General features: G+C 38.7%; 1 long non-coding RNA gene across 4 annotated transcripts; it reads left to right on the top strand.

Annotated features, from left to right (window-relative positions):
* The first annotated feature begins 15,074 nt into the window (after nt 1-15,074).
* On the top strand, nt 15,075-53,451 carry LOC121499055. 4 transcript variants are annotated; one of them, XR_005989994.1, is made up of 6 exons: nt 15,075-15,231; nt 27,366-27,447; nt 38,305-38,393; nt 42,497-42,637; nt 46,244-46,305; nt 51,412-53,451. It is a non-coding gene; the product is annotated as an uncharacterized LOC121499055 (long non-coding RNA). The 4 variants fall into 4 exon arrangements; XR_005989995.1 differs by lacking the exon at nt 38,305-38,393 and having other exon boundaries at nt 15,077-15,231; XR_005989993.1 differs by lacking the exon at nt 27,366-27,447 and having other exon boundaries at nt 15,078-15,231.
* Nucleotides 53,452-72,089: the final 18,638 nt, after the last annotated feature.

Raw genomic sequence — 72,089 nt, 5'->3', positions numbered from 1 at the left:
AGAAGAGTGGCACGATATATTCAAAGTGCTGGGGGAAAAAATACCAAGAATACTCTACTCAGGAAAGTTATCATTCAAAAACGAAGGAGATATAGAGTTTTCCTGAAAACCAGAAGCTAAGGAGTTCATTAACACTAAACTGGCCTTACCAGAAATGTTAAAGAGACTTTTCTTTAATGGCTGAAAAGAAAGGGCAATCATTAATAACAAGAACATATTTGAAAGAATACATCTCACTGAGAAGGTAGATAAAAATATTGGATTGATGACTCATAAAGCGAGGATGAAGATTAAAAGATAAAAGTAGTAAAAATAACAATGATTACAACAGTTAAGGGATACAAGAGGTAAAAAAAATATATAAAACATGACATCAAAAAAATAAAACACGGTGGGGAGAGAATAATAATATTGAGCTTTACAATGGAAAACTTTACAATGGAAAGATCAAACTTAATTTGTTATCAACATAAAATAGACTGTGATGTATATGTTACTAGATGTTAGCATCATTGTAACCAGAAAGCAAAAATCTATAGCTAAATACACAAAAGAGAAAGAGAAAGGAATAGAAGCACACCATTGAAGAAAATTATCAAACCACAAAGGAAGAGAGCAAGAGAATAAAAGAAACAGAAGAGTTACAAAAACAACCAGAACACAAATAACAAAATACCAATAAGCATATACTTATTAATAATTATTTTAAATGTGAATGGACTGAATTCTCCAATTGAAAGACATAGAGTGGTTATATGGTTAAAAAAGCAGGACCTATCTACATGCTGTCTACAAGAGACTCATTTTTGTTGGAAGGACACACGCATATGGAAAGTAAAGGGGTGGAAAAAGATATTTCAAGCAGATAGAAACAACAACAACAACAACAACAACAACAAGCTGAAGTAACTTTACTTACATTAGACAAAATAGACTTTGAAGTAAAGACTGTAATAAAAGAAAGAATGTTACATAATAATAAAGGAGTCAATTTAAGAAGATATAACATTTGTAAATATGCACCCAACATAGGCACCCCTAAATATATAAAGCAAATATTAACAGACCTAAAGAGAGAAATAGACAGAAATACAATAATAATAGGAAATTTTAATACCCCACATACATCAGTGGATAGATCATGCAAACAAAAAATTGATAAGGAAACATTGGTCTTAAATGACATGTTAAGCCAGATAGACTTAATGGATATTTACAGAACATTTCATCCAAGAGCAACAGAATGCAAATTCTTCTCAAAGGCACCTAGAGCATTTTCCAAGATAGATTTATATGTTAAGCCCTGAACAAGTCTTAATACATTTAAGAGGACTGAATTCATATCAAATAATCCATATTTTCTGACCAGAATGGTATGAAACTAGAAACTAATTACACAAAGAAAACTGGAAAATTCATAGATATGTTGAGGGCTAAATCTTTGAAAATATAAACAAAATTGATAAATCTTTAGCCAGACTTACCAAAAGAAAAAGAAGGAGGACTCAAACAATAAAATAAAAAATGAAGGAGGAGATGTTATAACTTATACCACAGAAATAAAAAGGATTATAAGACACTACTATGAATAAATTCTATGCTAACAAATATGACAACTTAGAATAAATGAATACATTGCTAGAAATCTACAACCTACCAAGACTGAATCATGATGGACTAGAAAATATGAATAGATTGAGTACTAGTAAGGAGGTTGAATCATAATCAAAATCTTCCAACAAACAAAAATCCAGAACCAGAAGTCTTCAAACTAGTGAATTCTACATAACATTCAGAGAAGAATTAATGCCAGTCCTTCTCAAACTCTTCCGAAAAAAAAATGAAAAATAAAAGAGGAGGGGATTCTTCCAAATTCATTTTATGAGGCGAGCATTACCTGGATACAAGAATGCCAAAAGAAACAAGCCAGTATCCCTGAGGAACATAGATACAAAAATCCTCAGCAAAATATTAGCAAATGGAATTTAACAATACATTAAAGGATCATACACCACAATCAAATGGGATTTATTCTAAAGCAAGAATCATTCAACATCTGCAGATTAATCAAGATAAGACACCATATTAACAAAATGAAGGATAAAAAGCATGACACTCTCAGGGCACCTGGGTGGCTCAGTTGGTTAAGCATCTGACTTTGACTCAGGTCATGATCTCAGGATCCTGGGATTGAGCCCAACATTGGGCTCCTTACTCAGTGGGGAGTCTGCTTGAGATTCTCTCTCACTGTCCCTCTGTTCCCCCTCCCCCCTCATTCATACACACACTCTCTCTCAGATAAATAAAATCTTTAAAAATAATCATGATCATCTTATAGATACAGAAAAAACACTTGACAAAATTCAACATCCATTATGATAAAAACTCTCAACTAAGTAGGTATAGAGGGGAATATATGTTAACATAATAAAGGCCACATACGAGAAGGTGGCAGATAATATCAATCGCAATTGTGATAGTTAAAAGCTTTTTCTCTAAGATCAAGAACACTTTAGGATGCCCACTTTCACCACTTTTATTCAAAATAGTATTGGAAGCCCTAGCCAGAGAAATCAGGCAAGAAAAAGAAATATTGTCACCCAAAGTAGAAAGGAAGAAGTAAAATCACCACTATTTCCAGATGACATAATATCGTAATATAGAAAACCCTAAGGTTCCCATCAAAAACTGTTAGAACTAAAAAGTGAGCTCAGTAAAATGAGAAAAAAAATTCCTTTTTTTGCATTTCTGAATATTAATAATGAACTATGAGAAAGAGAAATTAAGAAAACAATCCTACTTTCGATTGCATCAAAAAGAATAAAATACCTAGAAATAAATATAACCTAGGAAATAAAAGCCTTATATATTGAAATACAAGACATTAATGAAAGGAATTGAAGAATACACAAATAAATGGATTCCATTTATAATTCCAAATAAATGGAATCCATTATTATCCACAAATAATGGAATCCACGCTCATGGATTGGAAGAATTAATATTGTTAAAATGTCCATATTACCCAAAGCAATACAGAGATTCAATGCAATCCTTATCAAAATTCCAATGGCATTTTTCAGAGAAACAGAACAAACAATCCTAAAATTTATATGGAACTGTAAGAGACCCTGAATAGTCAAAGTAATCTTGAGAAAGAAGAACAAAGCTGGAGAATCATGCTTTTTAATTTCAAACTATATTACAGAGCTGTATTATTAAAATAATATGGTATTGGCATAAAAGTAGACCAATGGACAGACTAGAGACCGAGGAACAAACTTACAGATATATGATCAATTAGTTTACAACAAAGGAGGCATGAATATACAATGGAAAAAGAACAGTCGTTTCAATTAATGATGCTGAGAAAATTGGACAGCCCACATGTGAAAGAATGAAATTGGACCACCATATTGCACCATCCACAAAAATTAACTCAAAATGGATTAAAGACTTGAATATAAGACTCGAAACCAAAAAACTCCTAGAAGAAAACATAGGTAGTAATCTCTCCTTGACATTGGTCTTGGTGCTCATTCTTTGACATCAAAAGTGAAAACAACAAAAGTAAAAATAAACCAATGGGACTGCACCAAACCAAAAGCTTCTGCACAGCAAATAAAATCATCTTCAAAATGAAAAGGCAAACTACTAAATGAGAGAAAGTATTTGCAACTGCATATCCAATTAGGAAATGGGGAGAAGATCTGAACAGACATTTTTCCAAAGAAGGCATATGGATGGCCAATGGGTACGTGAAACGATTCTCCAAATCATTAATCATCAGAGAAATGTAAATTAAAACCACGGCGAGATATCATTTCCCACCTGTTAGCATGGCTATTCAAAAAGTCAAGAAATAACAAGGATTGGTGACAATGTGAAGAAACTTGGTGTGACTGTTATTTGGTGCAGCCACTATGGAAATGGGGGAGGTTCCTCAAAGGATTGAAAAAAGAAGCACCGTATGATCCAGTAATTCCACTTCTAGGTATTTATTTGAAGAAAATGAAAACACTGAACTCAAGAAGGTATCTGCACCCTCATGTTTATTGCAGCATTATTTACAGTAGCCAAGACGTAACAACCTAAGGGTCCACCAATAAGATTGAAATATATATATATAATTTTATATATATATAAAATTCAGCCATAAAACATAATGAAATCTTTTCATTTCTGACACCATGGGTGGACCTTGTAGGCCTTGTGCTAAGCGAATAAGTCAGAGAAAGACAAATATAGTATGAACTCTGTTGTATACGGAATATACATGTAACCAAGCTCATAGATACAGAGAACAGGGTAGTGATTGCCAAAAGCAGGTGGTGGTGGTGGGGTGGTGGTTCAGAAAAATGGGTAAAATGGTTTTGCTTTTGTTTAAATACATTGAACATTTTTTTTTTTTAAATAGGCAGAAAGAGGGGTGGCTGGGAAGCTCACTTGGTTTAGCATCCAGCACTTGGTTTTGGCTCAGGTCATGATCTCAGGGTCATGAGATGGAGCCCTGCACCGGCTCCTGCTCAATGGGGAGTCAGCTTGGGATTCTCTCTTTCTTCTCCTTCAGTCCCTCTTCACTCCCCTACTCTCTCCATATCTCTAAAATAAATAAATCAATCCTAAAAATAAAAATAGGCAAAAAGAAATAATGCTTTAAATATTTTTTTTCCAAATCTTGTTGTGGATTTACCCATTGGTATTTGGTATTTGGCATTTTGGGTGCTCTTTATTTTACTTATTTAATTAATCAGTTTATTTATTTATTTAAGATTTTATCTATTTATTCATGAGAGACACACAGAGAGAGAGGCAGAGACACAGGCAGAGCGAGAAGCTGGCTCCCTGAGGGGAGACGGATGTGGGACTAGATAGATCCCAGGACCCCGGGATCACGACCTGAGCCACCATATGCAAAATCTGCCTTTCTTTCTCTTGTCACACCACAGAATGTGGCCATAGACTAACTTATGCCATGTGTTCAATGCCTAATAGTAAATATTAAATATAAAACCATTCCGGTGTCTCACCTGCTCCCAAGGTTTGAACTACAGCTTGAGCACTTATATTCTGAAAAATTTCCCAAATGATTCTGATGTAAAAGCCTGGCTTGAAGCACTGATTTATACCATTGAAATGATGTAAAATACAAATCAAGTTTCTGTATAAATGAAGCCCTATATGTATTTTGCTCTTACCTGTCTGAGTAACTGAGGCAAAAACATTCATTGCTCTAATTTCCTTTTTACCCTTTATTTGAGAAGGGGAGATTAAAAAAACCAACCAACCAACCAACCAAACAAACAAACAAACAAAACCCCCCCCCCCAAAAACCCTAATAAAAATATAAATAGTAGTTTTGTTTGTAAGAAGAAATGCAACTTTAAAGGTGAGATCCTTGCTTTTTTTTTTTTTTTTTTTTTTTTTTTTTTTTTTTTTTTTTTAAGGATTGTGGTAGAGCAAGCTATGAAATAAATGTCTGGAGAAAAGGTGGCTCTATGTTTTTTCACTTGGCCGAAATCTTAACAAACAACAAGCTGCAATGAGTAAATCATTTGTAAATGGATGAGACTAGGAATCCAGATGTTTGGAAGCAAGATACTAGCTGGTAATGTGCTGTAGCCCATCATCCAGGCCCTTCCTGAGGGAAATGATAGCAAAGCCAGATTCTCTGCTTTCTAAATATCCTCTAGAAACCAATCTTGTTGTCACCAACATCACAACTTTGTTTCAGCTGGCAATTTACCAACATCTGCTTGGCAAAGACTTTTTTCCCTTCAGCTCTCAAATATATATTTTCCCATTTGGAAGAACTGAACCTAACACACAGCAAGAAAAGAGTATTGAAAATCACCAAGGCTATATTCCAACCCATTCTCAGGAAAACCTCCAATCTTCTTAGTCAAAGTATTATTTCTACCTTCAAAATCTTGGCAGCATAAATTATCAGTGAGTACATCACTGTTTGGAGCAACGCAAAGGAGTCGAGACGTATAGGCATGTGGAGCTAGGCAGGTAGTCCTCAGCTATTTCAAATTTTGTAGAGAGGAGTCAGATGCAGAGGTTTTAAGCGATGGACTATCAAAAACTACATTTCACTGGCATTTCAACCTCAAGGGTTTGTGAATTTTTAAAATGAAGTGATTGGCAGGGGGAAGATTTACTAAATGTAACAAATCATCAATAACATCCATCACATTTTGGCCGGAAGAGGGTCAAGCACACCTTTTTTGGGTTTTGGACCACTTTGATGATTGCCAAAATCGTTCCATCATTTGTGGAGTGCGTGAGCTGTATTAATGAGGAGAGGAGACAGAGCGTTTCTCTGGCAGCCCAGAGGCCAAGTTGGACAGATAGATCACTCCAGAGTTGTACAAGCCAGCTGAGAGATAATTAAGTCATTTGAATGTGAGCTTTCCTGGCTTCTCGTTCTCATTTTTTTCCCCTTGTCTCTTCTTGGAAGCAAAAACCATGGCTCTTGTCCCGTGTCCTTCCCCCAACCCTTTTTAACATTCCTTCCTGCCTGCAGGAATTCTCTTCTTATCGAGGAAAAAGTGTTGAGAGAAATTATTAGCAAAGATTCATAAGAGAAACCTTAGGTTCCTATAAAGCCTTGTAAAAAATGTTTTCCTTAGCCCTAAATTATCGAAACATGACCCAATTCTGTACCACTTCCCCTTTAGACTGTAAATTCCTCCAGGAATTACATCTTTGTACCCCTTACAAAGGCGAGGTCTCACTCATCTTTGTACGCCTGGCCCCCAATCTAGTAAGTGATGAGGAAATGCTCCTTGAACCCAAGGAGACAATCTGACCCCATTATTTTATTTTCTGGAGAAGGAAACAGACCCAGAAGGTAAAGCCATTTGCCCAGGTTTCTAAAACAGTCATTGGTAATGTCCCTTTCCTCTGCAGAAGAGTTTTAAAGAACAGTTTTTATTTTATTTTTTTCTATCATAGACTATTTGCTCACCCAGTGCTGTGCACGCTCAGCCAGAGAGGAACACATTAAACATATGAGACCAATTGGAGACACCATAAGAGATTTTGGGCAGTGGGACCATCATTTGGCTGGTGATCCTTGGCTCTCCGCATTTCGTTCTCCTAGTCCCAGATGGTAGTGTGATTCCACATGCCCAGAGCCTGGCTCCGTGGGTTTGCCCCAACTCAGTATCACGAAGATAAAGTGATGCAATTTGGGTGAGACAAATAATCTGGAACCTTCAACATAAAGAATCCAGGCACCTTTAATTAATGAAATCCATTTGTATCTTGCTTATACAAAGAAAGGCGAAGTGCAAATCCACTCTGTATTTTTATATCTTCAAATTGAAGTGACTTAATAGTAATTGAAGACCTTTTGGTATTTAAAACCCTTTTTATTTATCCAACAAAATCCTATCAGTTCCCCATTTGTACGTAGTAAACACGTACACACATACAGAAATATTAATTGTTTTAATAATGTTAACTGTCTTAAAATCAGTATTGCTATTTAGAAGTTTCTCATACATGGGTTGGAATGTCAGTCACTATTTTGTTACTCTTAGTCTCATAGGTGATACTATCTTCTAAGGCATTATTTGGGAGTATTTCATTACAAGTTTATTCCCCTCGAATATGTAAAATGGTTTTCCTACATAACTAAAGGTTTGGTTTACTTTCTATAAAAATAGGGTGTATTATTTGAAATAAAAGACGTTGGTTGTTTTCCAAAAAAATTGGTATCAACTCTTTAGTTCACATCCAAGCTATAATACAGCATTGTTCCTGTTTTGACTGCTGTTTTGACTTAAACAGAATCATTCCCTATTTAATGGCCAACAAATGTTGAATTTGGAGATAGAATTACATACATTGGATTAAAGGCAGTATACAAATAAATACAGTATGCTGCTGTTTAAGGGCTGCTGGTGCAATCTGCTGCCAATTCTTGCAACATGAAATCTTACTACTTCTCTACTAAATAATAATATAGGCTGGAGGTGTGCTGGAGAATAGGAGGTGATGCAGCTATTGAAATCAAGAAAATCATGCATCCAGTCACCAATTTGGGCTGGAAACTTGCCAAAGTAGATTTTATTTTATTTCTTTAACTACTGTTAAAGCTGCCAGAATTAAAATGTACGCGCACACACGCATGCATCCTACCAATAAGGACAAAAATCAACACCAGTCAGGGGGTTATGAACTTTTGGATTCCGGTTTTTTTCCCTCATATAATCTACCCTAAATTGCTGTTTGGATCATTTCTTTGTCTTCATTATCGAGATACCTATTTGAATGCAATGGAACTACTTTTAAAGATTTTTAGGCAGTATTTCTCTTTCTGGCTAAAGGTCAATATATAGGTCAGGTCTATATTGCAGCTTCCCAGTTGGTAAAGCTCCATATCAAATTTGAATAATTTAAAACCAGGGTAAATCTTTGTAGAAATAAAAAATGTTGGGGCATTGGTGGCTCAGTTAGTTGAACGTCCGACTCTTGATTTCTGCTCAGGTCATGATCTCAGGGTTGTGTGATTGAACCCTGCATTGATCTCTGAACTCAATAGGGAGTCTGCTTGAGATCCTCTCCCTCTCCCTCTGCCTCCTCGCCACCCTGCTTATCCACTTGCATGCTCTCACTCTCTCAAATAAATAGAATAAATCTTTTAAAAAAGGAAGTAAAAAACGTTGCAAAACTATGCCTCCTTTTCCCCCTTAATAAGCAGGATATAATAGATTCAAAATGTATATCACCTTGAGTGCTTTGTGGTATTTGGGTAGGATTTAGCACAAACAGAGATTCTTGGCATTTCTATGAGCTTTTATTTCTATTATCTCCAATACTTTCAGATTTCAAAGACAGTTTTGGTGCTAATTACCAGATTTTGACTTTTATGAAAACCCCACACCACATGTCCTGATTTTATAGTTGCATGTGGAATCTGAAATGTGGTTTTATCAAAATAAACTCACACTTTGGTGTGTGGAATTTCACTTGTAAAGTAGAGATCATAATTTCAAAAACAAACACAATTTGCACTTGGTTTTGCTTGAAAAAATAAAACGCTTGGCTGTGATCAGATGAAAAATGTTTTACTCAAGTATGAGCTTTTCTCTGAAAAGCATCTCCAGTCAGAGCCAAGTGGTCGTGAACAGTATCATCTTCCGTGCAAGCACCTTGGCATCTCCCACTTAATCAGTATTTTAAAACAGAAGGTTCCCCCCACCCCGCTCCTTACCATTATTATTTTCTTTTTTAGACACTTAAACATCCATTATAACACTTTCTACTTGTTTGGGTCAAGAGAAGTGTTTGTAAGAACCCATTACAGGAAGAAAAGAAGATTATTAAATTACTAATTAAGTCAAAGAAAAGAATTGAATACACCATTGTCCAGTGCAGAAATACCCAGTTATTTCTCTGGCAGACAATTGGTATAGGGGAGGACAAATCTGTATTTGAATTCCAGCTCTGCCTCTTCCTAGCTTTTTTACCTTGAGCCAGTTACACAACCCCGCAATACCTAAGCTTCCTTATCTAGGAAGTGGCAATAATTAAAAGAGTAATTTTGAAAATGAAATGAGAAATGAGACCTATAGCGTCTCTCTAGTTAAGTACCTGGAATAACTGACAGAGAAGCTGCTGGTGCTTGTGACAGCATTTTACATTCATGGAAAAAGAACACAAACAAATGTCATCAAAACACTTGAGTTTCTTAGAGTTTCAAGCTTATATATGTGAAATCTGAAAGCAGTTTGTGCCGGTTGTGCCTATTATCAACTCTAAAAAATTCTGATTGCGTATGCACGGACGCTGTTCCTAAGGAATTAGCCCTCGTGATCAAGCAGGCCCATACCCAAGAAGAGAAGAATGCAAGAAAAACCCCTACAAGAAAAGGGACATGCATTTGGGACTTGTTTTGTTGTCTATAACACACACACATCCCTGGAGGCCTCTGAGGGGAGTATAGAGAACAGAGAGGTATAGAGTGTGGTCCTATTGTCAACAGGTTTGGGTTGAGAGCCACTTCTACTACTTATGCCATAAAGCTTTCAGCAGACCAATTAACCTCCCAAAGATGAATAGTAGCATTTATCTCAAAGAGTTATTTTAAGAATCAAATGAGATAACACATGTAAATTCTTAGCAAGGTCCCTGGCAGGTGATAAACACTCAAGAGATGGTTTAACTCTCAACACGATTATTAGTCCTTTTTTCTTTATAGGGCTCTTTCTTGGAGGCATGTACTTGCCTTTCTGGAGGGAACATGAATGGAATAGAATATACTATTATGCTTTTGAAGTTTCTCTTTCTATGCAAGACCTTCTTCATTTTGCAATGATACTGTTCTAGGGTGCCCATGGCCATGTAGACAGTAACCTTCCATTTTGAGAGGACTTATTGGGTCTTAACTCATTGAATTATTTAAACATGATAATCAACCTTCAGTATCCTTATTTCTTCATCTTCGACATCCTATAGCAGTGTGTACTAGGAGCTGTAGGCCTTTGGACTTCATCATGAACAACCTTTTTATGAGTCTGTTGTTAAACTCTTTATCTTTATGAGATTTATCAAAGTGAGTAACACTGCTAGTTCTGTAAGAGTCTCTTACCCCATGAATGATTTATAACAAAGAGGAGCTACTTTATTAAAAGGTTCTTGTGCTCCAGAGGCTCTTGTGAACTCAAAGAGCTAAGAGTTGCCATTACTGCATTAGAAGAAATACATGTTTATTCATGAGAAATAAAGAAGCCATGGGAAGTTTATCAGTTGGTTGGGTAGTCCCAATTTTTTCTTAGCGTTCTCTTCCTTTGTTTCTTTTCCCTAATCGCTTTCATTTATTCATTCAGCAAATATTTCTTGAATGCTATAATGTCCTAGGCCTTGGGGGGACAGGTGGATAAAACTGGCAAAGGCTCTGTCCTAAACATGCTACTAACGGTTCTCAAAGTGGGCCGCACATTAGAATCATGTGGGGACCCACACCTCTGATGACATCAGAGTTATCTGGGTGTAGTGAAGAAGACCTTGATGCAGAAGGAGCTTATTTCTACTTGGGGAGGGTGGGGGTTGAAAAGGAGGTTGGACTACAGTGTTCAAGAGGAAGATCGTAAAAGATGCGTGTAGAGGAAAAGCAGAGGGCTGATTTCAGTCCAATTTTCCCACATTCAGAACTGCTACTTAAAATAAAACTGGGTTTAACAAGGCATTTATTCAGATTATCGAGTGCAATCCTTTTTCAATTTTATAATGAGTGAGATATTAAAAAGAGATTTTTGAAGGACTCGTGCCTCATTTCAAATAAATGCTATAATTTGAAATTTGCATAATGTGGTCTTCGCATTAATTTTTCAACACAGGGAAAAGGGGGTCTCAAATATCCAGAGTGAAATTTTTTTTAATCGCTTGAACTACAGATGCCAATTCTTTTTATCACCCTTCCCTTGCAACATTTTGCTAGTAGAATATTTCTGATATCTAAATGCCATCAATTATTAAGTAAGGGCTATGAGCACACATTTCCCTTTTACTTGGCTCTCTATGCATAGTTTTCTAAGTCCATTTGTTAATTTATCATGTGGCCTCAATGTCATCACTTAGTTACTATGAAGATAAGATGATAAAGTAGAGAAACATGACTGTGCTAAAAGTGGGATTGAGGAGATTCATCAGTATCATTTTGCTATGTACATTTTCCAAGAATGTTACTTAAAATCATATCTGGATGAAATTATGAGTTGTGATGCTTTTAATCTGCAGCCATGACGTGAATCTGACTTTATTTGATTGCATGTTTAGAAGGATGGATGCATGCATGAAAAAAAATCGTCTAATGGTCTATTAGAACATTGATTTGCTTGATTCATTAATACATAATGAAATCTACATTGCAAGGAACTACCGAAACGTATTTCTTTGGCTACAATTCAAGAATGCTTATACGATCGGAAGGATTATTTTTCCAGGAGAATAAAGTTTAATAGTAATCAGATGTTCATTCTGGAAGCACAGGGATAGACATGATATTGTTGGAAGTGATATTTAAATGTTTACCTCAGCCTGTTGATTTTCCTGCTGCAGAACCACACCACTGTCCAGAATATTTAGAAGAGCAAGTCTTGTTTTTCTGTGTCTTTCTAAGTAAACTTCTTCCGGGAGTCTGAGAAGCCTGAGTGGCTGGCGTTCAAAAGAGAAGCCCAAGGAAGTCATGATAATACCTACTCACTGTTCTAGTGTGGGGCTTTGCATCATACAGCTCCGTTGGACTGTGCTTGAATTATGCCCCCATTTGTGCCATCCAACAGTGCTACTTAAGCAAAAGCATTTGATTTCTGTGATATATTCCAATCTGTGAGATTTTCACACTACTGCTAAGAGAGTTTTAATGTATTTTTAAATGTTGTACTGTAGTCAATTGGCTACCAGGTGAATCTATGAGCCATGTTTCCTCCATTTAACTGGAGGAAGTGTGAAAGAGACATACTTGATAATGGAGAGGATGGTAGGTTAGAAAAATAAATGGAAAAGAAAATAAAGGAAAAGGAATGTCTTGTGCTAGAAACTGACAGCAGGAAGAAAGAATGAAGTCTTGTCAATTCTGTCTCCTTAAATGTCTTGATTCTGATGGGATGGCTCCCCAGGCCGTTTTTCACTTGACATCATTCATTCATTCATTCATTCATTCATTCATATGTAGACTCAGTGTAGACACTGGAGTCTACATATTCCTGGGGTGAAAGTAATCCTACCTAGTGTTCTGTCTGTTTCTTCTCATACCTCCTTGATGCCACAGCTTCAGTTCTTCCAAATTTTTATCAATTATATAATTGTTCTTGCAGACTCCAGTGTTAATCTTATTTGCCCCACGCTCTGCTTCCAGAGTGATCTTCCAGGATAAAATCCAACTACATTAGGGGTACACTGAGGTTCCTTTATAATCTGGGTCCGGTTACCTTTATGGCTTCTTTTGCTCCTGGCGGTCTAGGTTTCAGGAGTACTTATTTGGACTTCCACCTAACACTGATGTTCCTCCTTCTTCCTGGTCCTTTGCAGACTCCGTACCCTCAGTTAATATAAGCAGAACATCAGGACTTGATCAGAACATCAGAAATCACTTCCTCCAGGAAGTGCTCCCTGAGAACTCCCATCCCTCCCGTAAGAGCTCTGTACAACCTTATTAGAATATCCTCTTAGGGGCATTTTAGTCATCTATTGACTGGTGTGTCCTGCCTGACTAGATTTAATCTCTTGAAAACTTGGATTGTATTTTTCTTTCATCTTAGACGACCAGAATCTCACATAGAGCTTGACATCTATTAATTGCTTAGAAGTCATTTGTAGAAAAAATGAGCAGATGACTGAATAGACAAATAAAGAGTGAATGAAGGAACCAGACATGAATAGGAAGGTTCTGGAAAGCGAGAGAGAAAGAAAGAGAGAAAGAGAGAGGGAGGGAATGAGCATGTGCATGTGTGTGTGAGGGAACAGATTTATTTTTAAGATTTAATTTTTCCCTTCAATTTCTTAGTTTTGAATTTCATAATATTTTTTATTGTGCTGTACAAATTACAGTATCTTTCTCTTGGTCTGAAGTTGGTAGGAAACATGTAGGCTACATACAGCCTAGATATAGCCTATGTGTCCTTCACCAGTTTGACCAAAAATAGCCCTTTCTTCCCTCTTTTGCTTTCTAGAATGTATTATATATAACACATATATCTGTTATCAGAGACTTGTTCCATGAGCACAAAAATAGTTGCACTGATTTCATTGTGTTCTTCTGAAATAATTTTTTCTTCTTTTTTTATAAGATACTTTCTTAAAAAAGATTTTACTTATTTATTCATGAGAGAGAGATTGAGAGAGAGAGAGAGAGAGGCAGAGACAAAGGCAGAGGGAGAAGCAGGCTCCATGACCGGGAGCCTGATGCGGGACTCCAGCATCATGCCCTGGGCCAAAGGCAGGTGCTAAACCACTGGGATCCCCTGAAATAATTTTTCTGATGCATGTTAATATTCTAGGACTCCCATTATTTCTTTTTTAAAAAAGATATTATTTATTCATGAGAGACACACAGAGAGAGGCAGAGACACAGGCAGAGGGAGAAGGGGGCTCCCTGTGGGGAGCCTGATGTGGGACTCGATCCCAGGACCCCAGGGTCACACCCTGAGGTGAAGGCAGACGCTAAACTGCTGAGACACTCAGGCATCATGACTCCTTATCTGGGGAAGAAGTATATGTTCGAGTTTCCAGATAACTTCAAAACAGAACATACAGGACCTTCAGGACCTTTTAATAAACCATTATGCAACTGTTCATGTTTGGGGGTGGGCTGACCCAGACTGAACTCCCAAAGTATCATTGGGGTAATTGAAGAGGTAGCAATCAGTACCCCTCCCTTTTATCTTGTCCTGTCAATAATCTACATTTCCTTTTTTTTGGATCTACATGAATCCTAGTATAGAATTGTTCAAATTATTAAATCTTTACTGGTAAAATTCTATCATGGAGCCAGCTGCCTGTGAAAAAGTAGATGGGGAGGCCAAAAATCGTGAGAGACATCACTGAGAGGCAAAGTGCAGTGCTATCCCTATGTGCCCCAAAGATTGCTCTTTAAAAGACAGGCTGTTGAAAAGTGAGGATCAAGAAAGACTTCGCTGGTAAGAATGTGTAACAGATCAGTTTATTGGAAACTGCACAGTTTGAATGTGCTTGTGATGTACTACGAAACCCCACAAATGGCAGACGCACACTTTTGGTTCTACCCATGACTGTGGGTTCTAGCCGGATGAGGGTCATCCGGCTGCTTTGTTGTGCTATTTTGCATGTGCCGGACAGATCATAAAGGATGGTTCTAGCATAAAAGTTGACAAGAGTAGACTTGGACTCAGACAAACATTTTTTTCACTTCTGTTTACTGCTGAACTAGTAACCATGCAGCCTGGGGGGTGGGTGGGAAGATACACAAGAATGGACATAGCTTTTCAGTGGTTGCCCAGTTCCTCTCCTCTTGGAGGAGCACCTAACATTCAGTGATCAGTGTATCTAGCCAAGAGGACTTTGCTCTGGAGCTTGGGATCAAAGGTGTCTGACTTGGCTCCCCCATGGGCTGGAGGTGCAGCTGTGTCAGCACTCAAGTGGCCTGACTCAATACTCTTGAAGACAATTCTTACTGCGCGCTGTTATAAACTTCTGGGGCCGGTGCTGTGGTAATCTAACGACAGCTATACGCCTGTCCAGGTATTTCAGTAATATATTTTATTGCTCCAAAACCATCCCTGGGCCAGTGAATAGGACAGATATGAACAGAAATGGACCTCAGTTCCTAAGGTGGAACTAGCCAAGGGAAACTCTATCCATTATATTTTTATTTTAGCTGGGGTTTTTCTGGTTACCTAGTAGTCTTACTTCTCAATTTTTGTTGGGGATATCTTGCTCACCCTGAATCTTGCCCCTGGCTCTGTGCTGATTGCTTTAGAAGGGGGGACCACGCTCTATTTGGCTGGTAGGACGTGGAGATCTAATCTCAGAACTTTCACTGGCAGCATCTCACTCACTCTTTCTTGCTGGCCTTGGACGGAGGGTGATATGGGGCTGGAGTTGTGCTGGCCAACTTGTCCAGAGGACATGAGTCTTTTTTAAGAACAAAGCCGGCACATTGAAAGAGGAGTCCCAGGGTGGAGACAGGACCCCTGTGGCATCATTTAAGCCTCAATCCAGTCACTTCTACCCTTTTGCTTGTTCTTTCATGGGTTGATAAGTCTTGTATTGACTTAAGGAAGTTTGGGTTGTGTGTTTGTCCCAAGAACTCTGCTTGTAGAGACCTATTGTATCCTAATAGGTGCAGAATGCCCACCTGAAGGAGTATCCGTGTGTCTGGGTCTTGCACAAAAGTGTTGTATACATGCACTATATTTGCTGTCTTACCTGTGACCCTGTCCATGTTCCTCCACCTATGGCAGCAATTGTGCACCTCCACCAACTATCATCCTATACACAAACTGCCCAAATGAACGGGCTTCATGGACTTTGTGACTCACCAGTCTTGTTGGTCTGCTGCTTGTAAGCTTTCAGAGCTTCAGGTGGCTTTACTTCCTACCAGGGCTGCCACGGCCAGCAGCCCAGGCCTCAAAGACCCCACCAAAGAGGCAGCAGAAGTGCTGGTGTGTGAAAACCCCAGCAATCATGTTCTATGAGAGCCAGAGATGATCCGAGTCATCTGAACAGTCCTCCAGTGCATCTGTCTCGCATGCTGCGTACGATTTGTGAGAAGTATCCCTCCAGTTTTCCTATAAAACTAACATCAGTGTTTACCTATAAACAGACACAGAAGTCACTGCCGACTGTACTCTGCTTTGTATACAATCCTATTATATAAAGAGCTCAAGCAGCATGTCTGTCTGCCTAGATGTGTGTGTTCTCCTTCTCCAGCTGCCAACCACCTAAATTATTCAGCAAGCCCTGATCATGCCAAGTTTTTAGTCAACAATGGAGATCCTGCCAAAGAGCTAATAATGTTAAAAAAAAAAAAAGCAATGTTTGTGACAATTAACAGAGCCTGCAGCCTGCAATGCGCGTTGGACTCATTTGTAAAGGAAAATTTAAATGATATGCTTCATTATAAATGGTCCCATGCAGCACATTGCTAATCAACCAAAGCAGCTTCTTCTTTCTTCTGCCCCCCACCCCCTCCACACCCTTCTTTCCTATCTGATAAACCCAAATGGCAGCACTATGTCAAGGCTCTTGGCCACTGCTTGATGTAGCTATAAACGTGGTGTGGTTATCTATCAGTATTCTAATCAGCTTAGATCAAACTGAGTAATTAGCTCTAACGTGGATGAATAGAGCACCAGCCTCTTATCTTGTCTATTAATAATCACAAGTATAACTTCACAGCCAAATCAAGAGGTATGTTACTGTTCCCCTGAGAGCCTGTTTGGGTAAAACCCCCTGTGACTGCACCAATCTAAGTAGTGCAGATGGGACAGTGAGCCCATAATGACGGGCTGACAGCTGCCAAACCGAGCTATTCCTCCCCCACTCTTGGCAGAGAGAGAGAGAGAGACAGAGAGAGAGAGAGGGAGAAAGAGATTGATTGGGGAAGTGGGGCTGATTCTCCATGCTAAATAACTATTATTTCCCAAATAACGGTTTGAGATAAAGGGAGAGGAAAAGGGAGGAGAGGGGGCAAGAAGACGGTTGCTAGAGCTCCAAATTCCAGACTCAGTGAATGAGATGAAGCTGCACAGCGCAGCCCAGTTCCTGCTGGGCACCTGAGCACCACGTGCCTCTGCTCGCTGTTCCTACTGCTCAGACGTCTCACATAACTAGGTTTTTCAGGCCACGAGCGTGTTTCCTTTACAGAAGTGATCCCTCTGCAAGTGTGCCTTTTGAACGTAAAAGGTCACAGTAGTTTATAAGAAAGGACATCATATTTGTAGTGTCTTTCACTTGTACAAACAAGTTTTCTTGTTCACTGGGGCACCTCTCCCACCTTGCTTTAATTCGTACGTGTCAATTTGTTGAAAGCTGTAGGCCTTCTCCTCAGAAAAATAATGCTTATATGGAAATTTACACACAAGTTTGCATAAAGATTCATGGGGGAGGGGGGTGGTAATCACAGTCTTAAGACCATCTGTGAATTTTTAAGGAGTCTATAGGAACCAGTGTAAGAACACCTGGCTTAAGCACAGAAACTAATGACGATTTCAAGAATAGAAGTAGAGTTCTTAATTGTGGTGTGAACTATATTTTCATGAAGCATTTGGTCCATGTAGCTTTGGTAAATTGGTGTTTCATGGGGTGATGATGAGGGCTGGGACTTCCTAGTCCACCATCCTGTTGGTGCCACTCCTAGTCAACTGTGTTTTAAATGCTTACGTGTAATTTGAGTTTTAGGAATCAGGAAAGTATTTTCCATTGAAACAATATTGATGAAATCCCATCTGCCTATCCATCCATCCATCTATCCATCCATCCATCCATCCATCCATTCATCATACTGCTCCCTCTCTCACCTGCTCTCCACTCCACATTCCTACTTGGACTGTGTGTTGGGTATACAGGGCTGAACGTCTGGGTGATTAAGAACCTTACAGTCCAGTGGAGTTTAGCACCATGTTTAACCGTGTTTACAACATAACATGAGAAAGGTGATCACTCTGCTAGTGTCCACCTGTTGCCACAGGAGGAAGTAATTCATTCTGCTCAATCATTGATGAGGGGAGAGAGAAGTGGGGGAGGGGGGCAGAAAGAGAGAGAGAGAGAGAGAGGAAGAGGGAGGTTACCATGAAGGGATTTCTAAAAAAAGAGCTAAGGTGCAAGTTTCCTTTTAAAGGATGAGCAGAAGTTCTCCAGGCCGACCAAGGGCATTCCTTCCATACAGAAGGAGCTTGAAGATATGCACAAAGACGAGGAAATGGGACACAGCTTGAGGCACTCACAGAACTGTAGAGGGCCTGGCACCTGTGAAGGTGTGTGATGTGGTGCAGAGTGTTGAACAATGACACGATTCAGTAGCCAGGCTTAGACTGCAAGTGTCTCATATGCTTCATCATCTCAGTAAGCCATTGAAAATTTACTAACGAGTTTTAAGCATACAAGGAACAAGTGTGTCTTGGAAAGATTATTTTGAACACTGTGGAAAATGTTTTGGAGGCCATGGGTCTTTAAATAGGCTATAGCTCCAGGTCTTTCCTACACAGGTCTATTTAACCCCAGTAAATCCACAAGGAGGTATAAATCCCACGGATCCTATAATCATGTTTGTTGGGTGTAGGGTCTAGTGTGAACAGCAGACAGATGATTGTGCTTGGGCAACAGGAGGGTGGTCAAGGACATTAACAGGTTGTCAGTGGCTTGATGGGAGGAAAACCCGACTTAAGGGGGTTGAGAAGAGAAAGGGGTGAGAAAGTAAATGCAGATAGGAGAAATGACTGTGTCCTAATGATTGTGAGATGAACCAACAGAAAGGGGAAGATGATGATTCAGGAAAAGAATCTCTTTGTAGGAGTGCAAACCTTGAGTTGAAAAGGGGCAGGGCTAGAGTCTGGTGTAGGAATATAGGGATTGGTTTTACTCGGGGTATATATGTATGTTTTGCCCATTTGTTATACCTAATGGGAAAAATCGGGTCTGGAGTTACAGATGATAGAAATGGAGAGAGAAAAATAAAGCATGACAAGAAGGTCATCTAGAAACCACAAGTGACTCTGACTTCTCCAGTGCCTAGCTAACCCTTCAAACTCTCCCGGGGTCCCCTCTCCACTCCCAGGGCCTCCCTCAGGCTAGGAGATTCACCATCAGTTACTGAGATTGGACTTGCTCAGAAAACTTAAAGTTTTCCAGATGTACATTATGGAGAAACTCAAGGTGAACCTGAATTTCTAACCCCTATTGATGACTTGATCTTTTAGCTGAGATGCTTAAGGGGATCTTTCTTTATATTTGAAATCCAGTTCCTTTACCAGACAATACTCATTTGTATTATTTTTTTTTCCTGTCTGGAATATAGTTTGCCTTTTCTATCTAAAAATTCAAACCCTTTTTTCCTAGGACATTTTCTTGTTTTAACTTTTGACATATTTATTTCACTTGTTCGAATTTTTAATTTTTTAAAAGAATATCAGTGGTTCATATATGGAATCCCTTTTTGTCATATTTGTACCTATTATTGTCTCTTTAATCATGTTTACATCCAAGTTCATTTCCACCTATTTTTGTTCAATTCTCTCACTTCTGATTTCCACATACCTAACAGTACCCTCATCACTATCTACCTTCTCTTGTGTTGCTTATCATGTGACCATTGGTTCTAGTTCTCTGTTCCATTCCTTATCTTAGGCTTTGTTGCATTATTTATATATCCTTTGGGTACGTTTTATCCTGTCTTTCCTAAGTTCTTCTACTGAGTTCATGGAAACATATTTAATTATGGTTTGATCTATTCAATGGTACTTACAAATATGTAACCATATATATATATATATATATAAATTATATAACTATATATAAAATTATATAAATATATATAAAATTATAAAATCATATATAATGATTATATGTAATTTTATGCTGATTGTTCTTTGCTGTTTGTTTATCCTACTACTTATAGTATTTTTATGTAGATACTATTGTGATAATTTTGGATAGTCATTTTTGAATTATAGGAATACTACCTGAATCTTTTATTTATAGGAGCACAATGGGGGGAACAGATTTATGGGGTATTCTGGGATGATGTTCTTGGCTTGTGTCGAAGACTCTTGTGCATATGTGTATGTGTTGGGAGTAGGGGTTGTCCTATATTGTATTCTGAGCCAATAACAACATGTAACTCCAGGGCTGCTTATAATTTAGAATCATAGTCCTATAGGAAGACTCATGTATAGACTGATTCCTAAAAAAAGAGGCTGAACATACATTTCTTCATTCTGTCCACCTAGCTACTTTTCATACCACACTGCACATAGCACATCCATGCACAGTGTATCATTGGCCCAATAAATACTTTTGCTTCCTTGTGCTCATCATCAGGGTACATTAACTATTTTGGAGAAGTGGGTTCCCCTTTTTTCCTTTGAAATTAGTAGTTGCCAATGCCTTGAGCTTTACTTTTCTCACTTATTATATTTGGGGACAACACATAACACTTAATCTCATTTGAGAGAGATTTTGTCTTTCTACTCCCACTCCCAGAGAACCTTAATCTTATGGAAATAAAAATTTCTTTGTACATTCAACTTTTAAAAAAGCCTTCTAATTGTTTAGGAAGATTTCCAAGAGGAGAAGAAGACACATGGTATTTACTCCGACATCATCAAACCAGAAGTCAGAAATCTTTTCCTAATTCCCCTGGAGGAACAATTCTGATCAAGCTGGGCGGATCCCAGTGCCTGTGTCTTGGAGCTCTTACTGTGGCCAGACTTTGCCTTATCTATTGTCCAACCTGTATACTCAAGAGTGGCACTGTCTTTAGTGGAAGAAGGTAGGGGGGAGGAAGGGCTAAAAAAGGCCATAGACAATAGCCACTGCACAAATCTAATTATGGTTGTAAGGCGCTGTTGAATTGTTGCGTGTTTTTTTCTCATGCTGCTTTTCCAAGAACCATGTTGTATTACTTCAAGTTTCCTCTGCGTACTTACACAAACACTTGCAGGAGCATACTTTATCGTTATCTCACACAAATGTGACAAAGCTATTTTTCTTTGAGCTGATAGGAAAAGCATAAACACATAAATATGCATTCATTTGACGACTACTTTATTCCTTTTAAAACCACTTAAGGTTGTTTCTGGCCAGACTGACTATTCACTAATTGAGACAAATGCTGAAGGGGGCCCTCCAAAAGTACTGCTCGGTCCCTAGAAACATAAAGAAGTCCTTTACTAAATACACACACTTTAGTTTATCTCAGTAGATAAGAATTGAGCAAGAAAAAAATGGTCATACCCCTGCAGGGACCTGGGGGTGGGGTGGGGGAAACTAATGCAAAAATCCACCCCGTTTAATTACCCAGGATTCACTGAGAAATCAGAGTGTGTCTTTACTTTTTATACGATCAAAGCAAAAGGTGACCCATGGAATTTGTAAACCATCTTTATCTTTTAAAAATCTCTTTAAGTACATTTCCAAAGTATTGATGCCTATATGAAATACTCTAATTTCAGAGTGTGCGACAAATCAGCAGCTAAAAGAAGGCGAGATGATTGCTAGCTCTCAAAAGAAAGAAATATTTGAATTTTATTTTATTTTATATTGCTCCTTTGAATAGCAATGTAACTTCTTCCCAATCAGTCATGGAGTAGTTTCATTCTATTTATCAGGATAATGGAAGTCTCAAAATTTCTTCTTTCAGGGAAAAGCAGCTGTAAAGAAGTAAAGTGAGCAATGTTTTCTTGTTCTTTTGTGAATTTTATAGAGATAGTAACTTGGCACAGACCCATGTTTCCAACATCTTACCCCTAAGGAGCTAGTTAGTGTGAAAAAAGAGAATGAGAAAAATAAAAAAAACCCACTTGGGCAAATGCAAGCACCAATTCCCTCTCTCAAAAACAAGGGAAGGGGAAAATAATCCATTTTTTATGGTATATTACCTACAAGTGCAGACATGACTTTGGTAATCACACTTTTGTTGCACACAGACTGTAAAATATTTATGGAGACAATGTGATTTGGGTCAAGACATTAAATAAAGTAAAAGTTGCTTTATTCAATATGTGATGAACAGTATCCATATTAAAAACCATTGGGAAAAGTGTTCAAATGAAAAAATATGCTTAAAACAAATTCATCTGTTCAATGTTCATAAATGTTTTAAGAAATGCAGACAAACAAGTCTTGAAATCTATATTTACTGTACACAGTTGAGAAACTAATAGTATTTATTTAATCCAGAGGGGGAAGTGACTCAAAATTTGGCTTTTAATGATCAACAGGAAATACTTTTCCTAAGAAATTACCAAAGTGTTTGTTGTCAACCAAGCTACAATAGGGTTATCACTCTTCTCCTGGCAAATTGCTAATGCTATTAGACTAGCATTGATTTACAAAGGAAAGGTTTCTTCCAGACCTGCAGAAAATCTTAAGTCCTGACTAAAAATACTGTCTAGATAGAAGGAATGTGTGTGAGGAATGCAAAGCCGAGTGTTTACTTGAGGTTTGGGTATTGCTCAATGGCTATTATGCAGCAAATTAAGTAATATATTCACTCAGGGATATTATCTAGTGCTGATTAGGGTCAAACTGTGAGGTCTTGGTTCTGCTGGGTCATTCTCTATGTGTGTTTAGGATGAAAAAGAAAAGCAGCTTGATAATTTAAAGAGAGAAGTAAAATACAGCCACCCAGCTTAACCGTCTATGAAATCCGTCCTCTGGAGCCTGCGCTCTGAGTTAGCCAGTGAATTTAAGGTCGAGTTGATTGTCACTGTTTCACTCATTCACTCATTCTGTGCTGGCTAATTATTTTTAAAGATTTCATTGATTTATTTGAGAGAGAGAGAGTTCACAGGCTGGAGAAGGGGCAGAGGAAGGGGAGAAGCTTCCCACTGAGTAGGAAGCCCGACGGTGGGGGAGCTCAATCCCAGGACCCCAGGGTTATGACCTGTGCAGAAAGCAGGCACTTAACTGACTGAGCCACCCAGGCATCCCAGGTATGCTAGTCATCGGTGAATTCCTTCTTTGAGAAAATCAATTATCCATTTCCACCAAAGCCAACTTCACATAGGTGTGAATCCAAATTCAGCCTTAAGAACTATGCAAATCAGTGCATGTTTTACTTTCTTGCTTGGGTAAATAAAGATGTGGAATAGCCTATATGGCTTGGTTCAGGCAAACTCGAGGCAAACTTTGAAAAATCATATCAATAATATAAGCCAACATTTATTAATAGCCAATAATATATTGCCTCTTGGGCCCATTCTACCCGTCAGGCACTGTTCTAGGTGATCAAAGCAGTTCAAAAAAAAAAAAAAAAAAAGCAGTTCAAGTAATGTTTTGCCTTGAGTGAATCATAAAATTTAACATAATGTAACATAACAGAAATTATCCATTGTTTGGTCTACTCCTTACGGGTGCAAGCTTTATGAGACATTATCAACTAATCATAGGTGTGATGCCTGTCTGTGAGAGGTTTCATGGAAGAATAAGGTAAAAAGAAGCCTAAAGAATCCATGCAAAAACAACCAAAATTATTGGCACTCGAAGGAAATCTAAATATCAAGTCCTAGAAATTGTCTCTTAGCATTCTGAATACCATAAGGATCTGAGGTTAAAAAGTGAAGCGTGAAGAGACAGAAAATTTTTATAGTCTGCTTAAAAAAGACTTTTTGTCCCAAATCCGCCATGTGTCTGTGGTTCTCCCAGAAGAATCAGAACAAAGAGTACAAAAAAAAAATAAACTAATATCTTTAATTTTCCTTTATTGGCAACTTTTTTTTTCTATTCCGGAGGTTGGCAAACTATGGTTCATGAACCAAATCCAGCCTGACTCCTGCTTTTATGTAGCCTGTAGCTAGTCGTGGTTTTTAAAACTTTTTTTTTTAGTTTAAAAAATGGTTGGAAAAAGTGCATTTCATTACACGTGAAATTAAAGAAAATTCAAAATTCATTATCCATAAATAAAGTTGTATAGGAACACAGCCATGCTTGTTCCTTTATGTATTGTCTATGGTGCTTTTGTTCTAGAACAGCAGAGTTAGGCAGCAGCAAAAGAGAATGTCAGGCTTGCAAAGCCCTAAAATATTTTCCTCTCTGGCTGGCTGTCTAAGAAAACATTGGCCAATCCCTAGTCTAACCCAATCAAGTGATAGGTTCATTACTCACTTGTACTAAAAATCCAGCTAGTTGTTTGGGATTCATCCTCAACATGATGCATCTGGTTGTCAAGAACTGTGAGGTGTTAGATATTTTACTCCCCTTGTAAACTCATAAGTTGACCTGACACATTTCATTAATGCAGGTAGAAGCCATGACGCTCCTGGGTGGGGAGCAAAATGCAGTTCATTCCTCACAGTTTTAGCAGTAGCCAGAGCATCAGCATTTCTGAGCTGATTCTCCAGGCCCCCAAGGCTCAGGTGAGGTCTGCATGCACAGCCAGTGGGTTGCATTGCAGGGAAAGGACTCTGAGCTTAAGGAACCAGAGTCTCTTATAATTGGTGGTACATGTACCTGAGGTGTACTTCGGAGAAGGATGATATTTCTACCTCCCAAGGCTGGTCACACCACAACCATCCCTGAAAACAAAGGAACAAAGGGAAGTCAGTGCTTTCCTTGCCAGACATGGAGAAATACATGAGAGCTATGCTGCATCAGGTCCAACACTGATTCTTCTCATTACCTGTAGCGATGAGACCAAAGAAACATTGCAAAACTGTTTAGGAAAATAACTAAAAAAAATTAAAATTGTACTTGACAAATATCAACAATGCAAATACTTTTAATTTCTTTTTCTATAAACGTTTAGTACCTAAAGGATAGGTAAAGCAAAGTGAGAATTGGATGTTTTTATAAACATAGTTTGCGAATGCACCTTCCGGCCAATAGAGCTCAAGATCAAATGTCTCACTATTTCTAATAGGTGGTGAGCTTTACAGTTTACATTATAGTGCAATTATTTCCCCTCCCTGTGGTTTTGTTTTCAGAGTGGAATTTTATTGTTTGGTAGAATTTAGCAGTCTTCCAAAAAAAAAAAAATGCAGGTTACTCTTACTATTGTATTTCCGCGTGGCTATTAGAATCCTAATAGAAATGTTTCAGTCTCTTGTCTCCAAAGTAGAAATTCATTGTTAGCTCATTGTTTACCAGCATGTGAGGGCACTAAACTACAGCCCCAGACTGGAATCCAGGAGCAGAGGAGTCAAGCTGGCAAGGTGGTTGCATCAGAATCAGAAAATTACAGGAGAAATGTCTTTCAAAAGTACAAATGCTTCCTTTCCCAAACACCACTTTCTGTCTTAGAAGGAAAAGAATCTTAAACCCAGATAGGTAAATGATATTAAGGGTTTGACAAAATAACTCTGGAGATTCAAGTCCATTTAAAGGAAGTGATTATTATTTCCTAAGTATGTTGAAAAATAATTTAATAACTTGAAATATAATAGAAAATGACTTTGCTAAACATGTTACCTGCTTATTGTCTGAGAAGCAGTCTTTTCTGGAGGAATCAGTCAATACATTTTATGTTCCTTTCCACTAGATCGTCCTTAGTCTCTGAAAGACTGATTGCCTTGAATAGATGCCATCAGGTATAACCCCAAACTTTTTGTGTATATTTTCATCTTTGTCTTCTTTTTTAACCAACGTTTTCTTTTCTGGTTAATTATTATTAAAATTAAATAGAACAATTTTTAAGACAAGTTAGTCTCAATGATGAATAACATACTACCCAAACTGTCCTTTTAAAATGGTCATTTTATTTTTACTGCAAATTTTTAAAAAATGTTGAAAATTGAAAGTGCCTGAAGTCATATAATTGGTCATGCAAATATATTTTCTTTCTTATCACTCTTACTGGATGGAAGGCGAGTTTTGAGATGCTTTAAATCACAAAGCATTTAAGATATGCTGAATTAAATTTTGGATCACCTTGGCGACAGTGTTCTGAAAGGAGGTTTTGTATCATTAGTTCTAAGAAACTTAGTGGTAGGAATGGCTTCTGATCAGTTCTTTGAAACAGTGACAGGTGGAGGTGGAAGTGAGAAGCCTGGGACATCATAGAATCTATTTGGGGTGGTTTTTATTAATCTTGAATTTGAAGAATGTCATTTATCCATAATATCTTGTATTTTGTGGTAATGAGAATTTGTGGTAGTATTTTCCAGTTAAATACATTGACCTCCTTTAACTCCCAGCAATCCTGCTCCATCCAACTGGAGAATAGAAGCTGGATGATCAAGGCTTCATGTTTTTAACCTTCCAAAAGATAGAGGTTGTTTTACCTGGAGCTGGCCATCAGCATCTGAAATTTCTTCCTCACCTACGTTTTATTGGAGGATGTCATCTTGAAGTTGGTGATAGGGAGAGGATTATAGCAATGTTACAGGATCAGAGTTGTTTTGTTTTGATATGAACTTTGGCTCAGGTGCTAAGTAGTACACACACCATTTTCCACCCAGAAGACATTACAGTGGTAGACTGTGATATATGGGAGCTTAACCATTCCAAATGGATTCCATTCTAGACTTAAAAATTATGCTATTACCTGAGGATTAAAAATGACTTATAGTCTCAGTTTTTGGCTTCACGTAGAGAATCCTAAGATGCACAATGATTTAAAATATTGAGAGTTTACAGAGGTAAAGACAACATTTTCTTATTACAAAATTAGTTGGTGGATTTCCCTTTTACCCTTAGCTAAATTTTTAAAAGATATCTAGTTACATGCCTAAACCTAGCTGAAACTGTATAATTATCTTTGTAATATTCCACTGTTAGAGATTTGACATAGAGATGTTTGAGAATTGAGACAAGAAAGAGAAAGTAAAGTAGTAAGCAAGTATATTAAAGAACTGTGCTTCTTACAACTCTTAAATTTTTTCTGATTTTGTATTGCTGATTTTACGATTCAGTAGTGTTGAACTCAATTTTAAAATATTGCGTTTTAACTATTTCTACTGTGTGGTTAGATTGTGCAATACAATGATTAATCAATAATGGACTTTGCCTTAGGGGACCTGGGTGGCTCAGTCAGTTAAGCATCCAACTCTTGATTTTGGCTCAGGTCATGATCTCAGGGTCCAGATCAAGGCCTGCCTAGGGCTCAATGCTGGGTGTGGAGCCTTCCGAGGATTCTCTTCCTCCCTCTCCTTCTGCCCCTCTTCCCACCCTGCTCACACACATACTCTCTCTTGCTCTCTTTCTCTCTCTCTAAAAAGAGGAAGAAGAAAGAAGAAGAAGGAGGAGGAGGAGGAGAGGAAGGAGAAGGAGAAAGCAAAGAAGAAATGGTCCTTGGCATTGGTGAGCTATTAGTCTAGGAAAATAGACAAATAGATACACAGATGAATAATTGCAATATATTAAATTTGTGCTAGCAGATAAATTCCCCTTTCTATATTTTTGATATTGTAGTAGGGACTCTAAAACAGTTGTGGAGGGACTGTTTAGGAACATGCTAAAAACATTGGCTAATTTGACATGGGGAAGGGAGTGCAGCCCAAATAGTCTTCAGAGAGGAGGTGCTGATTGAAGCCATTCTTGAGAGCTGGCTACAACAAGCTAGAAAATATACAGATGTTGATGGGGGGGGGGTTATCTAGGAGAGCACTGTAGGTAGAGAGAGAGAAGCAAAGATAAAGACACAAAATAGGAAACAGTAGTGCAAATTCTCCAAGAAATTTAATATAGTTTGAGCAGAGAGTATGTGTTTGAGAGAGAAATAAGGCCTGAAAGGTGCCAGAGACAATAGCTTAAAGGGCCTTTTATCCCATTTAAATCTTTGGACTTAATCTTGAACGAGAAAAGGAAAACATTGAATTATTTTAAGTTTAGAAGGGATGTGATCAGCTTTATGTTTTAGAAAGTTTAATCATCATGTTGTCATAAAGGACAGATTGGAGGAGTGGCAAACCGAAAAGCTGGAAACTAACCGGGAAGAATTTGTTAAAACTCTGGCATGAACCAAGGAAGCACCAGCTACGATGGAAAGCATAGGTCATATGGAGGTATTTAAGGGCTAGAGTGAATGGGTTTTATGATTGGTTAGATGTGGGTGTTATAGAGAAGGACTAGGATTAATCCTAGGGCAGTAGCACCATTAACAAATTTGGGGAACCAGAAGTTGATCAGTTTTGAGGGGAAAATTGCATTATACGTTGTGGAGCATCAAAGTGCAGCTATCCAGGCTGCAAAGACAATTTGAATGGAAGCAGTAGCAGTCAGACAGTTTAGGTTATGGTGAGTAACAGACATCCCTGAAATCTTAGTGACTTAAAAACAACACTTCTATTTTCTGCTTGTGTTATGTATCCCTTTAGTCCTCACTCCTTGACATCAGATGAAGGATTCTTCATCAACTGGAAAGTTGCTGGTCCTTGAGGAGGAGGTTATAAAATTGCAGACTGTCTTTTAGAAACGTCTCTCTGGAAGTCACTCTGGCTACAGTTCTACTGGCCAAAGCAAGTCCCACAGACAGGTGTAGCTTTAAAGGAGTGGAAAAACACAATCCCATTCATGTACATATATGCCTAGAAGAAAAGGGAGGAACCAGGACATACGTGGACAGTGACATAAATTGGAAACCATCAATACCGATAAGTATTTGAAGAAATTACAGTAGGTAAAATCATCTCTGGAATTATATATAGCTTGAAATTAAAGCCAAAAACAGAATTTTGGGGTGCACAGACATTTAAGTACAAGAAGAGTCCTTAGGGAAGGTGACTAAAAAAGGGGACACCAGAGAGCTAGATGAAAAATCAACCACAAAAACTCAAGTAAAACCATCAAATAGACATGACAAAGCAATTTTTATATAGGAAATTATTTCTAAATTCCCATTCAATAGTTTGAGACTCTAAGAGCTTGAATAATTAAACTTTATTCTACGGAGCTGAACTTGTGTGTTTCGATATTATCCAAGTGACTTGTTCTTTCGCAGACTGTGAAAAGTAGGTATCATTAGGACAATGAAGCTTTTTTTTTTTCTAAAAAACATAAAGAGCAGGTTTAATGAAAGATAAGAATGCATCACTAAATGTGCCAAAAACAAACAAACTCCAAGTAAATAAATAGGCACAAGAAATGATAGAGTTTGCCATTATATATATATATATATATATATATATATATATATATATATATATGATATCAGGGTGTCCCTTATATATTATTTATTTGGCTGCTCAAAAGTGGCCAGGGAGGGGCACCTGGGTGGTTTAGTGGTTGAGCATCTGCCTTTGGCTCAGGTCGTGATCCCGGGATACTGGGATCAAGTCCCACATCGGGCTCCCTGCAGGGCTCCCTGCTTCTCTCTCTGCCTGTGTCTCTGCCTTTCTCTCTGTGTCTCTCATGAATAAATAAATACAATCTTAAAAAAAAATGGCCAGGGAGTCTCTCCATGAGTATATAGGTAGGATTTTTACAGTGATGGTAACCTTCCAGTACTATTCCCTTATGATAATTTCCCAGAAGTGAAATAATAAGGTAAAAGAATGGTATATTTTTACACTTCATATCTATATTTGTGAAGCCTCAGGGAAGATTATATTCATCTATGCTTATATCAATGGTATGTGAAAGTGCCTATTCTTGAATTGTTGTAACACTAGTTTTCATGTTTTAAAAGTATAAATAATGGCATATAATGTTTTGAATGCCAACTAATACTTTAGTTGGCATTTCTAGTGAAGTAGGACATTTGTGTATATGCTTTTGTTTGCCTGTATTTCTTTTTTTATGAGTACAATTGCCTGTTCCTGTTTTTCTCTGATTTTCTTTTGGGTTTCTATTATTTTTCTTTTGATTTTTGAAAGTTTTGATAAATACATAGTACATGTGGCAAATACATATACATATTTGTCTAATAATATGGAATATTAAAAATTAATATGGCATAAATTTTCATATATTTAAACAAAATATGTTTAGTCCACAGATTTCCAGATATAGAGATAAATATTGGGGATATGATGGTGAGCAAAGCAGACATGGGCCCCGTTCTCATTGATTTGATGATCAAGAAGGGTTGATAGGTAAGAAACAAATAGGCAATTAGAATAGATGATTGTAATTGTAACAAGTGCCAAGAGAGAAATAACAAAATACCTGATGAGAATAATTGAGGGGTTGAGGGACTCTTCTACAGATCATATGGTCAAGAAATCTTTTTTTGAGTAAAGGATATTTAAAATCAGAGCTGCGGGATGAGAGGTAGTGTACAAAGAACATTCCAGTTTGAAAGAACACTCTGTTCAAAGGCTCTAAAGTGGAGAAGAGAGGCTTAAAAAAATGTCCATGTGGCTGGAGTGTGGTACCTGAGTGGAAAGAGCCAAGAAGTGAGGAGCTGGACACAAGGCAGGAGTCCCATGTCCAGAGTTTATAGGCCAAGCGGAGAAAATTGAATTTTAGTCCAAAACAACAAGGAAGCCATTGAAATGTTTTACAGAGGAAAAGAACAGGATCTGATTTCCGTTTTAAAAAGATTGCTCTGGGGATCCCTGGGTGGCTCAGCAGTTTAGCGCCTGCCTTTGGCTCAGGGCGTGATCCTGGAGTCCCAGGATCGAGTCCCATGTCAGGCTCCCGGCATGGAGCCTGCTCCTCCCTCTGCCTGTGTCTCTGCCTCTCTCTCTCTCTATGTATATCATTAATAAATTTATTTAATAAATAAATTTAATAAATAAATATTAATTAATTTAATAAGTATTAAATTAATTATTTACATTAATTTAATAAATAAATATAATCCTTTAAAAAATAAAAAGATTGCTCTGGTTGATGGATATAAAATAATAGAAGGGTGAAGAATAAGTTTAATGTTTGCATGTGGGTGCATGTGTGTGTCTCTCTCTGTGATAGGATGTTGTGTCAGCTTACTACTGCTGCATAATAAGCTTCCCTGAAATCTGTTTGCTTAAAACAACAACGGTCTCTCAAGCCTATAAAGAGGTCTACTGGGAAATTCTGTTGAGTTGGGTCCATTTGCTTCAAGTTTGCTGCAGTCTATTAGCCTAAGCCAGTCACATAGCCAAATCCAGAGTTGGTGTGTGAAGGTGCAACAGAAGAGCACAAACACTGGGATGCCATGAAAAAATTGGGCCATATATTCCACTTACAACAAATAGCTTTAAGTGAAAAGATATGCTATACGAAGGAAAAACAATAATCAAGCAATATATTTAAAGTGATATTTTAAAAGGAAATTTAAAAAACTAACTGGAAAGATATGTATCAATATGTAACTGTGATTATCTTTTGGGGGTGGGATGTAGGGTGGTTTGAATATTTTTCTGACAAATTTTCTGTGTTGAGTTGTATTAATTTCGTAATAAGATGCTACTTTAAAATTTAAAAAAAGTTTTATCATGACAAGTGGAGATTTTGGAATAAAAAGGAAAGAAAGAGAAGAACTGGGTTCATTTCTCAGAGGTCAGCTTTATCCTGATGACATCCCAACTTCCTCCTCTGTCAAATAAATCTACCCAAGTGCATATATTACCTTATTATGTCAGCTTCCTATTTCTTGCAGGTAGCCTTACTAAAATGTACTCAACAAAATATGTTTATTTTATGGAGCAGAATCATAGTGTTTCTGCTTTCAGATTTCGGTGTAATAAAATGACTCTCGGATGCATGCACCATAGGTACTATCAGCATACAAATTTTCATTGTGAATCAATTTGTCCATTATCTTGTTCTCAAATCCCCCCATGCCTCATCCATTAGCATCTGGAAGTGGGTGGTATTTATGAGAGGAGAAGCTGGTCAGTGCATTACAAGAAAAGTATGGTCTGCAGGGCGAGAAAGTCTGTTTGAACTATTTGATCACATAGACAACTATTTTTATCTCTGGGATCTCAGTACTTTTATTTGGAAAAAAGGAGGATAAAGGAATAATGAAACACCATCTACATATGGTTACTCAGAGGAACAAATGTGATTCCCATATGTAAAAATTATTTTTAAGTTAATGCTTTCAAAATCCTTAGTCTTTCTTGGTACCATCTATTACTTGAGTTGACATTTACCGTTTTGTTGTCCTCCTAAATTTTTTTTTTAATTTTAAAGATTTTATTTATTTATTCATGAGAGACACACAGAGAAAGAGGCAGAGACTTAGGCAGAGGGAAAAGCAGGCTCCGTGCAGGGAGCCCGATGTGGGACTCGATCCCAGGATCCTGGGGTCACGCCCTGAGCCAAAGGCAGACGCTCAACCACTGAGACAACCATGGACCCCTGTTGTCCTCTTTTAGAGGTCAAATAACCCTGAGAGGGGTAAGATCTTATGATGGATGTTACATAATATGTCATACATATACATAATAATAAAGACCTTGCTATCAGAGAAGGAGAAATGTGCCACATTGGATTCCAAAGCTAAGAAGATAGGCAGCAGAGCCAAACTTTGCCTGATCTAAAGTTTGCTGAAGGCTGACTTTCACTTTCTTGGTCGAAATTTGGGGTGTTGGTTGGGAGTACATTCAGTAGAGGAGGTCAATGAAGTTTATAGTGTTTTGGAGAAATTTGCTCTTGGTCAAGGCTGTCTTGCCTTATAGTTACACAATGATGTCAATGTCAATGGGTCTATCAACAAACAAATAATCTTTATAATTGCCAATTCGGTTCTGATGAGAGCATACAAAGCATTTTGAGGCCTGGCCCAGACAATCAGAAACAGTATGATTGTACACTGCACCATTAAATATACTTGAAGGCAGTTAAGTCAAACAAGTGCACTTTTTATTTTGACCTTGTTCTAGATATAAAGGAAACTCCAGGAGCCCTGCTATTCCCCATCAGCCCAGACGAAATGATTGATTTCTTTTCAGTTGCAGTGAAAGCTTGTTTTAATTATTTTTAAAATTGTCCAGACAATCATAACTTTCAAGCTATCAGAGAAAGCAGAACCGTGACAAGAAAAATAATGCTTAATTCAGGTGTTCTATTGTATGTAAGCGTGTGCACCTTGGTTTTCATGGGGTAGGAGGGAGAAAAGAAGTAATATCGATGATGTAACACATGAACTGCTGATCTAATCCCAGATGGAAACTTCTCAGTGAGGTTGTAGGCGAGGAGACCTTCGGCAAAAATTAAATCCCTATATGAGAGGTTCACTGTCGAAGACCTGTGCTGACTGAATGTAGCCTAAGCACGGGGTTCCTCGACGCCTGTTATAGGCTGAGGTCTCCTTTGGGCCCTGTCATGTGCTAGCTTTGTGATGTGGGTCATTTAATTTCTGAAAAAGTCAGTTCCCTGCTCTGCAAAAATCTACTTATGGCACTACAAAAATACAGAGTGCCTGCATACAAGGTTCCTGACATCCATTATTTCCTTTGACTCTCACAATAGTCCTAGGAGTACCGAAGTGGAGGCTGGATAGAAAATAAACTTGCCCAAGATCACAGAGCTGATAGGTGGCTAAATTGGATCAATCTTAATCTAAATCTTATGGCACTTTACTAGATCACACTGCCCATCAGGAACATGGCATAAAACAAACACTTCTCAAATGAAAAACGTCTCTTTGTTCCCTCCTACAAAGCCCATCGTTATTGAGGTGAGATTCTCAGTAAGATTGTCTCAGGAGAAAAATCTGTGAGGGTGAGGAAAGAACACTCTTCCTGGGAGTCTCTGTGGGCTTCCTTCCAGAATAAGCAACGTGAGGATGGTGGTCAGAGAAGCCATCAGATACCCTAAGTATCTGACAGTGGGCCCCTAGGGTTGGTCGGTGGATGAACAAAACCCTTTAGAGATGGTAAGGAGTGACAGGACACTTGGAAGAAGCGAAGGGGCAAAGAGAGTGATAATATGAAAAGTGTAGGGGTGGAGGGAGATGGTCAGGGATAAAGGAATATTTTAGCAGAAACTTTTGAGTTTGAAACTCTGAGGGAACAGAGCAGTGTCTGTGGAGAAAATGTAAGCAGCTTCTCTGTGTGAAGAACTGCACGAAACCTCTACAACCCCATTTAAAAGAAGCTCAAAACAAGAATCTGCCTTATTGTCAGAGAATATGGACTTGAATTGTTGGGTTGAGTTGTCATCGTTGTTGTTGCTGTTCAGTGAGCTTTGGGGCGGACGCTGGGCTAGTGCCTTCCTGTCTCACAGGGGGCCACCGCATGGTCTTGATCACCGACAGCAATACTTAAGGGGATATAACTGGAAAGGATGGTGAGGTAGTGGAGGAGCAGTGAGGGGAAGAGCAGAGTTCAAGTCCCAGACTTTATTGTTAGAGCCACGTAATAGAGTCCTTTGTACACGGGGGTCGTAATATCTATCCTAGAGAGATGTGAGGCTCAGGTGGGGCAATGGTGCTCTATCTATGCACAGTAACTACTCCACGAATATCAGTTCTGATTCCTCTGCAACCCCTCCATTTAAAGGTTTTCAAGCAGTTCTATCATGGCCAAGCACAGTCTTACTCAATGGTACACTTGGATTTTCCTGTGTCTCAGAACTCAGTGCTTTCTGTGACTTACCAGGTGTTCTATGTGTCTGTCTTCAATAAGGCCTGGAGAGGCAGGAAGTGTGGGGAATTGCGCTCTGGGAGCATGTTCTGATGGTAAGTCAGACAGCAATGATCACATTTTCTGAACCTAAATTGAAGACATATGGTCAGACAACAGAACAGAATATTTGAAACAGGGTATGTCTGGAAAAATCTAGGATCATCGGTCACCAGAGCTATACACTGGCATTGCCAGCAAGGACTCTACAAGCTCTTCATTTTCAAGGTCTCTACTGGAGGGCAAAATTCCAAGTTTACAAAGGAGTGCACTACAAGGCTTTTAATTTCCCCTTCTGCACCCAGGGGGACAAATAATTAGTGCTTTCATAGGTCTAAAGAGGAGACCAGAGCCCAGAAATTCTGCTATCAATGCGTGCTTACTAGGGAAAGACATGCTTGTGCCATGCATCACTAAGGATTATAACAGATTAGCAACTAAATTTGAGTTAATTAAAAATAATCAACTATAATAAGAAGAGAGTTTCCAGAAAATTACCATATTGATCAAGTTGCTGTCTAAACAACTTGGAAAACACAGTACAAATTTTGGAGGCCCAATGCCAAGTATCTGAAGAGGCTCATTAAAATTTACTTAAAAATATCACAAAACTCAGTTTTATTAATAATGATCATAAAAATACCTGACAAATAAATAGCTGGGGGGAAGTTTAAGCTTAACAGTCTACATAATTATGCAAAACTTAAAACATAATATGCAACATGACTTTAAGAACTTAGAAGTGAATCTGAAAAGGTGAAGATTTTCCTTTTAAATGGAAATAACAATGTTTGACAATAAATAAAACTGTTTGATGTGCTATGAAGTGCTTGAAAGGTGACCTACATCGTGAAGTAGACCATACTGTGTTTTAGAAAATGAATTCTCTTACATTAAGGGGCCACAAAACTTATTATTAGATTATTCAGAGGAAAAAACCTATAAAAATGAATATAAAGTGTTTTGATTACTAGTTACGATCTAGTTATAGATTTTTAAAAAGTCTTCTCTTAAAACGCAGTTACCTGGGAAACTTAATTTGTCATGGTGAATGTCTCCTCAGCAAAATAAAATGTTTGTTAAGTGAAGCTTTTAGGGTTTTTAAATGCATGAAAGTAGATTTGGTGAAATGGACTTCCTGGTTTCGTTTCCGAAATTGTCCTAAGACACATCGGATGACACAAATAAACCAAAGTTAAAATGTTCCTGCTGGTGTGAAATCTATTAATTTCTGTTTCATTTGTTGGATTTACTCCCATCCATCTATTTCCCCAAAGAATTTATGATGACTGCTTCCTTTATAGGTATGTCCTGAATACTGTTGGCTGCTCCCTTGTTTAATTTTTGTGACTCGAGTTCTCCTTTTCAATAAAAATAGACACGAACAAAGTTGATTGAGAAAACAAGCTATCTAGGAAAGAAAGGCAGAAGCCAGCCTTGGAGGATAACCTCTGCCAAAAGTTATAAGCAAACTTTTCTTTTGCCCCAGCGGCTCGGAACTCACTCATAACCCATAAAGTGAAGATATCCATCACTCAGTGAGGCGGTACCTGCACCAGCGGGAGGGTGAGAGCCAGTGATTGCTATTGCTGGCTGCTGAGCTCTGGCAATAATCTCATAACTATAATGGGAGTTAGGTGCCCAAAGGAGAAAAAGACAAATACAGACCCAGGACACCTTAGTAAGTTATTTCAGAAATAGGATGAAGACTGATACAGAAATTAGAACTTGGTATCATGAACAGATAAATAGTCAGTTCTCATTCCCTCCAAGTTGTCTAGGTGATTTGCAGAAGACTGGGGAATTGCTTGATTCCCCTCTACTTTCAGAAAGAGATGAAGTAATTAAAAATCTTCCCCTAGAGAAAGTTCTTGGCCCTGGCGGAGCTACAGGAGATTTCTATAAAACCTTTGGCTTAGCCCTCTCTGTACATTTGCTTGACGAGCTCAATCACTTGAGGGACTCAGGTGGATTCATCCTTGCCAGCCCTTATATCCCGATTATCTTAATTGCTAAAAGGGATAAAGATACAGAAAACTGTACCACATTTAGGTTCAAACCCCTGATTAAAGTGGATATCAACTCTTGGAAAGGATCCTGACAGTTCCCATCATTATTTGGAATCTGGGGCACGGTGATCAGGCAATTGTTTGAGAATGGGTCGTTTTTTGTATAAGATGATATATTTTTTTAAAACCTGGATCTCAGTTGTTAGAATCACAGGGCACTGGCCACTCTTTTCATTATTTTTCTACTAAAGGACACTTTTCATTTTTTAGTAGAGCAGTGAGTATCAGATATGTACCATGGGCTCAGAAATCCCAAGCCCTCATTATTTAATAATAGCTCTTTGTTGGTGTTCCAAATGAGCAGGACAATCTAAATTTCTCTAATTTCTCAGTGTTCTTAGGGCTGAAGTGGGGAAGCTGACATTACATCATACCATTAACTTTTTTTTATTATTATTATCTCACACACACACACACACACACACATGAAGGTGTGGAAGGATAAATAAAAATACATCTTGTAGGATGGTTCCAATCATATGACATTCTGGAAAAGGCAAAATTATGCATATAGTAAAAAGATCAGAGGTTGCCAGGTGATAGGGTGAGGGAGGGGTTAATAGGTAGAGCACAGAGGCTTTTTAGGGAAGTGAAACTATTCAGTGCGATTCTATAACTGAATTTATGTTGTTACAAATTTGTACAAATGTACAGACTGTACCACACCAAGAGTGAACTCTGATGTAAACTACGGAGTTTGTGTGATTATGATGTGTCAATGTAAGGCCATCAATTGTAACACATGTGCCACTCTGCTGGGGATTATTGATGATGGAATAGGCTATGCAGGTGTGTGGGCAGGGACGTTTGGGAAATCTTTGTAACTTATACTCTAAACTGCTATGCAACTAAAACTTCTCTGAAAAATAAAGTCTATTAAAAACGCCTTGCAAAATATTGTTGTTCTTAAAAGTAAAATAGAACCCTCAGGCAACTTTCTGCGGAATGAATGTCAAAATATATGTTTCCCAGACCATCTAGATGACTGAGGCAAAAGCTTTTTTTACATGAAATTTCTATTTAATTGCATCTTTTTCTCAGCATGATGCCCTGGCCGAGTATTCTAAAAATACTTGCTTTACTAAAGAAGCGTCTCTAGATGCTTGTCATACCTACAGGCCTCTCCTCAGACAAATTGCCCCATCTACTCATGGGGGAAGCTATGCTAAGCGATTCCTTACATATGGTTGTGATCTTCTATGCCAAGTGACCCAATCATCCTGACTGCATGTCATTTGAACCAGGAATGGTAACTCACCTGAGGACATTCAATGGCCAGTGGTCTTTAAAGAATCCCAGCATGCAAGTTTTACCCAACAAGGACAAAAGGGGAATTTGGATGTAAGAAATTCAAAGGGAAAGCGAGGCGGTTGTAATGGAAACGTAAGATACGTGGAGAAGGAGAAACAAAAGAATAGCTGAGTTAACAACTGACGTTTGAGATTACTGAATTTCAGCTGTTGATGGGATGACAAAATAAGTTACTAGCTATGGTGGATTCCCAACGATCTCTAAAAAGATGTCTAGGTTTTCATAAAACAAAGCAAAACAGAATAAAGCATTAAAAATAGTTTCTGTTTCTTTTTAAGGTCTTTCTGTGTGGGTGTCCTGAGCTCCTGTGTGGAATGGTCATCCGACATGATTCCTCTCTCGTGGAGACTTTAGTCTAGTGAGCTTGGTGAGGCACATTACTAACTGGTGGATTTAGGATGGTGCTAGGAAGAAGTGTATGCTATGAGGCTTTTGGCAGGATGCTCTAGCATAGTCAGGAGGGAAAAAGCTTTCTGAGGTTAAGATTCTTGTCTCTCTTAGCCCCATGAGATCCTTAGAATAAGCTCGCTTTTACCTGAGTACTGACAAAGCAAAACCAATATGTTTGTCAATAAAATAATCAATTCATCAATAAATATAAAAAAGTACAAACTGGCAGTTAGGAAGACTTGGTGGGAATACCTCGATCTTACAAAGATATCCAATATAGCAACACGAGAGGAATATTTCTAGTGGACATATATTTCCGTGGCTCTTCAAAGTCAACACGAGGTTCCCTTAAATGAAATAATCACCTTTCCCCTAAATGACCCTTCAACTTCTGTTTTATGAAGCTAGCATTACCATTTTCTCGTATTTCAAACATACCACGCTCATTCGAGGCTCTGTCCTCTCACCCTCGCTAACCAGATGGGTTTCACCTCAACGACGAATCTCACAATCAGCCTCTCCTCTCCATCCTTGCTGTAACTTTAATCTAGACCAGAGGTCAATAAACTATAACCAGGCCAAATTTGACTGTAATGCCTGTTTTTGTCAATAAAGTTTTATCAGAACGTTGCCATGTCCATTTAAGTATTGTTTATGGCTATTTTCATGCCACAACAGCAGAGCTGAGTAGAGGCCATGAGACAGAGGCCATGAGGCCAACAAAGCCTAAAATATTTGCTATCTGGCTCTTTACAGAGAAGTTTCTGGACCTCTCATCTAAGAACATCATCCGTTGCTTCAACTATTAAAGTATCTCAGTTCTTTCCTCCTATCAGCATCTCTCCTCGCTCCATTCTGGGTCCAACACTATGGTTTCTAAAACACTGATATGATTGTCACTTACCTTCTCCCAGTTCACCATGAGCACACTTTGCCAAAGGAAAATCAGCCTAAAAGGCATGAGGGCCTTCAGGAGGAGCTTAAACAAGCCAAGTCAACCTTGGCAGTTTCCCACTACCCTGCTCCTATTGCAACGAACCCTTGGTACTCCTTCACTCCGCACGTGCTATTCATGCCACCAAGAATGTCCACTCCTCTTTCCATCTCCACCCAGCCCTTGAAACGTCACCGGCAAGATTCATATTGTTTTTTAAAAATCAGATCAGCTGCCACTTCCCATGTGAAACCTTGACATCTGTTGCCTGGGCTTCCTCCCTAGGATCCCTTTGTCTTCTGGGCTTCTCTAGGGCCGAGTTCCCACGTCTACCACTGCACTCACTATGCTCCTTGGTTATTTATTTAAGTGCTGCCTGCTTGCATGGATCTCATCTCACTTCGTTGTGCATCAAGAGCAGTTGCATAGGGTCCAGCACCCCTCTGGCATCTAGTAAATAGTTTCCACTCTAGTGTGTTACTGATAGCACAACTCAACATTGTTTAGATTCACATTTTTCTTAGAATTCTGGAAAACCTGGAGAGATCAAAAGATATATAGATATTTTCTATTTATTTTTTCCAGTCTTAATTACTGAGCTATAATAACTCAATTCAAGAAGTTAATTGATCTATTTGCAGAAATGAAATGGATCTAGATGTAAATAATATAATATGAGAGAGAACTCAAATAAGAGATGGAGGGATTTTTTTTTTAAAGATTTTATTTATTTATGAGAGACACAGAGAGAGAGGCAAAGAGAGAAGCAGGCTCCATGCACAGAGCCTGTTGTGGGACTCGATCCCAGAACCCCAGGATCACACCCTAGGCCACAGGCAGACGCTCAACTGCTGAGCCACCCAGACGTCCAGAGAGGGAAGGATTTTGAGGTGTGGGGGTTTCAGTGAGGACTGGATATGATGAAAATAGTTTTATAGAGGAGATATGACTGTTTTTCCAGCGCTTAATGGATAGCATTGGGCAAGCATTCAGTTTAGAAAATGCTCATTCATTCATTCATTCATTCACTGTCTCCTCCTTTTGCTTTCCACACCTAAATAGTATCTTTTTCTCCTACCCTAAACCGTGGAGTGTCTTTCTCTTCACTTGGCTTAGCTTACTGTATTATCTTCTTAACTTTCAGTTTCAACAAACCCAAGTTTTGAGTTCAGTGAACTTTTCCCTTCACAGAGAGATAGAAATAAATGGCTGCATGTTTGATTATCATCTCTCCAAACTGTAAAATGTGGTCAGGACCATGTTTTTCTAGTTTACCTAGAGTGACTGGCACATAGTGGACACATCTGATTCTTTTGCTTTTCATTCTTTTCAGATCCTTATTGGGTACCTCCTATAGGCCAAAGCACTGGAGTTAATGTAGGTAAAGCTTTAGGGTAGGAACCGAATCTGTAGTAGGAGGAAAAGATTTTGGAAAACAGTTACATGGATAAGATGTACGTATGGCTGCAATGTAACTCTCTTTAAGCCAAGAAGACTCACATCTTGCACTCATAAAATCTTATTTGTCTTTATAGCCTCTATTCGGGAATGGAATATGAAGAGACAGTGCTGGCAAGTGGTGGTTGAGTGAATGAGTTCATACACGAGGGTAGTTTTGTAGTCTTTAAAATTCCTGCCTCTATTTCCTGCCTCTATTCAGAGCCCCTCTTTTTATACCCACTCTGAAACAGCTGACAATTAGTAGAATTCTCAGAATCTGAGATTTTCAAGTTCTTACCCAAACTAGAATGGTTTGACAGGGGAGGGGCTACTGCTAGCCAGTTTTGTGCCGCAAGTGATCCAGTGTTCCCAGCTCTGTTTTCAAAAGTTTTGGTGTTTTGTTTTGAAGCTAGAGTTAAAACACTGGCATAGAAATATGAGTGGAAGGGGAAAAGAATAAGCTAAAGACAAGAAACATCCACTGCCACCAGCAAAACTGTTAACTATATATAACTCTTTTCAAAATTTGTGAAATGCCAATAGCCATACCACTGGGGTTAAGGCTCGACAGATTTAGGTATCTAAAAATGGTCTCACTTTATAAGTGTTTGGGGGGAGATTCTCCAAGGAGAAGCATGAAACATGAGGGGTGTAGTCTTGCGTAAAGAGTCTTTTCTTAGGAATTTGGACTGTGAGCCACATGATTTTTTTTTTTTGAGAAATTATCTTTCAAATTGACATCAAATGGGTGTCGAGACAGTACGTGTGGGGATAATCTCAATCTTCTGTGTGGTTACTAAGTTCTCTAGGCCTTAGCTTGCAAAGGGATTTTTGTAGACACTGTTCCAAATTCCAAAAGTGAAGGGCTTTATCCAAGGCTCTGTGGTTTAATAAATTTGGCTCCAGAAACAGCATAAGACTTTTCTAGCTTGAGGACATAAGAGGCTAGTATGATTAATAAAATATTTATTTTTAAAGAGTGATTTGGTAGCACAGACAGTCTAGATTCCCCTTTTGCTGTAATATTCTGATTTTAATTATTTGTGTGAAGCCAACTGGCTATTAGTTATAATTGGGCACAGAATAGACAAGGACTCAAATTTCAGGGGTGCAAGGTCTTCAGAGGTTGAGGCTAGATTCCAACTAGGGGAGGGCCTCTAAGGTAAGAGTTGGGGATGTAAGATCAAAATTAGAGCACGAATCTGGAGATCTGGAGAGCCGGTAAGGGAGTGAGAGACAAATAAAAATTCAAAATGAGGCTGGGGTGTGGGAAATCCCACAAAATGGAGGGAGGGTTTTGGGGGATCAAGAACTTACTGTAATTAAACAAACAAACAAACAAACAAAAAAACTTACTGTAACTAAGATGAGATATGGGACCAGATGAATTTTGACAGTTCAGGACTTAACCGGAATGCTAGGCTCATTTAAATATCCCAAGTGGGGAAAATACAGGCTTTTCATATATTGCTAAGTAAGTATTTTGAGGATATTCAAGGTTGAGAAGGGGTCTATTTACTCCCCTGGAAGGTTCCTTATGTTCTCCTCTGATCACTGGTATGTGATTCCTTTTAGGGACTAATCTGAATGAATGGGAACCTTGGGATCTTGTCCATTTATATATGAGCAAGTACGGCATGCCTTGTCCTCACACCTTTTGTATTTAATCTCTTTCTGTTGGATTCTATTTTGTATGCTGCTGCCAGGAGCTCTTCCATCATAGGGCTGCTCAGCTCATGAACTTAAAGTGGCTTCCTATTGCTTCAAATCCAATATTCCCGTAGCCAGGATCTCTGTGAACTCCAATGACTCTTTCTTGGCTTCACAAGCTCTTCCACTCCAGCAAGGTGAGTCATTTTTCTTTCCACCCGTTTGTACGTGTTCTCACGATGCTTTCCCCTGTACTGTCCTTCACCCAAAGCCTCCTTTTTGTTCAATGCTCAATTTTTGTGATTCTGAATAGTGTATAAAAATAGTTCTATAAATTTATATTGCTTGAAGTTATAGTGTACTTTGTCTTAGCATACAGATTTCAGAGTAAATTATTTTGATTTTGCCAACATCTCGGCCCTAAATATCTGACTAGCCATTTATTCGGGGTGAAGAAGAGTCAGGCAGTTGTTCTGGCAGTAGGAGTGTACCCCAGAATTTAATGAAGTTGGACTACATATAAGCATGAATGGATTTTAGATTAATTCAGTGGGGTATCATTTTCTAAAGCTAAGTCTTTGGATAGAAGGAGCTGTTGATCTATGGACCTCTATTCTAGGTGTATAGGTATATAAGTAGGTAGGTATATAGATAGATGGACATGGAATATAAACTCTTGTAGATGTCTTTGAGGAGAACCTCTTTTTTCCTATGCAGCTGTCCTATTTGTTGTCAAATCTTTGGTTAGGCAAAAGGTTGTTGTGTGGTCTTTTATCAATGTCACTGGGATTCTAATAACTTTTTAAGGATGACTTGCTTCTATGCCCCAGATCTTATTTCCTTGTGTTTCAACCCAACACTGAGTATTCTATTAATGACTGTTCTGCATATTGAATAGAGAGTGTTTTGTTGAGAGAGACCTTTTTTTTTTTTTTTTTCGAACCAGTAAGGATATCATGTGCCAGATGGTTAATTCCCATGGGTTAATGAGTGTACCCACACACTTCATGATTTGAAATATCCTGCGGACATTTCCTTTGGTGAAAGGATTGCTAGATTTTAATTTACATTTGTATGAAGTACACATTTGCTTTTTTCTGTTCATACCTAGAAAAATAGATTTTTTTCCTTCTGATGTATGGGACTTAAATAATTTACAGAAATATAAGTTCTGGTCAAATTTTAATATTACATTTTAATTATCAATTGCATACAAATTAGAGAGAACACAGCTTTCTGCTGTGCGTGTAAGGGGCAATAGTTGGTAGTATTCAAATGAATCACTCTTGCATCCCTGTTTCAATAAGATTTATATTTTTAACTGATGGGAGTCCTTTATGTTGTCATGTCCAATTAATAGGCTAATAATTTATAACTATTTAAGAGGAAGGAGATTCTTGTAAAGCAGTAATGCTAAAATGTCCACAAAGATAGGCATAAGTAGAAAATTGCATTTGAATCTGTCTTGAGAAAAACCCCAAATAAAAGCCATCGTAATTTTATATATTTTCAAGTAGTTGGGTAATGATAGTTCATCCATATAGCTGAGTTATATCACAGTTTATGTTTTAGGGATTGCAAGATATAAATGGTAACCACAGAAACCAAATAAAGTCATAACACAAATTATTTGTACCAACAATATATTTATAGGTTTTTAAACATAAATAATAAAATTATATTTTTATAGCACTCTATAAACAACTATAATTTGTATATGCAACAAAATTATATGGGCCATTAGCAGCCCTGCCACGACCTCTGTTGCTGAGCAAGTTACTCAAAAGTTGCAGAGTCTCAAAGCGCCTGGGTGGCTCAGTCCATTAAGTGTCCAGCTCTTGTTTTCAGCTCAGGCCAGGATCTCAGGGTCATAATATTGAGTCCCAGGTAGTCTCCATGCCCAGGTGGGGGGTCTGCTGGAGGTTCTCCCTCTCTCTCTGTCTCTGCCTTCCCCTTGCTTTCTCATTCTCAATCTCTGTCTCTATCTCTCTCTCTCAAATAAGCTAATAAATCTGAAAAAAAAAAAAAAGGTTACAGAGTCTCAAGGCCAGAGTTACCTCTGGAAGTCACTTCAGGTGTTACATCCAGATTCACTTCTTAGTAACTTAAACTGCTATTCTTTTTTTAGGTGAGAATGAAAAGGTGTCATCTTCTCATTAGATGAATATGTGGTGGGTAATACCACCTAAATTTATTCAGCGCACTGACCAAGCAGTCCAGATTGCTGCTAGTCAGAGGATTTCAGGTAACCCGAAACCGGTAGGAATCAATTAAAGCACTAGCTGAAGATGGGTGGACAGATAAAATAAAATCTGAGGTATTTCTTGGGTAAATAGTTGAGATGTGAAGTTCCTCCACCATTTTGCACGTATAGGACAAACTCCAAATGAGAAATAATAACATGGTATCCTGTGTCTTATGCATCTGAAAATAAAGGGCAGGAAAGAGAATTTGCAGATAAAGTTTGAGTTTAGGGAAAAACTAAATATAATGTAATAGAACTTTTCCAAGAAAAAAGAGAGAGAACAGCTTAATGAAATTAAGTGATTCTCCTAAACATTTTAACATAGACATGTTAAGGGATGTGCTAAAGGTATTTAATAAGATAAAGTAAAATCAAGTAACATTCAGAGTAAAGTGGAAGAAAAATGCTTCACATTAGAGAACTTTAAAGTTATGAAATGTCATTCAGAGCAAAATGAATGAAACAGGATTTTTTTGGAATCCATTTAATGCTAGACTTTGAAAAAGATTAGTTAATAACTGGCTGGGGAGATAAAACTAGAAGCCACATGGGTTTTTTTTTTTTTTTTGACTCACCTATATCTCACATATCATGTAAGAATCAATTCACATATCTGCAAAGAGAACACATTATGATATCAAAGCTTTATTTTTTTCATATTTTTACTTTGCATTTAAAACCAAAATCAGATTATAGATATATCACATTAAAGAATCCATTTCCCACTGGATTCTGGCTATTTCGCTCTAATATTTTCAACTACTTTATTACTCCTGTATTACATTTTACTTGTCTTTCATCTTCCCCACCCCCCTATCTGTACATTTCTTTGCTTCATCCAGCTCAATTTACTCTGCTAATGTTTAGAAAGAATATTATAACTCAACCTCCATGTAATGGTTTATAACCTCTTGGTTTTGTGATCTTTTTAAGGACTGTTATATTGACAAGTAAATTATACTTACTTCAGCCAATTGTATGTACTTATGTCACTTTAAATTTAACTTTATCACTATTTGTCAAATTCTCCCCTGTGGCCTTTTTAATGTTATGATGTATTTGGCAATATATTTTTTTATTGACATTTCAATTTTGTTTTGTAGCATGCTAAAGTTACAAGAAAACAAATGACTAAGAGTTAAACCTGAGCCAATCTAGGCTAAAGTTAAGTTTAGGAGATTCTTTGGGAGGTTGCTTTTGCTGAATGCACTGACCTCTGGGCCCACTAGCGCACAGAACCATTCAATCGAGATCTGGATGGTGAACCCTATTTGGTAGGGCATAAGAACAGGAAAAGAGATCTTCACAAAATAAGTCCAAGATTTAGATGTTCTTACTAGCTTTATGTTTTCGTTGCTTGTATTGTGGTCAGTGAAAGAAATTCCAAATCATTTAAACATTTAGGTTTGTTAATATTTACCATTTTCCTTTAATGTGTTATTTTGTTTGTTTGCTATGTTTCTTATTCCTTGATCAATTCATCCCAGGTACTATAAATTGTTTGTACAACCTTGTTTATCTTGATCTCTGTGATTTTCCCCTGCTCCTGGTACCATAGTGCCTACTAGATACTGGATACGTGTTTGATGACCTACTGCGTCTGACACGGACAACCTACATGTAAGTAGATGTATAAACAGATATATGGAATGCACACTGTAGATTATCATTGGTATGTTTTTCTCTTAATTTTTATTAAATTGGGAAGACAAAAGCAATGAGCCCTTTCAATTTGATACTTGAATTGGCTAACTGTACTGTGTAAACTCCTTAGATCTGCACTAATACAGCAGCGACTAGTCACATGTGGCTATATAAATTTAATTAAAGTTAAATGAAATTTAAAATTCATTCCTTCTACTATACCTGACACATTTCAAATACACAATAGCCACATGTGACTATTAGTTACCATGTATTGAAGAATGCACTTTCATTGCTGTAGAAACTTCTTTTGGACAGTGTTGCCTTAGAATGCTCTTTAGAAGAGCACCCCGGGTAGATTACTGCAGAATGATAAAAAAAAAAAAAAAATTCTTTCCTTTATGGTTTCATATTGCTTTAGGAAATGTCTGCTAGCTCAGATCTTCAACAATATAGGCAGGACCATTCCTGGTGCTAAGTGGATCAAAATGACATTAAATGGACTGTTACCAAAATCACAGAGTAAGATTAAAATGCCAGGAGCTATAGCTGTCAAATGACTTTGTAGTGGCTCTCTTGGTTCTTTTCCTAGCAGTCTGAAGCATACACCAATGTCTTTAGAAATTGGCTTGGCCTGTCTCTGTAAGGGATTGCTGTTGGATGATGGAGAACTTCATACATATGGCAGGTTTTCTGGATAGTCTGTCCTCAAATAGAGACGAAATTCACTGGGAATATTGACAGTAGATACCTCACTGCTTACCCTACCCCCCTTAGATGCTGCAGGCAAGCGTTCAAAGGAAGTGTTCTGGTATCCATGTCTCTGCCTCAGGAGAAGCTCATTTTCCAGTTTAGATTTGTATCAGGAAATTATGCTTCCTGCCAAAAGCAGATTTAAGGACTGCACCCTCCCTGTATCACCAAAAAGAAAACAGATCACCCACGACCCAGACAGAGATAACAAACAGATCACTCTAATTAAGAAAAAAAAAAAAAAAAGAAAAAAAAAAAAGATGCAGCATTCTACAAACAGAGTCCAAGCACTTCTGGGCTGTAAAAAAGAGTGAACTTTGGAGAGGTTTCTGGTTGAGGCCCTTAAAATGAGTTTTTAATAAATTATACATGTTGACTAAGATTAAGGTCTTCATATGGAAAAGTGACTTTCTATGGCAGACCAGCAAAGGCCTAGAAAGGTGTGGGATGTTCAAAAATAAAAAGCAGGAAAGGATACAGATGGAACCAGAACATAAATGCTTCTGTTTGCCCTACGAGCTGCAAGGTTTTCACCAGTCCTCAGTGAGTCGGAGCTAGAGGTTGAGATTAGAATTCCACCATTCTGTTGGTTATATTTATGCTGCTATTTATAAAATGTGTTCTGAAGAACTGTTAACTGGCTATGGGAGAAAGTTTCCATGGAAATAAGTTTAGGAAGTACCTGGGTTAAATAAGATTAAATATGTCTTAAAAATAATCACAAGACTTCTTAAGACTTTTACTATGTCACTGTGTGTTGTGAGTCTCTAAAAGGTTGTGAGAGGGATAAAGAATCGTTAAGCTTTTGTAATAAGCATTTGGGATTTTAGGTAAAGCCCCAAGGCAGAGAAAAAAATTGGTGTAAGTAGCTTCATATTATAAAGAGCAGCTACTAAACATGTGGCCGTAGGGCTGAAAGGGTGACAAAATGCAGATGATGGCGTGGACATTTGATGAGTGAATATTTACAAAACTTTTAGAACACTGCCTTGCATGTGGTGCTTAAAAGGCAATAGTTATTGTATTGTTTTGGGACTTCATGGGCTATTAGCGGAGAAGTCCCTTTTGGCCTCCTTGTTAGTGGTAGAAGATATTGAGACTCTGTTGGCCAATCGGAAGCAAGGATGCTGCATAGGCCCTAATGACATGAAGTCCAAGATTGCAGAGTCCTCACAGGGCCTGGCTCATGCCTGCTCTGGTAGTAATCACAACGTCCCCTCCCACGTGTGAGGCTGAGTGATGGTCGTGGATCGTCTAACAATCCTAGTGGGAAGTAGCGGTTAGTGGTAGTTTGGGGGTAGCTGACTGGTGAGGAAACAAGCCAAGGGCTGCAACTAGAGGTGAGCTTAGAAGCCAATGGAAGTGATAAACTTTGACAGTAAAACTGACCTCATCTCTTGGCAGCAGTGAAAAAGCTCTCATCTAGTGATTTTAATATTGGAGCAAAATAAGCACGCCAGACTTTGGTATATATTTATCCCATGTTGAAACAGCAGGGGAAGAAAATCAGATATCATCTTCACATTTTTCTACTCTGATTTTTCAGTTTCAATTGCACTTGAGAAGTCTGACCCAATCTTTCACTCCCAAGTCGCCCTCACTGAGCCTCTCTAGGTGGGATGATTGGGGAACAAAGTTTTGGTTGAGATTTATTGGAGAGGAGTAAGCCCGGCTCCGTAACAGATCAGGCTCTGAAAGGGAAAAGCAAATGCAGTAGGAGGACTCCACGGGAATTCAGTCCTGGAGGGAAGGAGGGTAGCAGGATTCAGCGGGAGGTTGAGAACTGGGCCCAGGAATCTCTCTCTCTTCTTTCCTCCTCTTTTAAGTATCCAACTGTATGTTCCTACGGCTTTAAATATTGTCTTCTACCCATACGTCTTCTCCCTGTACTCTGGTCCTAAAGGCAATTCCTGCTCCAATTGATGTTGGCCCAATTGACTTGAGGAATTGAAAATGAATTATAAACATAAAAGATTCCCACCAACCTAAGAAATAAAAATCAAAACAATAAGATAACCTGAAAGTATCTTAAACAGATGAAAGATATCTTCAGAATGTTCTCTAAATGAGGACAAACTCGCTAAAATTAATATTGTATTATAGCATTGACTCTCTGGGTGAGGCTAGAGGCATAAAGGATTTAGATTTTAGATTTTTTAATAAACAGGAGGCATAACATGGCACCAATAAAGATATTTTGGCACTTAAAAAGAGCATAAATACAGATGAGTAAGAACGAGTGCTGGAATTGTTTCTACCACTGGCTCATGGATAGCCTTTAAATAAATGGTAATATTCCTTCTATGTATTCTATGTCTTGTTTTTTGACCCCTGTATCAGTTTTTTCTTGCAACGTGATAAACCAGCTCAAGCCACTGTGGCTTAAAATGTCAACAAGTCTTTACTTGTGTTGCCCGGGCAATTTTTTGCTGTCCTCACTTAGCTTCACTTAGTTGCAGGACTGGGCTCAGTGGATGGTTGCAAGGGCTGGGGCTCTTCACGTCATTGCACCCATGGTGTTGTCACCACATAGTGGTCTCAAGGTTCCAAGCCAGCAAGGGCAGAAGCTTCAAGGTCTCCCTAGACAGAATTCCTTGGAATTCACACCATATCACGCCCACCATATTCCATTAATCAAAGCCACTCCCAACGCTGGCCCAGATTCAGAGGAAGGGGAAACAGATTCTAACTCTTGATGAGAAGGTTCACAAAACCACATTGCAGACTCACATGTCTAAGGAAAGAAATATTTTGTGGTCGTCTTTCCAAATAGTTGACCACAGCCCCCAAGCCATTACTGAGGAGTAGGAAGGAGACTTGAAAATAAGGAGATGGGTAGAGAGAAGGTTCTTTCTAAGCAACCATTTTGCCTCTGTTTGTCCTGAAAACCTGAAACTTTAGACCTTTAGCTTCAGAGGGTCATCCACATCTGATAATGCTGATTGTAATTTTTATATTGATGTGTAAGCAGTAGAATTGTAGTATCCATCTGTACCCAGGAAGGAGAAGAATTGCTTCCAAGTGTGTGCTGGTAACTTATATTTTATAAGCACGATGCAGTGGCCGAGTTAGTGTAGTAGAAGGAGAAAAGCTAAAGGCAGAGCTTTTGAAACTGGATCACTCATCGTAGGCATCGGAATCGCTTGGGGTGCTTGTTGAACATTGAGAACCTTGCATCCTCCTAAATCAGAATCACAAATGACCCACCAGCCTACGAGTCCTGAAGTAGACAGGAATTTGAGAACGTGTGCATCATGACATATTTCTTAAGTGTAACATTAAAAGGATTTTTTTTTTTTTTTTTTTTTTTATTAAAAGGATTTTTAATTGAACACCCTTACAGGTTAAGCAGAATTTGGAAAACACTGAGCATCACAAAGGTGCTTATAAACTTGCCCGTTAGTGAATTTTGTTAGATTGTAAGTTCCTTGAAGGAAAACCAAAAACATGGCATCTTCTAAACTCAACAACATTACAAAAAGCCAAAAACTAGACATTGAATTAAATTGTATTTCGATTCGGTAACTGAAAAGCAGAAATATCAGGTAGGGCACCTGCTATTTATACAGTAGATTTGTATTCTGGTCCTAAAGGCAATTCCTATAATCAATTAGTATTGTATGAAGAAGTAAAAATTCCATCAACTTCTAGCCCTAAGATTAATTGTATGTGTGGTTTAGCCAATTTTATAGCATTTCCTTGGGAAGCCTACCTATAAGAATTTCTATCTTAGGGGGTTACTGTAAATATTAAATAAGGTAGGATATGGAAAAAAGTTTAAAAAATAGCTTTTCTTAAAATACTCTTTATAATAAAATCTGTATCAAAGTATCAATCATTTATTTATTTTTTGCTCAGAAGCATTTAGTTAAGTGGGTGCTTATTTAAAATCTGTAAATCTTTTCTCTCTATTTAGACTCTTAATAACTATCCATTTAATGAGAGAATGATGTGATGTCGGACCCATTTCCTGCAAAATATGCAGCTGTTTTCACGGCACTCTGAGCCGTATTAAAGCGATATTTTGAGAATTATTTCACATTGCTATTCAATTACTATATGGTTTTAGAAAATATACTTTCACTTCATCAGGATGTTGCTAATTTATTTTATCAGGACAATAGCAAAATTTAAAAAAAAATTACCCATCATCATTGGATTTAGTAACAAATTGATAATCTTATAGTTGCTCTTTTAATAGTGTATATAGATTCTCACCCCCCCCTTAAAATTTCAGTTCTTAAAATATCCCTGTTTATCTTGCCTTTTGTTTTTTATGGGTGTTTGTTTGTTGGCTTTTCTCCCTTAATTCTGCTATATTTTCCGCAGGCCAAGACTAAAGAGGGTCCAATGTTATGCCTTCTGTCTGATGAGGAATACAGTTGGTCTGTCTGGACTTGACACTTTCCTTCCCATACACATCCCCCAGGTGGACGCTGGGAGAGGAAAGGAAAGATAAAGAGTCACAGGGAGAAAGAGGGCAGAGCTACAACTTCCCCATGGCTCCCACTGGTTCCCTGGATGATTGAAAAGCACTGCTTTCTGGTCTCATCTGTCTGGAGGGGGAAGGGAGGAAGCTCTCAGGCAATGTCCATTCTTCCCTCTTCCTGGGGAATCACCGCAGGGGATACACCCCCCATCATGGGACCTACCCACAGCCCCATCACTGCTGCTCTATGGATCAAAACGGAAGTGTCAGAGGCCTTGGAGCAGGTTTCCTAGCTCTGACCTGTGCAAGTTTGAGAGAAAAAGAAGGAAATTAACCAGGCATTGATGTTCTGCTATTGAATAGATATTCTTCTAAGGGGTTTGCATATTTTGGCCACAGCCCTGTGAAGTGGCTATTCTTACTTTTTCATTGGTAAAGAGATAATCTAAGCTCAGAGTTTAATCAGCGTGCTTAAATCACACAGCTACTAAGAAATAGAGCTATAATTAAACTAAATATAAGGACTGGAATCGTGGAGTGCCTGGGTGGCTCAATCGGTTGAGCCACCCACCGACTCTTGGTTTTGGCTCAGGTCACCATCTCATGGAGGGTGGGATTGAGCCCCACATCAGGCTTCATGGTCAGCAGGGAGTCTGCTTGAAGATTCTCTCCCTCTGCCCCTACCCCATTTGTGCTCTGTCTTTCTTTCTCAAAAATAAATAAATAAATAAATAAATTTTAACTTAAAAAAACTCCCAAAATTCTGATAGGTATACACACTCTGCAAAATGATCCAAGTAAGTAGCTTTTAGAATTGTGCATATAGTAAATGTTAATAAGCCCTGACCAGTGGCCAGCGTGCCCCTTCAAGGAGTAAAGTTCTCATATACCAAAAACAAAGCAAACAAAACAAAACCCATAACTTTCAAGGTGCACGGTCTTTGGGTTATTGACCCTGTTTTCCATTTCAGGAACTGTCATGATACTAAGTCCAAACAATGTTTTTGTTTTACACTTAGTCAAGGATTATCAAGCATTTTTTTTTTTTTTTGACTACAACCAGTGAATATTACACAGTATGTTACCTTATTATTCCCCCAACCCATGCCTGCCCCAAAGGGAATTTTACACCATTCATTGAATTGCTAGGAATAAATTCAATTTTAAAACCTGTCCAGCATAGATACTTCTTTTGTTTTTAGGTGCCTGATTCCTATGCAGTCCTATAGTTAGCAATGTGTACTTAATGATTAATACAAAGCTTTTCCATTTATGAAAAGGAGGAAAAAATCTCATCCTCCATGTATTTAAGGTCTACACAAAGAAAACTATGCAGTGCATAGTGTTATATAATTTAGATAGAATACGTTTAGGGCTGACCCTTGGGGAAATTGGGAAGGGGTGAAACTCACCTTTCAACATTCTTAGCCTCCCACCTTCCAAATTCTTTGTAGCATCCTATGCCAGATATCATTATTTTTAATGACTGGCCCCTTGAGGCAGCCAAATGAATGAATCTCTACTTGTGAAATGCATCAAATAAAAGGAGATATTTGGGAAATGGTTAATTTGTTCTGAAATCACAGCAGGGAGGCAAGGATTTGTGAGAAAGGGTATTCCCTCAGCATTTGCCTCCCAGTATCCCAGAGGTGAGATCCCATGTTTAAGCAGACAAGCAGATAACCAAGGAGAAGAAACACCGAAACAATTCTTCGGAAACTGGAACCAGGCCAAGGGGGCATTTGTTGATTCACTTCTAGCGGAGCTAGAGACAGAGGCCCCTCCCTTGTCAGTTCTGTTGGCCAAGGCACCCAGGGTTTTCTCTTTACAGTTGCTGTCGAAAATGCATGAGAAGAGGGATCCCTGGGTGGCGCAGCGGTTTGGCGCCTGCCTTTGGCCCAGGGCGCGATCCTGGAGACCCGGGATCGAATCCCACATCAGGCTCCCGGCGCATGGAGCCTGCTTCTCCCTCTGCCTGTGTCTCTGACTCTCTCTCTTTCTCTCTGTATGACTATCATAAATAAATAAAATTAAAAAAAAAAAAAAAAAAAAAGAAAATGCATGAGAAGAAACTCCGCTCTTCTCCAAAAAATTTTCTTCTTATGGAGGTAAGAACGGAAATCTTAGTTCAAGGTCTTCTATTAATATTCCAGAATAAGTAAGTAGAGTTGTGAAAGGTTCTATAAACCTTTAAATTGCTATTAGCTAATCAGAATCATTGTTCAGTGATCATTATCTTTCATTAAATGACCACTGAATCAGAATGTTCATACTGCTTTTCAATTAAAATGTAGAATAGCCAGGACGGGCTCAATAGCATACAGAGCAGCAGCCATGGGACCCAGTGAAGCTGCCATTACCCAGAGGTAATTGACCACTTAAGAACTTAAGTTAACTTCTTGATGCAGCCGGCTATTTCTGCCAATGTCATTTCTAAAGGCTTTTCCTACAAAAGAGCACTCGTATAAACAATATGCCTTGTAATGGGGTGTTCAAGATAAAAACTGCTCACGATTTTTAAAATTCCATCCAAGTATGATGCCCTGTCAGTTGTTAGGGATTCACGCAATAGCCTACAGCAGAAAGAGATGAAGAAATGTGACGGCAAGATAGAGGCCACGTAGGTAGCTCAGGTTATGATCAGGAAAGGATTTTGCTTTGAGCTAAAGTGTATTTACACACGCACTCACCCAGAGACACACACGACTATGTGTGTGATCTATGTAACATCAAAGCAACTGATGGCTAAATGAAAAATTCAGTCCGTCAGTCAACTCAAACACGACAGTAGACGACGTTTGGCTATTTCTTTTTCTCTCACATGATTAACAATTTCCATGAAAAGCAGAGAGATCCTAAAGACAAGATAGGACGGGCTAGTTATGGAAGAGTTAAGTTTTCCATAAGAAAGAGAAACACAGTTAAATACTACATCACAAATTACCATTTTTATGTCACTACCCCACGATGACTTTAGCACTAAGCCTGCTACATCTTCACACTCTCATTAGGATATAATGCATATTCATGGTCCTGATTATATAGCCACTTTCTTGACTTGTTTTAATTGTGCATAAAGACACTGTGACAGGAGACCTGACCTTTTCAAGATCATTTTCTCTCCATTGCTTTTCACAAAGCTATTAACTTGTCTCCTTCCCAAAGATTGCAATAATTTATTTCCCATTAATAAAAAATTCCTGGTGCCATGCAAATTAAAATTTATTCAGCAAATAGAATTCTTTGGATTATTTTCTAATGGCTTTAAATACTTCCAGCTTAGAAAGAAAAATAATATTAATGGGTACAGGCTGAGTGGATAATTGCATACATCGGAGAAAAATGAATATACAGCCAATGCTGTAGCTTACCTCACATCAATTACCCAGAAGAGTTGCTTTACTTCTTTTTTCAAAAAATATATTAAATAATTTATTTCAGGGGGTATCATTATGGTCTTGAAATGATCCCTGTTACATGAAAAGCTCAGCAACTTACACGTATAAACAACACATGTTGGTATAAGAAAACCAGACCAAGTTAAAAAAAAAAAAGTGTGTAGGTGTAAATGACATTATTTAAGGGGGTCACTTAGCTGAAGTGGCAGTGAATTACAATATAACATGAGCAAGGAATAAATGAAATGCAAGGAATTAGATTTCTTTTCTTACTAAATGGCACCTGCCTTGCTCTTTGTAATTGGTACTCCGTGAGAGAGTCAAATTTCCAGAGGATGTTGCCTTTGAACTTCATTATTCTGACAGCAGTTAAGAATATCTTCTTCGTGCTACATACTTTTCCCCTGTTCTTTGCATTTTAGGTTAATTGATGAAAATCGGGTGTTAAAATGTTTATATACCAAATGTTTTAGACCTAAAGTTCTGTGGGTAGCACATAATAATTACTCTCAACCTATTTGCTCCATATAAAAATAATACCAGTGCCTAAAGGTTGACATTTTAACTTTGGGCCATCATAAACATAACTCTTTCTGGCTCTTGACATAGTAATTGCATTGGACAGGAGGGATTAGAACCAACCCTGGTTGGGTTGTGGGAGAACTTTGTGGGTTTGAAATTTTCCAATGGAAACAAAGCTCTTTGAGTGTTTTCTTCATAGTCTAGGAAATTAGAAAAGGAAGGAGTGGGTGGGCAATCTAGTTAACCTGCCAAATGGGGCAATTTTTCCCCTTAAATAGAAGACTTCATTGTCTGTTCCAATCTAATTTTAAAGATTTCTTTTCCTGTCCTCTCTATAATCCAAAAGGAAAAAAAGATCGGAGAAAAGAACTACTATTTTGATGCTATTTGGTAGATAATGAGATTTTTATACCGATAATTTCACTGGACCCTCAGATGATTTTTTGAGCCCGGTAAGGTCATTTTTCACACCTTGCTTCACAGGAAAGGAAACTGAAGGCCCATAGAAATGAAACTATGTGACCAGAGTTACAGGCTAATAAATTAAGAAGCCAGGACTCAACCTAAGATTATGTGGCTCTTCCTAAGCGCCTACCAAATTAACTCAAATAAGCTAGACTTAACCTCTTTAGTGATGGTTGTCAAGTGGGGGCAATATTGCCCTCCAGGAAACATTAACAATGTTTGGAAATGTTTTTGGTTGTCACAACTTGTATATGTGTGTTGGAGGCTGCTATTGGCAGCTAGTGGGTAAAAGCCAAGGTAAACACCTCACATTGCCCAGAACAGTCTTCCAAAAGTCAGAATTATTTGGTTCAAAATGTAATGGTACCTTTGCTAAGACATTCTGTTCTATAAACATGCGATAAAAAAAAAAAGAAGTAAACAACTTTATAGATACTTGCATTTTTAGTTTGAAAGCATTGGGTTATCTCTCTACAACAAGGGAAAGAAAAGTAGGAGAGAACCAAAAGCAAACAAAGCCAGAAAATAAGGCAAAAACAGTCCTTAGGTGAAGACAAAAATTAAAATAATTCAATAATTATTAAACGATTCATCATTGAATGACATAAGTATTAAATGTTTAATCACTTAATTCAATAATTATTAAATGATTAATCACTTAATTAATTAAAATAAAATAGTAAAGGGAGAATGTTTAGATTAAGGATGCAGGAAGGTCCTAGAGCACATAGCAGATGAGAAAGCTCTAAAATGCATCCGGAAATAAACACCAAAGATGATGCGGATCACTGGGTGGCGAGGAAAGGACACTGTCATAAAAATACAAATAGTTAACACCTGCCCAGTAACTGCGTTAGCCAAGCCAGTCAGAGAAATGCTCAGAAGGAGAGCAGAGAGACTCTAGAAAATACTCCTCAATGCAGGACACAGAATCAGCATTTCTAGTGTGAAAAGCTTTAAAGATGAGATGAGTGAAAGAAAGAGAGCAGTTCCCTGGACTACCAATAACGGTAAGGCTGGAAAATCAAAAGAGTTTAAATAGGAGTTTAAACTCAGCACAGAGCACTCTTTCTCTGGGAATTCATCTTCCTTGTTCTGAAACCTTTAGATGCTATGTATTGTAATCAACGTAGTAGGAGGAGTATATTTTACCCTGTTCAGTCATTTTAATAAAACGAAGCATTACAGAATATTCTGGTGTTTTGTGAAATTTAAGGCAGTCCTGGGATTTCCAGCCTTACTAGGAAATTAAAATTAACAAGGCTCAATAAAATTATGATGTGTGTGTGTGTGTGTGTGTGTGTGTGTGTGTGTGTGTTTTAAACAAGGCAGAGCAGCTTCGTCGAAAAAAGATTCTCAACAACGGGTAGCTCTTTTGGGTTTCTGACCCAATTGCAACATGTGGGGCGGGGACCTCCCCAAACTATCAGCAATTCTTCATCACCTGCAGGAAGATACAGCATCACGACACTCCCTGAAGACAGCACCAGATTCCACAGGTTGAGGGCTCAGCCTTACGAGACCGGCCCCCACCAACCCCAGTTCGGATGCCAATGGCAAGCCCAGGATGCTACTTTTGCTTCTGACCAACTGGGTATAAATTGGAGGTTCCAACCACCCTCTCCAACTCAGCATGCCAATCTCAAGACCATACTTCTGACCCCCTTGGTATAAATCAGCACAACCACAACCTGCTCCTCGGGTTTGATTAATTTGCTAGAGCAGCTCACAGAACTCAGAGAAACATTTTACTTACTGGATCACTGATTTATTAAAAAAGAATATAACCCGGGAACAGCCAGATGGAAGAGACACATAGGGCAGATCATAGAGCTTCCATGCCCCGTCCAGGGGCACCATTCTCCCAGTAGCTGCATGTGTTCACCAACCCAGAAGCAATCTGAACCCCATCCTTTTTGGAGTTTTATGGAGAATTTATTCAATAGGTACAATTGATTAAATCATTGGCCTCTGGTGACTGAACACAATCTCCAGCTCCTCCCCCTTCCCAGGAAGTCAGGAGACTGGACTGGAGGCTCCAACCCCTTAAATCACAAGGTTGGCCATCCTGGCAGCCAGTCCTCTGCTCTTTGGTGCTTTCCAAATCTCACTTCATTAACATAACACTACACACCTTTATTGCTCTCATCACAAGGGTTTCAGGGGCTCTGTGCCAGGCGTGGGGACAAAGACCAAATATATATTTCTTGTAAATCATAATATCACAGCAACCTCAGCTAAACCTTAGTTGCCTCTTAGCAATCTTGTTGAAAACTATGAGAAAAAGCTGATGAAAGATGAATAGTTTAAGAGTCAGACAACCTGAGAAGAGGATTTGAAGTCTATCTCTCCAGCTCTTACTGGCTTACCTATGGCAAAGATTCCCAAACTTTGCAAACATCGGTTTCCTATTTGGCAGACGAGGAACAATAACAACTATCTCTCGGGTGGTATTAAAAATACTTCACAACTAGTGTACCATGGATCCGGGTCAAAAAAAATGGGTGCACTGACCAATGAGAAAGGACATGAGCTATAAACAACCAATATGACCACAGGGGTCACTGAAGGTCATCCCTGCCTTGCACACAGAGTTCTGTGGAGAATTACATAATTTTGTTTATTTAGTTATTCATCTATTTATTACACGTGTACTGGGATCTAGATGCTCGCCATATTGGGTCCTGAGGATATAGAAGTGATCAAACACAATTTCATGTCTTTGAAAGACTTAAAGTCTAATGAGACCAATAAGATTAATATAATTGCATATGTGTTGGGTATTATTAATATTGAGCTTTATTCAGTTATAGGTCCTTTGAGGTTCCACCCACTTGCAAGTCTCCAGCCTTAACTTTTTCTGGGTGTCTAGTCCTGGGCTTTCAGCTGCCTGTTGGACATCTGTGGCTGGATGCAGGTACCTCAAACAACACAACCATCCCAAACCAAATTTGCCACTGTCTGTGCCAAACAATTTTTTCTACCTCATGCCTCAGGATGATCCTATTATTTGCCTCTGTTGCCAGGCCTCAAATTATGAGGTTATTACTGAGAATTTGCTATATCATTCAGGGCCCCTATATAATTCTCAGCCAATCCTGTGGACACATCTGATCTGATTCCCTCCATGCCTTTCCCAGGCTCATACTAATCCAAAATGTGTTACCTCCTACCTGGCTTCCTTTCTAGGCCCTCTGCTTTTGCTTCTACGACATATACTCCTAATTCCTAACTTTTCTTTCTATCACCAATGACTAAATTCTGTTTGTTCTTTAAGACCTGTCGTATCACTGTGTGCTGTTTTCTATGGATTACTGCTTTCTGAAATGAACTTGTTCGTGTATTTTCTTACATGGTCAGGTCTTCTCATCCTCTTTCCCCTCCTGAGCTACCCTATTAGCTACATGACTGCAAAAACTGAGCTCATCATAGACTTTCGGTAACTATGTGTTGAACAAAAGGAAAGCCCCGCTCTGGGTTCTCACAGGTTAGTGTCTCTTAGCATCTTGCCAATTGTTGCTTTTAGGATCAAGAACCACACCCAAAGTCAATGGCACAAATAGTTCTCCCTATAACTAAAAATTATGTTGTGTCACTAGTTTTTTTTTTTCTACCTGTACCTACCCATTGCTGCTGAACCAAAACTCTGTGACTTTAAAAATTGTTTAGCTTCGACAGTAAAAAGAGACCTTAGCTTTAGTCCATTAGAACAACCTGCCCAAACCTCATTTTCTCCTGCACCTAGATGAAAGTAAATTAAAGAATGTAGATTAAAACAAAAGTACGTAAACCCTGCTGTTTCTCATTTGCTGTGTTAGTCAAGGCTGCAGGAAGAACTTTCTGCCTCCATTAGCCTATGTTTTCATTTTCTGTTTCTCCCTCCTTTCTCTCTGTTCTTGTATTCTCTGCCACCCATCTGAGCCTTTGATACCTTTCCGGAATAAAAATGGATCTTATTCAAACATAAACTATTCAAAACATTTGTGTTAATTGTACAGTAACAGAGAATCATTGTAAGTCACAGAGTAAACCGTTTTCTTTTTATTAACTTTTTTTTCCTCCTGAATGAAAAAAAAACTGTTAATTTTTTAGGAAATCTGGAGACTTACAAACAAGGGACCATTTTAGACGGTACATCGGAAAGGCCAGATTCCTGGTGCTGACAGTGAATAGTTGGGCAGTACTTTGATGATTGATTTCCAAATAAATTGAACATGAATTGATTCTATAAAGTTCAGAGGAAAGGGAACCCTGACCTGTACTACCCGGAAGGAGACACCTCTGGCCTCACCAATCTTAATTTACCTACATTCTAATCACATTTCAAAAAAAGTTCCCTGCCCAGCTCCTTTTCTTTTTCTTTTTTTTTTTTTCAGCTCCCTTTCTTACTCTTCATTTTCTCATAGCTTTTGACTCATTGCATAATTTTATATTAGTGTTAAACAAAATCCTCCTTATCACAGAAACTGAGATGCAAGATGCCACAGTGACTTAGTGCATCTGTTTGGGAAATTTATTTCATCAAAGGCAGAGCTACCATGGGTCATTTTTGTTGAAAGTGATTTTGCAATCATTATTCAGGAGAGAGTCATGGAATATTTTTTTTTCCAGCAGGCTCTTATGGTGCCCTAATTTATGTGGCCATTTAAAAGTATTGATTATTGCCTAGTGGCACTGGAGATATGCATCCTGAAATCAGGACTGAGTTATGGATTATTTAGCTGAAAATTTATTCTGTGGATGGATATCTGCTTAATTAAATAGAAGTCATAGCCTCTTAAGTGAGACACTCTTTAAAGCTGTGCCTATCAAAACAAGAATAAAAAAACAAAGATATCTCCTTATGTAGAGGAAAGGCATCTTACTATAAGAAAACTGTAGCTGTTGGTCAGCCTCAAGCACAGAAACCCCATGTCATCTGATGCACCCAGCTGAGTCATTACTGTTGGAGTTCCACTCTTACCTCTGCTGGGAATTGCCTTAGCACTTCCTGATGTACCTGAATAATGAGGTTGTTGCACCTGTGAAATAATCATCACACAACCCACAACCACCCATGGGATGCTCGGCACAGCAGATGTTCCAACTCATCATCTACTGGTGGGCTGTCTTCCTCCTCAGACCTTGTCCCACTTCTCTCCAGCATGGAGCATGTTATTTAACCAAATGAAGACTAAACTCAGCAAACAGCATGAAATTCAGCTGCACTGTCTTCAAACCAACACTGTGTTCAACTGTCCCCATCTCCAATGTTCTGTTTGAAATATGGAATGAGTATAAGACAGTCACACTTATTGGCACCCAAACTGCTCTACCAAAGAGAAAGTGTGTCAAATCGTATTATTTGTAAAGAGAATCAACAAATAATGAAATCATTTTGTTCTCTTACCCTGAGAAAATGGCTATTTAGTTCAAGACTAAAATTTAGAGTGATCTAAAAATTTCCATTCCGTTCTCATGAAAACTTTCTATACACAAATGGGATGTTTTTGAACTCCAGGACATGAAAAGCTCCATTGTTAGCTTAGTTTTCACATGCACATACGTGGAAAATAGTGATGTTTTATGTTCACAGTGATGGCTTGATGGCTTTAGTGCTTTTACAGTAACTGCAATAAATGCGTGTGGTAGAAACTATTTGAATGTTAACCCATTCTGAATTTCTGAAAATTGATTCGTAATAATACATCAATGGTTGACGTTCTGAGGATCCTTCCTTGTCCATTGTAACCTTCTAGTTGGGGGATTAGAAAGTTGAAAACTACATTTCTTATGCTGCCTCACCACCATGGTTCCAGTTGCAAATCAGTTTCTACCCCTTATATTCAATAAGACATGTGAAAGGTAGACTTGAGGGGATGGACACCTTCTGATATCTCTAGGCCAGTGGTTCTCTGAGTTTGGTCCCTGGACCACCAGCAGTACTAGGGCTGGGGACTTAGTAGATATACAAATTCCTGAGCCCACTTTCAACCTACTGAATCAGAAATTGGTGAGGTGGGTTTAGCAAACGGTGTTTTAATATGCCGTCCATTGGATTCTGAAGCATATTCAAATTTGAAATTCACTACTAGGCTTCTGGCTACTGATTAACAAGATGGTGGATACCAGAGGCTTCCTTGCACAGCACTTCATTCCCCAACTTCCTGACTGTGGAGATGTGGTGGCGGCAGTGACATCTTGATTTTGATCTTCTTTACTTCCTAATGGAAAATATGGGTGTCCATTATCTGGTTTTGATCCATTATCTGGATGTGAGAGATGGTTATGCCCCTTGCACTGATGTCCTGTGTTTAGCACAGCTCTAGAGGCAGCCTCCAGAATAGGAGTTGCCTTAGTAGATCACCTGTATTGTTTTGGAAGTCCTTTGGGGAAGACTTGCTCCTTCTGTCTTTCCTGTAATCTCATGAGCATCTGCCTACACTAAACTTTCTGCTTCAAATATCTAGAACAGGGTCTGTTTCTTAAACAAAACCATGTCTGAGACATTGTTTCAGGCAGTTTTGAAACATGGTTCCAAATTATTTGAACCACTTCTCATCAAGAGGCGGGATGTCTGTGCCTTCTAAGCCCTTGAATTTGGGCTCCAGGACTGCTTGACCAGTTACATACAGTAGAAGTGAAACAGCGCTCATGTTTTAAGAAATTGGCAACTTCTACTTCCTGTCTCCAGGGACATTCGCTCTTGTGACCCAGACACTAGTCTGTGAGGAAGCCAAACAATAGCCAGAAACCAACTGACCAACCATATAAGGGAGACATTTTGGATGTGGCTTCTTCAGCCCCAGGCAAGCTGCCCCAGCTGATGGCACAAATGACAGAAATGAATCTTCCCTGTGGAGCTCTGCCCAAAGAGAAGATTCATGAGCTAAAAACAAACAAACAAACAAACAAATAAATAAATAAAATAATATTAAAAAAGGTTATTCAGTTGATAGCAAATGTCATTTTTACTAAAAGTCTGATGTTCTTTGATTTGTTTATTATAACTAATTACAGGGTTTGAAAAATATTGTATTTATTTATTCCTGAGAGACACAGAGAGAGGCGGAGACATAGGCAGAGGGAGAAGCAGGCTCCCCGTGGGGAGCTCAGCGTGGGACTCGATCTCAGAACCCCGGGATCAAGCCCTGAGACAAAGGGAGACGCTCAACCGCTGAGCCACCCAGGTGCCCCTAATTTTACAGGGTATTGTAATGGACATTACACTTACATAAGATGAAACTAACTGAACGTGAACAATTTGTTCTTCTTCTTCAGATAAAGATCTCAGAAGACCCTGTGGTTGCTTTTAGCCACTGGGTTTTGCCGTGATCAGTTATGCAGCAATAGATATCTGGAAGAGTCTCTAAGCCAGAATATTTAGTAGAATCAGAACAAAGATTTCAAATCTAGGCCAAAGTGATGTCACAGTTTGAGTTTCCCTAAAGCAGATCCAGATGTGAGGTGGTTGGGGTACGATGATAAGAACTAGACAGTAGGGAATTTTGAAGACATGAGGCCCTCCTGTCAATTTCACATCCTATCACAGAACTGGTTTCAGTATTTTCCCTGTTTAAGTTTGATGATGTAAAAATATCATGTTTTCTGCCATGGAGACTCTTACATAAAAGAAAGAACTTATATATACACATATGTACGTTTTTAATCTTTGAGCTTTATATTTGAGTGTGAATTTATAGAACAAAGCACTGGAATTAGGGACAATACAAGGCAAATCAAGGGATGTCAACTTTTTTTTACCAGCAAGAGGTCATTTGCTGTAACCTGAGATACTTCTCAGCTGTTCAGTCTTACAACGTCACATTTCCCCATGCAGGACCTGATTGTCCTACTAGATTTTTCTTTATAGATAAACATCTCACATATTTTTAAGTAAGAATGATTATTCTCTTTTCCAGATGAAGAAGTGGAAGCACAGTGGTGAGGTAACTCTTACAACATCATATAGTCAATTGGGGAATGAAATGATTAGGTCCCTGGCCCTGGTCTCTCCATATCCTAAGCAATATTCAATCATACAGAAAACAGTGAGGTAGAGACTTGACCATTCTTACTGAAACTATAGATTTTCCTAGGGTGATTGGGCAAAGGAGATGATTCAAGATTATAATATTAAAACAAATTATTTATATTTATAAAGTATTATCATTTTAAATAGTTCACACATAATTTATTTGGTCTTCACAAAAACTTTATGGGATAGGTAGGGCAGGGATTGAGCTTCATGTAACTTTTTTTTTTTTTTGTAGTTTAGAATAATAAGACTCAGAATGTATAAGTGATTTGTCCAAATCAATGCTTCACCTGCGTCATCTATTTTGATTATGAACATGGAGCAAATTTCCTGGGTAATTTCTAATTTTCCACCATCAAGGCATAACAAATAGGTCATTTTAGAATGCTTTGTTAACAATTCACTGCTTTATATTTTAATGTATTTTTCCTTTGAAATTCTTTACTTAATTCATTGAAGTCAAGGATTAAGTATAATAGTAATTTGGAACTCTTAATTTCGAAAAGTTTTTTTTAAAATCCAAGAACCTTAGAACTTTAAAACTTGGAAAAGACCTTTAAGAAAATCTTTGAAAATGTTCCTTTTTACAAATGAAGAAATGAGAAGGAAGTGATTTTTCAGCAGTCATGGCTAGTCTATGCAGAGTTGGACCTAGGTCCCACACTTTCTGTTTCCCTCCAAGACAGCTACCCTCACATGCTGTGATCTTCAGTGCTGTGTGCCGCGGCACCTGCTGCAATGTGGGGTCTGGGATGTTTGCTGGATAAATATGCACCATCAGAACTGACTTGGCTTCTATCATAAGCCACTTGAAGGCAAGAATTATGTTTTATTTACTTTGTATTTCCTACCCTTCCTAGGACAGATTTTAAGTTCGAATCAAATACCCAAAAAGATGGGTGGGATCTGGTTTGGCAATGAGGATGACGGCATCAGACGGATGGTAGACAATAGTAAACCATTTTTTTCTCTTCCTTCCCTCAAGAAATTTGCATTTTAACGTACGCCGTCTCCACAAGCACTTGTAGTTGTCACAGAATAGTAACAATGAACATCTGTGTGTCTCCTTCCAAAATGCTCTTGCAAACATGCTTTTATTTGATTGTGTTGTAGCCATGTGAAGGTTTATATGTGAAGGGAGCGCATTTGGGAGAGGTCAATGGGTTTGTTCAAAGCCTTACAGGGTACACACATAGAGCAGGGGATTGGAAGTTGGGCTTCCCGCTCCAGAAGTCATGCTCTTTTCAGGTCCTATCTTGAACCAAGGGACCACCTAGGAGATCAGCCAGTTAGGACGATGGCAAAAAAAATCAAGAAGTCACATTTGAAAGACAGTTTTATCAAACATATTCTGTAACCTTCGGCAATCTTTGATGTTCCTAATTCGTTCACGGAAAAACATCTCTTCAGACAATCCCAGAAGGACCAAAAACAAGTGTGGAACAAATAGATACTTTCCCCCTTTGTATGTGGTAAATACCACCCTTTGTTTCTAAACACTTCAGTGCAAGATGGGAAACCCTAATTCTCCCGAAGGGCCTTGACATTTCAAACTATTCTCGAACACAGGTACCCGATTCAGTTCAAAATAGGAAATGATATCGTATGTGGCCATTCGATTCTAGCCAGATACATTTTTTTTTTAACAAAATAAAAATGTGAGAATACTAGTTCATGGTTTGTGTTGCAAGAATATTGCTTTCATTTCTTCCAGAGGATAAATAGGTGCACATCCGTGTTCCATCTACTCCGCTGTTATCACTTGATTTGCAGTATGTAATAAAACCCAAGGAGACATCTCTTTTGTTCACAGTGTGACTCTGCGAAAGAGAGAACGTATCTGTTGGCCACTCTGATATTCCAATGGAGAAGGGCTGTCATTAAAATCTTGCATACTATCAAGTAGGAAAGCAGACTTATATTGCAATTACTTTCCTATTAGCGGCTGCCCATTGCTCCTGACAGGTATAAATTAGATCTCGCTAGGTTGCCTACAGATTAATGAGTTCCAGAATTGGCATTCAATTGTTTGGGAGTGAAAGGCAGAAAAGGGAGGTAGATGCCAAATCTTTATACACCTGTGATTAGAGGATATTTTCTTTCATTTCATATTTTTCTTCCTTCCTCGGCATCGCTTGGGTGATAACTGACACTTCTAGCAGAGGATTCCTTTCTGCGCAGCAGAAACTTGCAGCTGAGGCGAGGCCAGAATTAATAATTTGCGTGAGCAAACACACAGCTGCTGTTTGTGGAGAGAGATTCTATTAACGAACAGTGAATTCTCATAATTAGCCGAGCGGTTTCTGCAGCTGCCCGCCTGACCCCCAGACTACACAAATTGTGGGTGGTGTTCGGCCTCGAAATCAATCTTACCTAATTACTATAAGCATGTTCCTCCAGTCCTAATGACTGCAAAAAATTAGACATTTCTTACTCATTCAAATGCTCTTCTTATTAGATTTTCCTTTGTACCTAAATTTATATTTGTCTATTAGCATTTCTAAGAGTGTACAGGTGTAGTTACAAATCAGACGCAGAGAAGTATAATTCGCGTTCCTGCAAGCTTGCATCCGCAACTGTCAGCTCTACAAACAGAAGCAAGGGCTGCGCTCCCCTGAAAGCCGCATTTCCCCAGCAGCATGTAGACACTGCTCGGTGGGTTGCTTGAAGAGCTGCTTCTCTTCTGTGCCTTGGCCCCCTTGCATTCATCTGCCACTGCTCTCTGGCCCCCCACCCCACCCAACTTCCCAAAACTCTATTCAATTAAAATACAAGAAATTGTGCACACCACCTAAGCCCTGATCTCATGGGAACCGGCCTTCTATTTGCCATTCTGGCACCCTGAACTCAGACCAACTTATTTGACATTGAGTTGCTTGACGAGGGTGTGGCCTAGTGTCCCCTGCTCGGTCCTGCTCACCTACCCTGCAGCGATTTATGAGGCAGGTCTAGGGTTCACTGGTGCCGGGAACTCACTGCATTTTCTCTGCAGATGCAGACTTTGAACAAAGTCCGTTGTCCTCCACATGCTACAGTACTTTCCCCTGAACTTTCAGATGTAAAAGTGCTGTTGTGAAGTAAGGTGATTACACCCAGGCTGCGTAGTGCGGGTTGGGCCATATCTTCAGTCTACACTTGGAAAATGGGGTTTGAGTTTTTTCCTCCATGAACAATATCATCCAGGTCTGAGATGAATGAGGCTAGGGTGCTTGCTCCTGGAGCCATAACCTCTTTTTGGTCATCTACCAAATCATTCAGTATTGATTTAGTTGGGTTTTTTCCTTCCTTCCTTCCTTCCTTCCTTCCTTCCTTCCTTCCTTCCTTCCTTCCTTCCTTCCTTTCTTCCCTCTTCCTTCCCCTTCTTTCATCTTCCTTCCTCCTTTCCCTCCTTCCTTCCTCTTCCTCCCTCCTTCCTTCCCCTTTTTTCCTCTTCCTTCCTCCCATCCTTCCTTCTTTCCTTCCTTCCTTCCTTCCTTCCTTCCTTCCTTCCTTCCTTCCTTCTTTTCTTCCTCCCTTCATTAAGTGCCTATCTCTGCCAAATATTATGCTAGGTAAGATGTATACATTAAGGGACAGAACCAATAAAACCCCTCACCTTATGGTACTTCTATTCATGAGAGGGAGACAGACCATCATCGAGTAAATAAATACATACACATACAATTACCAATGGCGAGAGACAGTGGTGTTATGTGAAGAGTATGAGTTTTAGAATCAGATTCTGTGGGTTCAGCTTGTGGGTCTAAGATTTATTTGCAGTTTGATTTTGAACAGGTTATTAAGCCTTTCATTCCTTAATGTCTTCCTTTTCAACATAATAAAAATAGGTATACTCTTATGGTTAAGGTGAGAATTAAATAAACTGATATCTGAAAAAAAAACTTGGAACCTGGTCTGGTGTATAGGAAGGACACATTCCATGTTACCTATTATTTTAATTGTCAGGCAAGAATAAAATAATTTCCTGTAAGAAGTAACAGGGGAATCTGTCATAAACTGAATGAAAAGGGAAGACCTCTTGTTGGAGCTAACATCCAGCAGAGTCTTGGAGACTGTGGAGAAGCTAACTGTAAGGAGAGCAATAGGTGTGTTCTAAGCATTGAATCCACATATGCAACAGTTCTGAGGTAGGATATGCTTAGTGTGTTCCCAGAACAAATCGAAAGCCAGAGTGGCAAGGAATCCAACACAGGTTAGATTATGAGATTTGGAGGCCCAAATGCTCCAAAGAGTAAGCATGAGGAATGCTTTTAAACATCCTTTTGAGAAAACAATGTAACAAATCCATAGTTATTACAAACTTTATTAGAATCTTTGGTCTAAAGATGAAAGACCTCAGAATCCTCCAAAATGGTGCCCTGAGAGAAATGGATGTGATCTGATAAAGCAGGTAGTCAGGTTATTATTATTATTTTTTTTCTTCTTCATTAAGCCCTAAGTCCATTTGTCTTAATGGCAGCTACATATAAAGAAAGTTTGTGTGATAAGTCTTTACTGGAGTAAAGAGTTGAAAATCACATCAGAGAGATGCCTGCATGCGCAGTGGTTGAGCATCTGCCTTCGGCTCAGGTCATGATCCTCGGGTCCTGGGATCGAGTTTCGCATCAGGCTTCCCACAGGGAGCCTGCTTCTCCCTCTGCCTATGTCTCTTCCTCTCTCTCTGTGTCTGTCATGAATAAATAAATAAAATCTTTAAAAAAAAAAGAAAATCACATCAGAACTCAAAGGGAAGGGACAGAAGGAATTTTGCAAATCAGATCTAGTGAACCCTGGGGTGTGGAAGAGAGAACATCCCCTTCTCCCAACCTAAGGCAAAGGCTAGCACTCGCAGCCTGAATCTTGAGAGCAACCTTGATATAAATAGGCATAAGCGGATGTAGGAAGGTCTACCTCACTTATCTCAGTTAAGGAAGACTTTAATATCTTGCATGGAAGGATCAGAAATGGAGGAGCACTGGCTTCCAATTGCTCAGTTTGGAAATGATCAGGGGCTAACAAATGCTGATGTATAATTGCTCTGCAAGGGGGAGGTCATAGTAGCATAACAACTTCATGCATCTCCCTCCTGGCCTCAGGGATTTGGGGCTCCAGGTGAGGTGATTTCCTGTGGCCTTATGAACAGAAAAAAAAGTATATTTTTAAACAGGCTGCTGCCACCCCCCTGAAGTAATTAATTTACCATTAAATATACAGGCAGTATTATGTAATGTTTTAAAGTATATGAACACTCCAAAATCATCAATTCATATTTGGTCATAAGCCAAAACCAGCTCTTTAAAGCAGAATTTAATTAACTGCTCAGTAAACAGTGGTAAGATAAGGGAAATGAGGTCTGAGACTTCCTCTGCTGGAGTTGATCTAGGAACTAAGTGGCATCACTGCCTGGCTCCCTTCTACCAAGAGGGCTGCACATGACTGAAAGTCAAAGGCAATCGGGGCTCGGATGGGATCCCGGGACATATATTCACATAGGAGAAGCCATTTAAAGGGTTTTTACTGCAGCCTGTTGTAGCTGGAATTTATGGCTAGGGCCTAAGGTTCCAGGGATGATTCTTAAAGTGTGATTTCTGTACTGGCATTGGAAGCACTTGAAATGCAGAGCAGTTAAGATACAGATTTATAGGCCTACGATTCACCACCTAAACCATCTTCCGAGCAGATCAGGGAAGAAGGCTGGCCCAGGAATTCCTAGTGATTTTTGATTCTTGCCACAGTTTGAGGATGCTGCTTGAGGTTAGAATATGGGGTTCATATCATTTACTCCAGAGAAATGAAGGAAACTCAACTCTAAATTTAAGAGTGTGACAGAAATTTAAAATTTTTATATTAAAGAAAATATTTCAATCTAGAATTTTTAAAAATTTACATTCTGAACTCACCTTGTGTGGGTGATTCACAGAGTAATCACGAGTCTGGATAATAGTAATAAAAAAAATCAGCCATCTGGAACACTGACAACACCAAATGCTGGTGAGGATGTGTAGCACCAGGAACTCGCACTTCTTGGTGATGGGGAATGCAAAAATGGTGCAACCACTTGGGAAGACAGTTTGGCCGTTTCCTACAGAACTAATCATACTCTTACCATATGATCCAGCTCTCACAGCACTTGGCATTTACCCAAAGGAGTTGAAAACTTATGTCCACACACAAACCTGCACATGGATATTTAGAACAGCTTTATTCATAATTGCCAAAACTTGGAAACAACCAAGATGTCTTTCTGTAGGTGAATGAATAAATAAACCGTGGTGCATCCAGACTATGCTCAAAAGAATGAGCTGTGAAACCATGGATAAAATGAAGGAACTGCAAATGCCCATCACTAAGCAAAAGAAGTCATTCTTAAAGGCTACGTGCTGTGTGATTCCAACTATGTGACATTGTGGAAAAGGCAAAACTGGAGACAGTGAAAAGATCAGTGGTTGCCAGGGGTTGTAGGGGGGCGGTGGTGTGGGGAGGAAGGATGAATAAGTGGAGCACAGAGGCGTTTTAGGGCAGTGAAGCTACTCTGTAAGATATCATAATGGTGGATATACGTTGCTATGCATTTGTCCAGACCTGTACATTCTACTGTTCTGAGCGTGGACCCTGCAGCAAACTCTGAACTCTAGGTGACAGTGATGTGTCGGTGCAGGTTCATCAATTATAAGACACATCCCACTCTGGCAGAGGGAGTTGATAATGGGAGAGGCTGTGCATATGTGGGGCTGATAGATGCGAAATTTCTCTGTCTTCTGCTCAATTTTGCATAAAACCTCTCTAAAGATAAAAATAAATTTAAAAAATTAAAAATTCCACAAAAACTATTGAGCTACTCAGAAGGAGTTATTGGGTCTTTGCTACCTGAGACATCACATTAGGTGGCTAACACCACGGGCTCTCAGATGCCAGTCCCTAACACAAGGTCTTATACCAAGCAGTTTTCAGAGGTATTGATTAGATTGACGATGGGGGCTTGAATCTGTGATTCTGCAATGTCTGAATCAGAAACTGGATATTTCATTACTTCATCCATTTTTTTTTTAATTTGAGAAAGAACTATGTAAATCAGGATACTTCCCTGAAAAATGAATATATTTTTGGTCAAGCTATTCATCTACTTCTGAGACTCAATTTCTCCATTTTATTTTTATTTTTATTTTTTATTTTTTTATCTGAGAGAGGGAGTAAGAGAGTGGGAGCTCAAACATATATAGATAATAAGCTTTGTACATATTTGATGCTTGATCATTTTATAAGTGCCAGCTTGATTTAATTAGGAGCTGAAGTATATGTTCTTAATACTTAATACTTTTGCCCAGCTGGTATAAACCTTTGGAAGACGGCTCAGGCTTCCCATATCTAAAATTGAGGGGGTTTGTGAAACTCCTTAGGTTTCTTCCATAAAATACTTACCTTTTCCTCTGCCCCATTCACAAATAGAAAAGTCTTGGGGCAGAGGAAAAGGTAAGTGGGGAATAGGAGGTCCTGACAAATCAAGGGGGGCTTCTAGAGAGGCTAATTCATGGAGGTTTTTGGTGGAGAAACAGAAATTGGCCAGAGGGGCATTGCAGGGAGGTTAGGGTGGAGCGAAAGAGAATAAGGTCATTCCAGAGAGAGGAAGACAAATTGGCAGAGAGCATTATCAAGATTACATTGGGCAGAAGAAGCAAGTAGGCAGAAGAAGAGACCAGGCTGGAGAAGGTGGTGGGCTGTTTGCCATCCCAAGAATTCCAGATGTTACCTGCAAGGTTTGAGGAGACGCCCAGGAGGCTGTTAAGCAGGAAGCAACTTAGGTTTGTGTTTAACAGTGGTGGGTAACATCTTTGTGAAATACGAATTGAAACGAGCAAGATGAGGAGTAACACAGCCAGTTGGGAGGATATTGCCAACTATCCAAGAGAAAGATGATGGAGGTGGGAACCAAGGCTCTGGGTGTGAGATTGGAGAGAAGGAATGGGTTCATGGTTAACAAGATTGAATCCCGCAGTGATTGGGTGTGAACTCAGAGTACTGTTGAGCATTTAGAAGAACTCAAGTTTCAGGATTGGCTCAAGGGCAACAGGGTGAATAGGTCAACACAGTCCGCTGAGATTAGAAAACAGGAGAGGAGTGGCAGGTTGGAATGGGGTGGGGCGAGATTGTGAGTGAAGGTGCCTACGAAGGTGCCATCATCCCCAGGGGGAGATGTGTA

Source organism: Vulpes lagopus, chromosome 9, assembly GCF_018345385.1.
Source record: "Vulpes lagopus strain Blue_001 chromosome 9, ASM1834538v1, whole genome shotgun sequence".
Lineage (NCBI taxonomy): Eukaryota > Metazoa > Chordata > Mammalia > Carnivora > Canidae > Vulpes > Vulpes lagopus.
Note: the sequence above shows the minus strand (reverse complement) of the source record. Positions and strands in the feature narration are given on the sequence as shown.